The sequence below is a fragment of the Triturus cristatus genome, chromosome 4_1 (assembly GCF_964204655.1).
Source record: "Triturus cristatus chromosome 4_1, aTriCri1.1, whole genome shotgun sequence".
Classification (NCBI taxonomy): Eukaryota; Metazoa; Chordata; class Amphibia; order Caudata; family Salamandridae; genus Triturus; species Triturus cristatus.
Genome location: NC_140585.1, coordinates 293,526,135 through 293,598,223, shown reverse-complemented (window position 1 = coordinate 293,598,223; position 72,089 = coordinate 293,526,135). Strand labels below are relative to the sequence as shown.

The 72,089-nt window shown below is 44.5% G+C and overlaps 5 non-coding genes across 5 annotated transcripts; all 5 read right to left on the bottom strand.

Moving 5' to 3' along the window:
- Positions 1–23,717: 23,717 nt before the first annotated feature.
- On the bottom strand, positions 23,718–24,017 carry LOC146854322 (signal recognition particle RNA). The gene has a single exon (XR_014981642.1).
- A 29,153-nt stretch (positions 24,018–53,170) lies between these two features.
- On the bottom strand, positions 53,171–53,470 carry LOC146854321 (signal recognition particle RNA). Its single transcript, XR_014958896.1, has one exon.
- A 4,542-nt stretch (positions 53,471–58,012) lies between these two features.
- LOC146854320 (signal recognition particle RNA) lies at positions 58,013–58,312 on the bottom strand. Its single transcript, XR_014958902.1, has one exon.
- A 1,106-nt stretch (positions 58,313–59,418) lies between these two features.
- On the bottom strand, positions 59,419–59,718 carry LOC146854319 (signal recognition particle RNA). The gene has a single exon (XR_014981675.1).
- Positions 59,719–61,290: 1,572 nt separating this feature from the next.
- LOC146854318 (signal recognition particle RNA) lies at positions 61,291–61,590 on the bottom strand. Its single transcript, XR_014958913.1, has one exon.
- Between the last annotated feature and the right edge of the window lie 10,499 nt (positions 61,591–72,089).

The window sequence follows — 72,089 nt, the reverse complement described above, 5'->3', positions numbered from 1 at the left end:
GATGGAACTCGTCTGCAACATTGGACGTTTTAAAGTGGTATCTAGTGGGAGGGCTAGAAGAGTTACCATAAAGAAGGAACACACGTCATTCTGTTCTCTAGCCTCAACAGCTGCAAGAGAGGAACTCCTGCTGGCCAAGAAGACCAATGTCAGTTCAGCTTGAACAGGTGAAAGCATGCCTGATTCTGCAAAGGTATGAGATTACAGTTTTGCTTCAGAGGTGGTTACGGGCTACTGCACATTAGGAAACCGTTTATTGAGGTCCAGTTGGATTACTCTATCTTCTACCATCTCAAAATCAGCTGCTAATGCAATGTTCTATACCGATGAGCTATTTTGGTCCTCCCTGCCCCTTCCAGCTAGTGGGTCCCCTGACTAGGGAAAGTGATTCGAACAGATTTGCATATCTTTTCATAGGAGACTTCTTAACTTATTTTATACTGTGCCAAATCAAGGTAGATTGAGTCATGATCTTGACAGACCTATATTGGAGAACTGCAGTGTGAGAAAGTGGCTCTGTATATACGGTTCCCAAATAGGTACATGGTGTACAGAGTCCACAGTCCCCAGAGGTTTGGCAGAGGCTAAAGTTAGATATAACCTTACTCTCTAAAGTGGTAGCTTGGTCGAGCAGTAAGGCAGTATCAGAGGACAGTGTAAAGTATTTGTTGCACACACTCAGTCAGCAAATGGTCTCACACACTCAATAACTGAACTCTAGGCCAATGGTTTATCTACAAAAAATATATGCTTGTTTTATTTTAGAACCAACAATAGGTATTAAAATATACTTTTTCAGCATGAGATGCTTTATATAAATACTTTTGCAATATGCAATTGACTTTTGTAGAAAGTTACAAGTGGTTGCAATAGGCAACACAATTTTAAACACAATAATGCATTGAGCTCAATGGAAGTTTCAAATTATTTGCAACAGATTACTTTTAGGATTACTTTTGGATTTCCAGGACTGGATCCTAGATTCAGTCCTGGGTCAGTACTTAGAATCAAGTGATAAAAGTCGACTTAATTACTGTGATGATTTTTAGACAATATTTTGCTATTTTAAAAGTTGACAGAAAATATTTAATAGAAACAGTCAATGATTCCCTATGGCAGAAAATTCAAGTTTCAAGTATAGTATGTTCTCGTTACTTTTGTAATCCAGTACTGGGTGGCTAGACTCAGTACTGGGACCTTTATCCAAAACAGGTAAGTAATTACGTTTTCAGAAATTATACGATTTTTAAAGAATATTTAAAGTTTGCAGAAATTGACACTTAGAAGAAATTTCACAGAAAAACAGTCAATGATTTCCTATTGGAGAAAATTGGGTTACTGGTAAGTACAGTTGTAAGTATTTTTCAGAGTCTGTGATGGGCACCAAGATCCAGTACTGGGAGCTCACCTAATAGCAGGTGAGTATTTTCGTTTTCGTTACTCGGCTGATTTTTGGTGAATATTTTAAGTTTTAAAAAGTCCACACTTAGAAGAAATTTCAGGAAAAACCACTCAATGTTACCCTATGGAGAAAATTGAGTTATCGGTTTAAAGGTAAGTACTCGACTGGCAGAGTTAAGGTTCTGGGCATAGACTCAGGCGTCTCACAGGGTCAGGTAGGTACAGTTGGTTCACCCTCAGAGGCACAAGGGCGGCCGGGTGCAGAGAGAGTTAGGCCCAATGTTATCCTATGAGAGGTAGGGGGGCCTTGGTTGGTGGCTGCTGACTAGCAGGCCACGCGGATGTGGGAGCTGGGCTCCTGGTCACTTACTCAGGGCAAGTGGGGAAGTAGATAGATGTAGAGGTTGCACTGCCAGGGCCACTCGGGCGGCTGGGTGCAGGGTGCTTTTGAGCCTTCGGGCGCTCAATTGATTTCAATGGGAAATCTCCGGTTTAGAAAAAGACTGCAAGTGGTGCAGATCAGAGCTTCCGAATCCCCTCTACTTCCACAGACGGAATGATTTCACAGTCACACACGCTTACACACATCACACGCTGGTGGGGCCCATTACACCAACATTCACCCTAAATCACTCTATCCGTGCCCTGTAAAGGAGAAACACTTTTCATGAACTCTTTATCTAATCCGCCTGTACTTTGAGGTCAATGCGACCAGCTAGTTGCTTGTAGATCTAACGAGAACATTTCATAAAATACACCAATAAATTCAATAAACATGACAAGAAATAACCACCCGAGACAGAAATTCAAACAGATTGTTCATTTATCTAAAATTTGTAGGAAAAGCCAATTAAATGAAAATTTCATTTCTCTCATATTTACCTATTCTGTCTAAATGTCAGATCCTAAGTCAGAACCGGTCCTCTGTAGAAGAATTAGAGTCTTCTGTCGTCATGTAGAGTCATCGTCCTCTCCGTCAGCATAGGGACCTCGCATCATCAGCTCGGGAAGAAGTGGCGCTAGACCTCTCTAGTCTACTATTATTTATACTAAAATTTACATTCTATAAAGTTACAATTCTTTGTTCAAAACGGATGAATGGCGGAAATAATGTAATCTTGGTACTTTTTCGATATTATGCGAGATTTTCTCACGCATAGATTGTCCCAAATAATGAATAGCAGAATTGAACGTCCATGACTAATTCGATACTTTTACGGATGTCTCTACTAGGTGAATTTGTTTCAATAATGAGTTCATAACAAGTTTGTATCAACTTTTCCGTCTTCCAGGGGCTCTTGGCAGATGTCCCGGACTTGTCATCATGCTTATGGCTTTTCAGTTCATCGGAGGTGCAAGGTCACAGGCAGAACAAAGCCTTTTTGTAAATTTCCATCTACTCGAGTGCAGGCTGTAGATGGCAGCCATTTTCGGGTAGGCCACATTGGACAACTTAAGCAAAAATAAACATAAAACAGAATTACTGCATGGAAATAATTATACAGTGTTATTCCCCTGCTAATACCCTTATGTGTGTGTATTTATCTAGCCATTTGCGACATCAAAAGCCATTAACGCATATTAATTTAAGCGCAAAACACTATAACATCACATAAGAAACATCGTTTTCTGTCAGTTTGCTCACCAACTTAGTTCACTTATTATTGTAGCCATGCAATAGCATTCCCACGTGTAATTCTCTTGTTAATAAGGTTGATTAGACAACATTTGACAAACTTTTAATACTTAATAATTAATCAGTAGTACTTTTAGTTATAACATGCGAAAATGAAACAGGTATTTGGTTTTAAAGTAAAAACCCTGCTCCATCAATCCCCCCTTTGGTGATATATAATCACCACAAAAATCAAAACCCCAAAAATCAATTTAGTTTCCCCTTTTTGAATAATTTGAAATATCTTCTTGTTCTTGTTTTTAGACCCTAGTTTCCATCTCATCTTCCTTTTTAGTTTCTATATACATGCTTTCTCTTAGCTCTTCTAGTTCTATTTCTTGTGGATCTCTTTCTGGTTTCTTTTGTCTCCTTTTAACATTTTCTTTTATGATTTTCTTTTTATTTCTTCTATATCTACAACACATACATCCTAATCTAAGGATCAATAATGCAACTATTACACAAGTTAATGGAAATAATATCTTACCAAATATAGTACTACCTATCTTAGCTACAAAGTTCTTAATAGCAATCATCTTGTTAGCCATTTTAGTCCAGATACTTTCAGCTTCCAGTGGTACTAATTCTTAATGCAAATCAGTAATATTTTTGATATAAACTTTTAGATCTTTACTTTCGTCAGGAATGTAAGTGCAACAATGTTGAACTTTCAGCATTCCACAGACTCCACCCTCTTTTGCCAAAAGAATGTCAAGGGCAAGTCGATTTTGCATCGCCATAGCACGCAAAGCAACCATTTCTGTATTAACCAAAAGAAAGCCTCCAGCGGTGCTTGTTGACAAGCGATCCACCACTGTTGACAGCTTCCGAATGCCAAATGCATTCAAAGAAATTCCCACTGCTGGAATTAAAGCTCCAAAAATATCTCCTACAATTTCTGTCCATGTTTCTCTTCTATAACGTTTCAATGTGTTAGAATGTTCCGCATCATCTACTCTATCCATGTGAAAAATCTTTGGAAAGACCAGGCCAACATAACATGTACCAAACCAATGGTCAGGCAAACGGTAATAAGCCTTGTTCCCACAAATATAATACACTCCCGGAAAAACTGGATCTTCTCCTCCTCTAAATCCCCATCCGGTTGCAATAAAGTATGTATCATGGCACTCACTAGTCCCTATGAAATAATAATCATATTGGGATCTCTTCCTGGTAATGCACAGTTTTCCTTTCTGTGGGGTATCTATAGCCATAGTTGGACTAGCTCCATTTTTCAACTCCTTTTCTTTCTCAATATCCCACATTGTATCACTCATTTTATGCCCTTCTGCTTTCTTGTGCATGTTCAATCTTCTTCTCTCAACCATGTCTAGAAAATTCTTCTCTTCTCCGTTCAAACTGCAAGTTAAATTATTTCTAAAAACATATTCTAAGGTTAATTCTTTGGTTTCTAGAAAAATCTCACCTAAAGTGTTAGCATCCTTTGCAGGATTCAGTGCTTTATTCATAGGCAACTGCCCAAGAATATTATCTATATTAGACATATTGTAATCTAATTTCCCTAACTGATAAAATATACTAATCAACACACTACAGGAAATTCCATACGTAGCCGGAAGATGATGATAAGTCACTCCTTCCGAAACAGAGGCAGGTAATTGCATGCAAACCTAGCAATCTCTTACTTCCATTGTCTTTACGTACTCATATAACAATTTAGAAAAAACATTACTAGAAAAATCATTAATTGACCTATCTTTATGTATATGTACATTACTAGTTCTAGTTGGAACTACCTTTAATGGACTCTTCCCTATATTAGTCTTATTCTCAATATGACCTTCTAAAGTGTCTATAGTGACTCTAAATGAAATCAGTAGAGCAGGCACGCTCCAAAGCAGCATTAATAAACCTGTACAGCAGCAGCACATCTTGCACCATCTTTTCAGAAAGGTACATCTACTTTTATTCTCTTTTTTTTTTTTTTTTTTTTATTGTTTCCAAGGCGGATTCACAAATATAAACATACATAAGTTGATATAACAGAATACGGGTTAAGTACAGGAAGGAAAAAAAAAAAAAAAAACAAGATATCACATACACTACAATATACCCATATCATCAGACAGAAAATTCATAAGAGTTCCCCAGATTGAAATACCTAAACGTTTCTTCCTAATCCCTTTTAAGGCATATAAATGCATTTCCATTTCATACATACGATACAGCTTAGCTCTCCAAAATTCGAACGTAGGAGCCTCAGGTGATAACCACTCTGTTGCTATACATAACCGTGCAACAGTCATTGCCAGAAAAAGAAAATAAGAATGTTCTTTTAAAACCTGATGGGTATATATACTCTGACATCTCCCTAATATCAGCAATGATGGAGAAATCTTTATCAGACAACCAAGTACCAATGAAATAAATTTTTCAATTTCTACAAAAAAATGTATCAGTTTTGTACAATTATAAAATATATGCACCATGTCTGCCTCTTGTTCTCCACACCGAAAGCATTTACCATCATATTTATCACCCCAGGTCGCCATACGTTTAGGAGTATAGTATAACCTAAAGATGGTTTTATAGACTTGGGCTTTTAAATTGGCTGCCAAGCAAATTTTCTTAGCAAGACATAGCGATTCCCCTATGTCAATTTGAGAGTCTGCCAATTGTATAGTCCAGTACTGGTTGTATTTTTGCATGTCGTCATTTTTATAATCATTTAACATCACATATAATGGACCAATCTTTTTCTGAAGTCGAATTCCCTCAACTAAATCATTTGGGAGTGCTTCGATATGATTTTTTAAACAAAAATCCCGGACTTGAAGATATTTAAAAAAAAACGTAGGTGAGAGCCGAAATTTATCTGATAATTCTGCATATGTTACGAATATGGCATTTTTATGATATAAATCCCCAATTCTTGAAATCCCTTTTTTAAGCCATATCTTAGCGATATCATCCCAAAACACCGAGGGAAGTAGTTTGCAGGCTTCAAAGGGAGTGTAATATGTAATTTTACCAAATTTCATTATTTTCTTAACATTTCTCCACACTTTAAAAGCAGAAGCAAGAGTCTTGAATCGTGTATGTTTATAATAATTGCCCTCTAGTTCTTTTAATAGACATCCTTTTGCTTGTGCTCCTAAAAGTAAGTAAAAAATAGAAGGGCTATCAGCCTCATTCTTCGGAGATTCCCCTGTCAGTATATATCCCATTTTTTGTAGAAAACAAATATAATAATAATAAAGAAAATCAGGTATACCGCGTCCTCCTCTTTCTTCCGGTAATGTAAGCCATTTCATAGATCTGCGCGGTTTACCGGGAGCCCAAACAAACTTCCCACAAATATTTTGTAGATACTGTATATGTTTAAGTGGAATTTCTAAAGGTATACTACGAAACAGATATAGTATTTTAGCTAAAATGCTCATCTTAATTATATTCCCCCTTCCAATAATGGATAGTTGAAGCCTACTCCATTTATCCAATGACTGTTTAACCTGGGCGATGCTCACTTCCCAATTTCTCTCAACAATTTCTTGCATTTGAGTTTTAATTAGAATACCCAAATAGGTTACTTCATTAGTAACCCGACAATCATTAAATTGTATATTTTTTGTACAGAGAATTTGGGTTTTTTCCGCATTTAATTTGTATCCTGACATACTTCCATAATCTTTGGCTAATGATTCTATCTCCACTATTGCCTCCCTGGGATCAGTAGTTACTATGGCTATATCATCTGCATATGCAAATACAGTAAATAAAATATCAGCAACTGGAAAGGGTCTGATACATAAGGAATTCTGTAGGCTTATGATGAAAGGGTGGATATATAAGGCAAACAATAACGGGGAGCAAGGGCACCCTTGCCTTGTTCCTCTGGTTATTTTAATTTCCTCTGATTTTAAGCCCATTGCTACAATTCTGGCCTTTGGTGCGTTGTATAATACCTTAATTGCCTTTAGAAAAGCACTTCCAAAACCCATCCGTTTCATCACCTCCCACAGATAGACCCATTCCACGCGATCAAAAGCTTTCTCAGCATCTAGAAGAATTAAAGCTAGATCCTTTTTCTTCACGTCAGCATAGTCAAATAAAGTAATAACTTTATTAATATGAGAGACCGTTCCTCTTTTGGGTATAAAGCCATGCTGATTAGTAGTAACTAATGATGATATAACCTTAGAAATACGATTGGCCAACATTTTAGAGTATAGCTTACTGTCACAATTAAGTAAGGATATTGGACGATATGATCCGGGTAATTCAGGTGATTTCCCTTTTTTACTAAAAACAATAATAGAGGCATCATTCCAGGTAGCGGGTGATATTCCCTTTTGTGCCATCCTAAATGTAGATAACAATACATTCTTCAGTGGTTCAAAGAAGCATTTATACACCTCCCCCGGGATAAAGTCAGGGCCGGCAGCTTTTCCATTAGGTATTTGACTAACAGCCTCCTCTAATTCCTCCATAGTAAAGGGACTATCTAAAATTTCAGCTTCAATGTGGTTTAATTGTTTTAACACTGCGCAATCAGGAATCTGAGCCTTAGTGGAATTTGATTGCTGAGTATACAGTTCCGAATAGAATTGGTGAAATACGTGTAAAATCTCCGAGGGGGCTTCCCGAACCACCCCATCTTTATCCTGAACTCTGGAAATCACTCGAGAGGTGGATTTCATTTTTAACCTCAAGGCTAAAGACCGACCGATAGCTTCCCCATATTCATAAATGTGTCTTCTATTTGTTAGATATTTACGCGCTATCTCTTCGGCCCATACTCCAGTAATAGTAGCCTTACATTGTGCAATAGACTCTTCCATAAGCAATATCTGATTTAAATTATCTTTATTTGTCAAAGCGATGGCCAAACCCACTTCCGCCGCCTCTAATCGCTGATAAAACCCTCTCATTTGCCCTCGTATCTTGTGTTGGTTATATAATCCAAATTTCGTCGTTTCTCCTCTTAAACAGGCCTTAAATGTATCCCAGACTATCGAAATATTCGCCGAATCTAAATTAATCCTAAAGAATTCCATCATCCATTCAATTATATGGCTTCTGAATTGTATATCCAGACAAAGCTTCCTATCAAATGAGAAGTTTTTTACAAAGTTCATCTCAGCCAAAATAGAACAATCAATCATGAGAGGAGAATGGTCTGAAGTAACTCTGGGAAAAATCTGTATCTTTGTAGCTGTGTGAATACTAGAGGATATAAAAAAGTAATCTAGTCTAACTAATTTCTTATGAGGTGCAGAGTAATACGAATATCCAGGAAGAGAAGGGTATTTTTTGCTCCAAATATCCACAAGGCCGTGATCCTTGACTAAGTTATATAAAGCTTTAAACACTCGCGGTTTGCGTCCCTGGTAATGAGCAAAGCCTTTCATAAGTTCTGTGTTGTTTAGGTTTATATTCAAATCTCCGCATAAGATTAGCGGTTCACCCCAACTAGCTAACTCTAAATTTAACAACTCAAGGACTTCCGCCTCATCCATATTGGAGCCATAAATGGAGCAGATAGTGAAAGCCTTACCCCGCACTGTAAACTCTGCGATCACCCATCTACCCCATTTGTCAGCTAATTTACGCCCGACTGTACAATACCCTGGTTTTGATAAGATCATGACCCCTCTAGTGTTGTTAGTTTGTTGGGAGGCGACGTTCAACGTGTAACCAAGATCTGCTATAAGAAGCCTGTTATCCCAAGAGAGATGTGTTTCCTGTAGGCAGAGAATATCAGGTTTAATAAAACGAACTTCTGCAGATATTTGCCTCCTTTTATTGCTAGAGTTAAGCCCAGATACATTAAACGAGCAGATTTTTATGCTACGAGACATTGAGGATTCTTTTTAGTGTCCACAGTACAATATCATTCCACTCCAACTGGGGATTAAACAAACATAAAGTCTTAATACTTGTGAATCTTTCCTGAGTATCCGCAACTGAACTGTCATTTGAAACCGCCAAGGACTTTTTCCCCTTTATACCCCGACCTCCCCCACCACCATCACCATCCCAAACCCCCCCCCCCCCAAACCTCCCCAACCCCGGTGACCCCTGCCCCTCCCCCTTAAATGAGGCTAAAGGACTCAGTCCCTAAGGATGGAAGTGAGTGTTGGCCCCTCTGTGATCCCCACAGCCCTACCTGCCTCTGTGGAAGAAAAAAATCAGAAAAATCAACTCTGGGGGAACGACCCCCTTACTGCTACGCCCCCCTCGCGATCCTACCTAATCTGGTCTTTGCCCACCTTTCCTAGCTAGTACAAACCCACCAAAGCGATGCCAAACAATCTAACATCAAAAAAAAAAAAGGCATTAATCTCAAGCATCAGGCCCACCGCAATAAATCTAATAGTTCCAATACTTTCACCCGTTATAATCAAAATATAACAATATCTTTTAAGGGTTCTTCAAGGAATGTAGATATTCCTTTGCTAGAGCGACATTGGTGAAAAATCTTGATTTCTCTTTATAGGTCACTTTAAGTTTTGCAGGGTTCATAATATAAGCCTGCGCGCCCTGCTTTTGAAATGGATCCACCAATTGACGCAGCTGCCAGCGAGTATCCATGGTGTACTTCGAATAGTCAGGCACCGCAAAGAAGGTGTAGCCGTCGGCCATAGATTTACTATTCACTCGAGTTTGTAAGTAGATATCTTCTCTTGCACGGAAGCTATTAAATGCAACTAGGATCGGCCTCGGTCTTGATCTTGTATTTTGCCCAGGCCGAGACTGAGCATTAAAAGGGAAACGGTGGGCCCTTTCAATTTCTCTATCCCAATCCCATTTATTTAAACCAGGGAAAGCCTTTTGAAATAAATCCACAACAAACTTCCGTGGATCTTGCCCTTCAACACCTTCCGCAATCTGCATAATCCTTAAATTGTTCCGTCGTGAACGGTTTTCCAAATCAGCCATTCGCCAAAGGACATCATCTCTGTTGGTGCCCAAAAGTTCGGTTGTTTTTTTTTGTTTAGACATTTCGTCTTCTATATTAGAAATGCGGGTTTCAACTTCAGTGAATCGTTCTCCAAAGTCAGATTGAGCTTTCACAAGCCGCCTGACTGAGCCTTGTAATTTCCGGCAAGAATTTTGAATCTTCTGGCAGTCTGATGCAGTTTTGTCCATATGGCTCAAGATTGTTTGATAAATTGTATTCAGGGTAATGTCAGCCGATTGGACTGCTTGAAAATCGACAGCGTCTGGAATACCAGCCGTTACAGGAGTATTACGACCTCTTACTGTAATAGGGGTGTCTGCTTCCCCGGGCTCACCACTGGCATTCGCCTCATCTTCAAAAGACTCCACCAAGTCCTCACACGAAGACGCTGAGTTCTCTGAGACAGAGTAAAAATCCCCAGATTCAGCCTCTGTCGGCATAAGTCTAGCAGGCTCAGCAAAGGTTGATTCTTTCTCTGTAGTTACATTGTTACAAGCAGCTGCTACTGTATTGCTATCAACCCCGTCGTTCAGCACTTCATTTGTAGCAGAGTCTTCAAAATGTGAAATAAAGCTGGTGTTAAGCAATACAGGTTCACTAGTTGGCATCGTGGAGCAAGTCTGCTCAATGTTAGTATTAGTATTGGAAAACAAAGTCATAATTGTATGTTTAACTTTTCCGGGAAGAACGCCGGAATCTTTCTCACCTCTTTTAGTTGCGGGAATAGAAGTTTTTAAATCCTGTCCGCGACCCTTGCGAACCTGTTTTGGAGCCATTTCTCCCGTCTTCAGCGAAGCCTTCCCCTTGCAAGCAGAGTATTCACCGCGTAACCAGGCCGGCACACCTGTGCTGACCGCCGCCCACCACGCTCTTCGCAGCCTCCACAGCGCGGCACCAGCGGTAACTGCCTCCAGCATCCAGGCGTTAGCTGATACTGATACCGGCGTCTTCAGTGAGTTTTTGACTCAGAAATCCGAGCACGGAAGACGGAAGACGGAAAGAATAAAACTGGTTTTTTTTCCTCGACAATCGATCTTTTCAGCCGCTCAGACCGGATCGCATCTCCGCGCTAGCAAGCGAGCGGGGCACAGCAGAGCAGAGCTGTGGGCCAGAGGAGAGTCAGCTCACACTACCGGCGCGAAGACTCGCGCAGGCGCCATCTTGCCTCCCCCTGGGCCATCTACTTTTATTCTCAGTGTTATCCATTTTGTTAATTTGACCGTGTCTTTTGACTTAGCCTCTTCTACTCCTCTACTGAACTTTTAAGGGCAGCAAGTACCCACCAGATTATTAAAATCTACTAATTTTAGTATTACTTCTTCTTCTCTTCTCCAAGTGATTTTCCTTGGATTCACTCAATTTGGATTTTCATCACTTTTCACTGTCTCTTCATCATCATCAAACTGAATCAGGTCCTGAACATCCGTCTCTTCTCCAATGTCGGGCAAGATAACTCTCAGGATTCCCACAGCTTCTTCTTCCGCAACCTCCTTCAGTAAAGCCTCCTCTGGACTTCCTTGGCTGTCCGCCTCTTCTCCTTGTTCAGGCAGTGCCACATACGTTCATTCCGGTGACTTGTACCTCTGGTTTGGTGTCCTTATTCTTTTAGTTCTCTCAGGTATCTTTGCTTCCTCCTCTTTGGTGGAGTTTTGACTCGACACTTCATTCACTTGCTCAGCTTTTGAAGAGTTAACTCGTGTCAGTCTGTACCTTAGTCTCTTTCTCTTATTTGGCCAAAGATCTCCTTTAGCATTTCTCTTTTGCTTTCCTTCTTTATTGTTTCTTTCTCCAAGCCAAGTTCTCTTTCTCAGAACTCGTCCTCCATGAATCTCATTGTCACTTTCATCAGACTCTGTTTCAGTTGCTTCTTTTTCGTTAACAGCTTTCTTTTCTCCAACAACTTCCTTTTCTCCAACAGTCTCTTTTTCCACCAATCGAGATTTCCCTACTTCTGTCCCTCCTCGGGTCTCCGACACGCAATCTTCTTGCTGTCTACTTGTCCCTTCACCTAGCTTGTTGTTGATGTTCCCTACACCTCCTCGGGGTTTTTCCGCAATCTGTCCCTCTCTGTCTTTGTCTGTCCCTTTTTCTTCAATATTTATCTCAGGTGGAACTTGTCCAATTTCCTCATGCGATTCAGGTGTCTCTTCTGTTGGAATGTTCTTTTCTTTTCTTTCTTTCTTTTTGTGTTGGTCACTGTCAATTGGAACCTCAGGCAATTCTTCTGAGTCTGAACTCGCTTCTGCAGTTTGCACTGTTCTCTTCAGAACCTCTTCTGGTGGGATGAAAATTTCTCTTGGCTCACTTTCCCCACTTTCAGGATTCTTTTTCCTTCTTACTGCCTCACTGTCTGCATCATCACTGGAATCTGATTCTTCAAAGTATTCTTTTCCAGTAACATCTCTTGGATTTGGAACTCTCAGTGTGTGGCTTGCATGTATCCAATTTTTCACACCAGCACACTTCACAGCTGTCGTTGTGGTCAAGATGACTTGTCTTGGCCTTCCCCACCTTGGAACCAGGCAATTCCTTCTTCTGTGGACTTTTATCCTTACCCAGTCCCCTGGGCTCAGATCATGGGCTGGTTTCTTTTCAAGTGTGGTGGCGTCTTCTCCAACCTGGTGAAACACAGAATGAACTGCGTCAGCCAGGCCTTTGCAGTAATCCAAAATCATGTCATCAGTTATAGTCATCAGCTTGTTCACTGGTACATATGCATGCCTCATAGCACGTCCCATGATAATTTCATGTGGACTCAAACCTGTTGTTCTGTCTGGAGTAGACCTAATGGTCATCAAGACTAGAGGCAAGACATCGGGCCATTTCATTCCTGTGGCTAAGCACATTTTGCCAATTCTGTTTATGATAGTACCGTTCATCTGCTCAACTACCCCAGAAGCCTCTGGTCGGTAGGCACTTCTGCTGTACACTTAATGCTTCACAAATTAGACCCATGATTTCATTATAAAAATGTCCTCCTCTGTCTGATTCAATGGTTACTGGGAACCCGTACCTTGGGATGAACTCTCTTAACAGTAATTTGGCCACTGTTATCCCATCATTTCTTCTTGTTGGGTACGCCTCCACCCACCTTGAGAACAAACAGACCACCACCAGGACATACCTCAACCTGTTGACTGGGGGCATTTCAATGAAGTCTATCTGCATTCTTGTGAAGGGTCCTCCCTCCCTGCCTATTGTTCCTAGGCTCACCACTGTTTTCTTTCCAGGATTGAATTGCTGACATATCAGACATCTCTGGCAGAGGCTTTCTGCTATCAGTCTAAACTTTGGACTGTACCAGGTTTGCTTAAAGGCTCTTATCATAGCATCCCTCCCCAGGTGTCCTTGGCCATGATACATCCTTGCCATTGTTGACAACATGCTGTTTGGCATGACTGGTCTTCCATCCCTATAGACCCACACATGATCTTTTTCTCTAGGGGCACAACCTGCTTTCACCCAATCTCTCATTTCATCATCTTCTGCCTCATCCTGCAGCTGTTTTACTTCCTCCCATGTCCCCACTTCATTAGTAAACATTAATGAACAAGAAGACATTTCCCGTTCTTTACTCCTGTTAATTGAGTGATTGTTTCTTGCACAATATTGTGCAATGTCACTGGCAAACTTGTTACCCACTGTTACAAAATCGTCACCATGACCATGAGCAGCACATTTTACAACTGCTAGTTCTTTAGGCAGCTGTATCGCCTCTAGCAGTTTTCCAACCACTTCAGCATTCTTTATGGGAGTTCCACTTGAGGTCAGGAAACCTCTTTGTAGCCATAGCTGGCCAAAATCATGGACAACTCCGAAGCCATACTGGCTGTCAGTCATCACCGTCACTCTCACACTTCTCCCAATCTTGCATGCTTTTGTCAGTGCCACCAATTCTGCCACCTGAGCGGATTTAACTCCTTTCAAGGGTGATGCTTCCACAACTTCCGAGACTTTGCACACAGCATATGCAGCACTCAACACTCCTTCCTCTGTTCTCAGACAAGATCCATCCACAAACAACACATGATCACTTTCAGGCAGTGGCAGATCTCTTATGTCTGGCCTTGGCTTTGTGCAGTAATCAAGTACATCCAGGCAATCATGATCAACATCATTTCTCACTCCCACACATTCAGCATCAGGCAACAGTGTCGCTGGATTCACATTCACACATCTCTCCAGACTTACATTGGTTGCACCAAGAATGACTTTCTCATATTTAGTCAGCCGACTATGAGACATGAGCTGTGTCCGGCTCCTTGTTAAAAGTATTGCCACATCATGAGGTACGAATACCCGTACAGGGTATCCCATTATGATTCCCTCACTTTGTTCCAGACTTTTGCAGGTAGCAGCTACTGCTTTTAGGCAACCTGGTAAACCCACAGCTACTGGGTCAAGAGTTGCTGAGAAATAGGCAATTGGCCTTCTCAGACGTCCATGTTTCTGGATTAACAGTGAAAGTGCACATCCATTTCTCTCACTACAGTACAGCTCAAATTCCTTTTCATAATCAGGCATTGCTAGGGCAGGAGCTTCACAAAGTCTGTCTTTCAGCTCTCTGAATGCAGCCATTTCTTCTGGGTTTAGTTCTAATGGGTCTTTAGTTTCACCTCACTTTTGGTCAATTTAATCAATGGTTTGGCAATCAGGGAAAAATTACTTATCCACTGACGACAGTAACCCACCATTCCCAGGAACATTCTCACCTCTGTTTGTGTCATTGGGGCTCTCATTCCTCTAATGATTTTGATCCTGTCAATAGTCACGTTTCTCAGGCCTTTCTCAATATTGTGTCCCAGATACTGGACTTCTTTCTTACAGAACTGCAATTTGGCTGGAGATACCTTTAATCCTCCATCTGCCAAGTGATTCAGTAATGCAATGGTGTCTACTTCACAAGCTTCACGTGTTTTTGATGCCACTAGTAGGTCATCAATATATTGGACCAGGACTGAATTTTCAGGCATTGTCAGACTTTCCAGAGATTTATTTAACAACTGATTAAATATTGAAGGGCTCTCTGTATACCCCTGTGGAATTCGGCACCATGCCAAAATCCGTTCTCCAAATCTAAAAGAAAATATTGGCTGGCTGTCATGATGCAATGGGATAGAAAAGAAAGCATGACACAAATCAATTACCGTATACCATTCTGCATCATGGGGAATCTGATACAAAATCACTGATGGATTTGGCACAATAGGACAACATGGCACAACAATCTTGTTAATTTTTCTCAAATCCTGTACTATTCTGAACTTTCCATTAGGTTTCTTCAGTCCCATTATCGGTGAATTACATGGGCTGCTCAATATTTCTCTTAACACCCCTTGCTGGATCATTTTCTCAATTAAGGGTGTTATTCCTTCAATTATTTCAGGTGTCAATCTGTATTACGGTATGTTTGGGTAAACCACTCCCTCTTTTACAGTAATCTTTACTGGATCTACATTTCTCATCAGGCTCACATCTTCTCCAGTAAAATCCCAAACTGCTGCTTTCACTGTCTGTTTCAACTCTGGAGGTAATGCATCTGGATTAAATATTGCATATGTTCCCAAAGCCTCACATTCTCTGTTATCCATGGTCATTCTGTATAGAACATCCTCATCAGGTGTCTCAAAGGTTATTCCATCTGGTGTACAGAAAATAGTGCAATTCATCTTGCACAGCAGATCCCTGCCTAGCAAGTTTACAGGACTTGTGTCACACACTACGAATCGGTGCATGTCTGAAAATTTCCCTATTTTAACCCTTACTGGTTCAGTAAGTAGTGTTTTGATCTGTGTGTTTGACACACCAACCACTTGGATCGCTTCGTCCGAGAGAGGAAGATTCTTTATATCAGCTGACCTGACAGTTGATCTCGTGGCCCCAGTGTCTACTAGGAAAGTGATACTTTCACCATTAATTTTCCCATCTACAAAAGGCCCTGCCTGGTCTATTTCTAGAGTTGCGCCAAGTACGCACTCCTCCTCCTCTCTTCGGCACCGTCAGAAGTCTCCCTCAGAGTCACTTCCATCATTTTTCAGCCAGTACTGAGAAACAGCGCTTGCGCGTTTTGGTTTGATTACCTGCTCTTCATCGTAGAATCCCGATTCTAGGCTGTACTTCTGGGATCCTTTTCTCTGTGGCAAGGGTGGTTTTGGCACCTGATTCTGCTGCTTATCAGCTTTCTGCTGTTGCCGATGCTGACCACACCCCTCACTCTGCACCTGTGAATTCAATGATGAATTATCGTCATTATTAGACGGTGGATTCTTACACTCGGATTTCCAGTGCCCCAATTTTCCACAGTTGTGGCATGGGAACTTTTTCTTGGCTTCCTCGATATTCCCCTTTCCTTTTCCTGGACCAAACCTGGGCTTATTTCCTGGGTTATTTGCCTGTTCAACCAGCTGAGCTTCCTGTCTTTCTGCAACTTTCACCTGTGCCCACATTGCCTTTTCTTTTAGTATTCTCTGCTTTGCCTCAATCTCATCACTGAAGTATTTTGCATGTCTCAGAATCTCATCAATCTTGTTACTCAGCCAGTCTACGGTGTGCTGCCGTATCAGTTCGCTGATTTCAGGCCGCAAACCATACACAAATCTATACACAAAATGACTCAAATCCTTGTCACCCAGGTGTTCATCTCCACTGAACTGCTTAAAAGCTAGTATCAGTCTTTCATAATAAGAATGTACTGACTCTTTCAATTCCTGATGTGTTCGATCTATTTTAACCCAGTCTGTCTCCTTGGGGGGTACTTTATTTTTCAAAAAGGCCATAACCTGCTCGTACTTCTTCATGACCTCCGGGTCTGGAGCTCCTGTTTTTGGATCTCTCGGGTATTCCTTAGTGGGCCAGTCTATGACTATTTTACATTCTGCCCACAGGTCTGCTGGTACAATTATATCAAACAGACTATTCAGGTCAATCCACAGTACTTTTGACAGCTTTACAAATCTGTCGACCTGTCTGTACCATTCAACAGGCTTTTCCCTTAGTCGAGGGAAATCATTCGTAAATGATAAAATATCCTGTCTGGTCCATGGGACATGTACGTACCCACCTCCTGGAATCTCTCTCATGGGGTAAGCTGTCACTGCTTTCTCTTTTTCTATTAGGGGAAATGCTGAGTAAGTTCTATCTGCCCCATCCTCTCGCTTTCGATACCATCTGTCTTTCCATTTCTCTACATCTCCCCATTTCTTCAGCAAAGCAATCATTTCCTTAATCTGTCCAGTTCGGCCTGCATTGTTTAGATTCTCAATATCTTTGTCTGAAAAATCCACTCGGTAAGGCTTTTGCAAAATTTTCACCTTGTCCATGTCAATTCCCAATTCGCTGGCTATTCCTTTCAACCTGTCATGTATGTTCTTTTCTCTCCATGTGACACTCTTGCAAAGGAAAAGAATCTCCCCTTCCTGATAATTCTTCAGCGTTTCTGTAGGGAGTGTACCTACAATCATCTCTTCCATTTCCATACGTAGCCTAGCTACATCAATTCCCTGTGATTCTCTTTCTTTCTTCTGCAAGTTCTTCAGCCAATCATTCAAATCTTCAGCAGTTATCACAGATTTTTCTGCACTCCCTGATTCTGTCACTCTTTGTGGTTCTAAAATTGATCCTCTGTTCCCTTCCATACATCCAGAATTCAAACTTGAGTTAGTCTGCACACTCATTTCCCCTCCACATATGGTATGTCTCCACTGATTCTCTCCTGTTCTCCACTGTGTTTCTCCCGCTCTCATTTCTGCCTGCTCCGGAGGTACAATCAGTCTATTGCTCACATATGGCACCGTCAAACCACTTTCGCCCGTCCTCTGCTTGTCAAAAATCGGCATAACCGGGCCTATTGTCACAGGCACTGTAACAGCCTCAAGATTTTTTGTCAGTTCCCTGATTTTCTCTGTTAGTTCAGAAGTAGTTCTCGCTAGTTCTCTGGTCTTTTCATCTTCAAGTTCATTCTCTCTTTCTATCTCTCTTTCTCTCTCTCTTTCTCTCTCTCTTTCTCTCTCTCTCTCTCTCTCTTTCTCTCTCTCTTTCTCTCTCTCTTTCCCTATCTCTCTCTCTTTCTCTATCTCTCTCTCTTTCTCTTTCCGCCAGAGAACAACTGCTTTTCAACTCAGGGGCTGTAGCCTCTGTCTTTATAATCCGCAGGGTGTTTCTCATTGGGGTAATTGCTGTCCCTACCTCCGGTTCTCGTCTGTACGGGGGTGGTCTTTTGTAGAGCATGTCCTCTAAGACATCATCATCAGACTCATTTGCCCCATATCTTCTGGTCTCTACATTATGTTCTTTCTCTGTACACTTTCTCCCTCCTGATTCCTCTGCCGTTCTTACAGGATATAATCCCTCGGTCATACTGGCATCACGCCACCTTCTCATTCGATCATGATGGGTTTCGCGATCATATTTCCGCCCAAACATGTACCTGTAATTACCTCCACTTCTCTGCTTTTCTCGTTCATGCATTTCATCTTCCCACTCGGTCAATGCCTCAAATTGCGTCGGCCTAGGCCGAGGCTCTAGATTCATCATCTGCTCCCGTAAGTTCCTCAGTATGGCCAAATTAAATGAACCATGTTCTGGGAACGCTAACACTCCATCGTCTTTAGTGTACTTCACCCAGTTATCTAACCAAATACAGGTATGATACCCATATTTTGCAACCATGAAGGATGCCGGGGTTCTTATCGGGGGCAATAATTGTCCTTCCCTTGTTACTATGTCTTTATCCTTGTCAAACCAGGTTTTAACCTTACTAAACAAGAATTTTTTCTTCTTTTCCTCAGCATGGTAATACACCTTTCTTGTTTTCCACTAGCTGTTTACTTTTTCTACAGCTGTACGATCTCTTGTCCAATTGCAGCGCGACTCACACCAACGCACCAATCCTGGAGCGTCTACGTCACTGACTCAGTCCGCGAATCCCAACGCGACTCACACTAACGCACCAATCCTGGAGCGTCTACGTCACCCTGTATGTCTCCCAATCCTAGCGCGGCGTACACTAGCACACCAATCACCGTGCTTCCACTGTTCCAACCCACTGTCCAATCACAGCGCGGTCTCCCTGACGTCAGCAGTCGCTAAAGTTGCTTCTGCTCCTGTCTCTTCCGTCTACCCCTCCTTTACAAGACCACTTGGTAGACTTTGTTTCAACTTCTACGAGTCTGTTAGTTACAACATACAAACATCTCCTTTGTCTGCTTCGCTAGCCATAGAACAGCAAAAGACCTTTCCCACAAGAATTCTGCCTTTCCCGAGAACAGCGCTTACCTCTGCCCTACTACAGAATCGTTACTTCCGTTGATAAAGTAGCACATCCCTCTACTTTACCCTTCTAACAAGCATCAATTAACTGTTTCCCTCCGGAATGCTCCTAAGAGTTTCGCAATTAACCAGAATGCCTCCTCATTCACGCACTTACATACCAGAAAATGTAGTACATTCACACAGAATTCTGTCTTTCCCGAGAACAGTGAACAGTCTGTCCTACTACAGAATTATATCACACGTTAACGAAGCAGCGCTTACCTCTGCCCTGTCGTTCTAACAAGCTCCGAGAATACCTATTACTTCTCCAGCGGTAAGCTTTAACGGAATACCTTACGAATCCCTGGGACTTAAGACCAGAGTTTCACAGATAACCTTTGCTATCATATACACTTCTCTTACACGGAAAATACGCTTCTAATGGCAACACACGGCGATGCTACCTCATCGAACCCAGACAATGCGACGCGCAACTTGAATTGTCACACGTTTTTCCCTGTCTGCATACAGGGTCAACAATCCCGCCTTTTTCCGAGAGCAACACTCCCTCTGCTCTAGTACGGAACTGTCACCGACTCCCTACATCCCAGAAGCCGTTCACAATACATAGAACTCAACACGACTTCAACATATAGTGTTAGTACAAATATCAATCAATAATCAACAAGCCTATATACACGCAATTTCGCTAGATCAAGACAATAGCTAACCATCATTCTGCTACCAAGAAACTGGTGCAGATCAGAGCTTCCGAATCCCCTCTACTTCCACAGACGGAATGATTTCACAGTCACACACGCTTACATACATCACACGTTGGTGGGGCCCATTACACCAACATTCACCCTAAATCACTCTATCCATGCCCTGTAAAGGAGAAACACTTTTCATGAACTCTTTATCTAATCTGCCTGTACTTTGAGGTCAATGCGACCAGCTAGTTGCTTGTAGATCTAACGAGAACATTTCATAAAATACACCAATAAATTCAATAAACATGACAAGAAAACACCACCCGAGACAGAAATTCAAACAGATTGTTCATTTATCTAAAATTTGTAGGAAAAGCCAATTAAATACAAATTTCATTTCTCTCATATTTACCTATTCTGTCTAAATGTCAGATCCTAAGTCAGAACCGGTCCTCTGTGGAAGAATTAGAGTCTTCTGTCGTCATGTAGAGTCATCGTCCCCTCCATCAGCATAGGGACCTGGCATCATCAGCTCGGGAAGAAGTGGCGCTAGACCTCTCTAGTCTACTATTATTTATGCTAAAATTTACATTCTATAAAGTTACAATTCTTTGTTCAAAACGGATGAATGGCGGAAATAATGTCATCTTGGTACTTTTTCGATATTATGCGAGATTTTCTCACGCATAGATTGTCCCAAATAATGAATAGCAGAATTGAACGTCCATGACTAATTCGATACTTTTACGGATGTCTCTACTAGGTGAATTTGTTTCAATAATGAGTTCATAACAAGTTTGTATCAACTTTTCCGTCTTCCAGGGGCTCTTGGCAGATGTCCCGGACTTGTCATCATGCTTATGGCTTTTCAGTTCATCGGAGGTGCAAGGTCACAGGCAGAACGAAGCCTTTTTGTAAATTTCCATCTACTCGAGTGCAGGCTGTAGATGGCAGCGATTTTCGGGTAGGCCACATTGGACAACATAAGCAAAAATAAACATAAAACAGAATTACTGCACGGAAATGATTATACAGTGTTATTCCCCTGCTAATACCCTTATGTGTGTGTATTTATCTAGCCATTTGCGACATCAAAAGCCATTAACGCATATTAATTTAAGCGCAAAACACTATAACATCACATAAGCAACATCGTTTTCTGTCAGTTTGCTCACCAACTTAGTTCACTTATTATTGTAGCCATGCAATAGCATTCCCACGTGTAATTCTCTTGTTAATAAGGTTGATTAGACAACATTTGACAAACTTTTAATACTTAATAATTAATCAGTAGTACTTTTAGTTATAACATGCGAAAATGAAACAGGTATTTGGTTTTAAAGTAAAAACCCTGCTCCATCACAAGCTCGGGGACGAAGATTCTTCAGGTGCCACCACCACTTCGAGAGGTAAGTTGGGTAGTTGGAGGATAGGTAGGTACCCCGGGATTGGGCACAGGGGGCCGCGGGGCGCCGGGTGCAGGGGTACCTTTTGGTGTCAGGAAATCTTACCCTCTGTTGATCGCGGTTGGGGGGGCACCTGGTTCTGAGGCTGCAGGCTTCTTCAGGAGTGTCGAGGGAGGTCCTTGGGTGCCGGACTCAGGGTCACAGTCGCCGTGGGGTCGTCCTTGTGGTCTTTGTTCACTCTGGCACAGGCCAGGCTTGGTGGGTGCAGAGTGTGAAGGGTTCGCGGTTCCGGGCTGCTGCCAGGGATTAGAAGTAGATTTGAGTAGAGCCTCTACTCATGGGAGTCCCAGGGGTTTAGAGTCAAAAGGTAGCCAGGTCCTCCAGGGTTTGTGAGGTTGCTGGCCCCAAGAGATGCCGGGTTGGAGCAGGAGCAGGTTTGAGGGTCGACAGGCCGGTAGGGCTGGGGCCAATGCAGTTGGTGTCTTCCTCTTCTTAGCAGCTGCAGGGCAGGTCTTCTTTCTTCTAGCTCTTCTTCGGATTTCGGAATCTGGAATCTGGGGAAGGAAGGTTCAGGGTGCCCCTAAATACTAGATTTAGGGGTGTTACAGCTAGGTGAAGGGCAGAGACCAATGGGTCCCTGTCCTGGGGTGGGTACACACCCTATCCTGCCTCTCTCCTGTGGGAGGAGGGCAGTAGCCTAGACCTTATTGGACAGGGCTTTCCATCTTCAAGATGACGAGAGCCCGGAGATGTGCTTCACCTCGCCTCCCCCACCTGAGGGGTGGGGTTGGCAGGCTGGCACATCCCCTGTCCTTATTTGGGGTTTCCGGCCAAGCTTCCCGCCACAGTGGGGGTTTGCAGTGGCCTGGGGAAGCTCACAGAGGTGGCATGCCTTTGAAGCTTCCCCCTGCCCATCCTGGGGAGGACATTTAGCACCTCGCCCAGGATGTGCATTGTTGCAGGCCCAGGAGAGCAGGGGCTCTCCTACCCAGGGGTCCAGCAACATGTCTGCTGTGTGGCAGCCTGGGCAGCCTCAGAACAGACATGGATTGTAGAATAGGTTTTAGGGGGCATCTCTAAGATGCCCTCTGGGGTGCTTGGTACATTAAATCCCACACTGGCATCAGTGTGGGTTTAATGTGCTGAGAAGTTTGATGCCAAACTTCTCAGTCTTCAGTGTTGCCATTATGGCGCTGGGAAGTTCATGTTTGACGAGCTCTCAGCACCATGTACACTTAAATGGCAGCACTGCACTTACAGTGCCCAGGAATGGACCTGGGTACTGTAGGGGCACAGGGCTCCTGCTCCTGTGCCCACACCATTGGTATAGGGCACCCAGCTAGAGGGGTGGCTGATGTATGCCATGGCAGTGTAGGTGGTGGGCATGGCACACAGGGATGTGTGCCATGTCGACTCTTTGTTTTGTCTTGTACCCAGACACCCAGCCTGCAAGGGCAGTGTGTGTGTGTAAGGGTACAGGGCCTCTAAGGGTGGCACAATGAGTGCTGCAGCCCTTAGAGGCCTTCCCTAGTCAGAAGGCCCTGGGTACCTATGGTACCATTTACCATGGGCTGACATGTGGCCAGGGTTTGCCAATTTGTGTTTTGTGTTTTTAGGGAAGGAACATAGGCCCTGGGCACCTGATTGGCAGGAGTCCAGGGCACACTCAGTCAAAGTACATCCAGCAATTCAGCAAAAAAGTGGGGGCATAACATGCAAGAAAGATGGCACTTTCTCACATGCAGCGCCTGTCAACCTTCTCCTTATGCTGGGATTTTTAAACAACATCAACATTTAAAAGTATTAAACCGGTAAGAGTTAGCTGGAGTAAGGCCAGAGGCTACAACATTTGGGAGTTGCACAGCCCTCAGTCTTTTCATGTTTCGCTCAAAGAGCGAAGGGCCCTGTAATTTCTCCTTCTCATTCACATATGAAAAGAATGAGGGCTAATCAAAAAATGAATTAGAGCTGGACGTAGAAATGCAGCAGAAGCGCCAGCAAGCGCATTTCTAAGTTGCTCTATGAAGGATACTTTTGTACTTGACAGATCAGTTTAATCCTACAGGTGCTCTAAAAGGAAGAATGCATTTGAGTCATCCTTGCTGAAAATCACACAGCCATTTATTCTAGGCTGCACAGAGTTTTCAGTCCTCTCCGCCTGCTAGCTTGTTGTTGCAATATGTCTCAATTCTGGGGAATTGTCTGCTATGCTGAAATGCGTGGCCCAGTTCAAATGTTCACCATATTTCCTGGAAAAATATCAAAAGGACAACAAAGATTTCGTTTTGGGAAAATAATTTATTACACCTTGTAAAAATCAAAACTTTCACATTTGAGTCAAAAATGAGAGGCTAGGTCTCACTATTTTGCTCAGGCTCTTTTACACGTACTGCTCACAGGTGCTGTCCTGCTACCAATGGGCATGGAAGCTTTGGCCTGCTCTGTTTCCAGCCTGGGTCAGTGCACCTCTCGTTACATAACCTGAAATTCTAGAGCTCCCTCTAGAACACCATATTGATGCCCAATGCAGCATGGACACCTGATCAACACAGCTGAGTGCAGCCCAGAACCCCTGAGCTCAAGCAATCCACAAGCCTCTGCCTCCCAAGTAACTAGGACAACAGGCACACGCCACCTTGCCCGGCAAACACTGCAGCTGTCCTAATGATGAAATGCATTCCATAAGTAAGGATAATGATAAAGTAAGGTGGAATGAATTGATGGTTTACCAACCATGTTTCAAGAAAATCAATTTCACTGTCCTTCCAAGAAAGGAAAAAAATGTCTTATCAAGAAGCAGTGTGAATATAGGAAGGGCCTTTAAAAAAGATGTGGAGTTTCCTAAAGTAAAAAAAAGAGAGTTGAACTGATTGAAGGGAGAGAGGAAGTAGGGTCGGAAAGATTGTGACGGGGAAGTGAATACAACATAAATACTAGTATTTAGAGAGTGAGAGGCAGGTAGAGGGACAGAAGGGAAAGGAGAGTGAGAGTGAGAGAGAAGAGCCAGGTTAGGGCTGAGTTTCTCTTTATCTGCCAGTGACTCCCTGTAGAAGCTTGCCGGCACAATTTAGGCTGTCCTGTAGGCATCCCTTGTTATGCCGAGCCAGACAATATTGAGAAAAATAGCATGGGTCACAATGATGAAACTCGTCTGCAACATTGGAAGTTTTTTTTTTTCTTTTTTTTTTTTGAAAAACCTTTATTACAGTTTCAGAGATATACAAATATGGGCCTACAACCAACAGGCCGGCCGCTAATGCACAGAGTAAGCCTAGGTACAGCTTAACATTACATCGATGAAGCAACAAAAGAGCTACTGGAGTGCTAATCAATTCAGCCGGCCGCAGCCGCAGTCCATAAGCAAACAAAGAAAGGTTTCATATTTTGAAAAAACGAAAAACATCACACACACAAGGCAGAGGGGATTAATGGCAATAACATGTGCTCCCCGCTTCGAAGGAGTAAACAAACCCAAGGAGACAGAGGGGGGGGGGGGCCAGGCAGAAGAAACCAAATTCGCATGTCGCAGGAGCATATAGGAATGCGCGGGCTAAGGTGACAGGGCAGCATCCATCTCACGCGTCTGGGGCGGGGCGCAAATACCTCCACGGTAAGAGTTCCAGGGACCCCACACCTTAATCCACTTCCCAGGCTTGCCTCTCGCCACATACACCGTTTTCTCTCTGAACATACACCAGTCCATGTGTTCCTTCCACGCTGAGACCGTTGGTGGCCTCTGGGAGCCCCACAATTGCGCAATGTCACGCTTCGCTACCATATAGCCCAGAGTCACCCACTGCGTCTGCATCACATTGTAATCAGTCGGCTCCCAGACATTCAGCAAACATCTCCGTGCCTCCGGCAATAAGGCAACATGCGTGACTTCTTCTAACACCGCATGCACTCTACACCAAAACCGAGTCACCTCCGGACACTCCCACAGGATATGGAGGAAAGTCCCCAGTAGTCCACAGCCTCGCTTACACAGACCATCCACCGAATACCCCATACGCATCAAACCAGGCCCCGTGACGTACACTCTATGAAGTATCTTAAGCTGGACGAAACGCAAGCGGGCCGGGATAGCCACCTCTTTCGGGGAGGCCACCGCTGACACCCAATCCTCGTCGTCAAGTTCCAAACCGTCGGCAGTCCATGTCTCCCGCAATGAGGTCAGCAGACCCATTCGATCATTGATAAGCTTCTTATAAATCAGCGAAATGGTGCTATCCGGCACATAGCCGTCCAATACTCTGTCTTCCAACGGGGAATACTCTGGAATAGCCGCCACGTCCGGGAACACGGAACACAAGGCATGATGAACCTGAGCATACCGAAAGTATTCCCTATCGTTCAACTGATATTCAGTTTTCAACATGTCGAACGTCTTAAATTTCCCTTTCGTCCAGAGATCCCCTACCTTGCTGATACCAATCATATCCCATTTCTCAAAGCCTTTCGTAGTACACAGATAACCCAAACGCTGGGAAGCGTACAATGGCGTTGCCCGAGTCAAGCGATCCCTCCACCCCATCGCCGCATTTGCTGCATGCCACACCTAAACCGCGACCCGCGTCGGGCCAGTCAACCTTGCATCAAGGGACTCCGAGTATAATGCTCGATTATAATCCCCGCTTGGCAATAACAATTTGTCCATCTCAAAAGCCGGGTTCAAAGCAGGCCCATACATCCCGTGATTGATAGCAGCCAACTGGGAAGCCCAATAATATCGTTTAATGTCAGGGAGAGCGACCCCCCCATCATACCACGGTAGGGTTAGTTTAGCAAGAGCAATCCGCGGCCGCCCATCCCAAAACAATCGACGCTGAAGACACTCCACCTCCCGAAAATAGCGGGCCGGCACTACGTCCATAGTGTTCTGCAGGGCGTACAAAAAGCGCGGCAGCGACATCATTTTGAACAACGCCGCCCGGCCGAGCGGCGAGAGCGGCAGCCGCCGCCAACCCGCCACATCCGCCCTGAGGCGCTGAAGGGGGGGGAGAAGATTACGTTCATACCGGGCCACCGGGTCCAGGGTTATAAAGATTCCCAAATACTTGAACCCCGACTGCGCAACCTGGATAGGGCACCCCCGTGGAAGGGGGGGGGCCTCCCCGGAGAGAACGTACACACAAGACTTAGCCCAGTTAATGACCAATCCGGAGTTGCGACCAAAGGAGCTCAACACATCCATCAATACAATAAGCGATTCGCGTGGAGATGCAAGATACAGGAGGATATCGTCCGCATATAGGGAGACACGATCTTCGTATTCCGGCGTCCATCTAAGGCCACGCATCGAGGGGTGCCACCGCAGCCACTCCGCAAGGGGCTCCAAACAAAGCGCAAAGAGAAGAGGCGACAGCGGACATCCCTGTCGGGTGCCCCTACCCAAAACAAAGGGAGCCGACACCCGTCCGTTGACCACCACCTGTGCCAGTGGGTTATCATAAAGCAATTTCACCCAACCGATGAACCCCGGGCCAAACCCAAACTTAGCCAATGCTGCCCAAATATACGGCCATTCCAAGGTGTCAAACGCCATGGTGGCGTCCAGGGACACCAAAATGGCCGGCTCACGGATGAATTGCGCTCTAGCGAGAACGCCATGCAGTCGCCGCAGGTTCAAGGCGGTATTGCGATGGGGTATAAAACCGGATTGATCTTGATGAATCAGGTCGCCCACAACCCGGACCAGGCGATTGGCCAGTACCTTGGCAAGGATTTTGGGCTCCGCGTTTAGCAAAGAGATACGCCTGTAAGAAGTACACCGATCCCGCGGCTTCTCTTCTTTATGGATAACAACAATAGTAGCAAGACGTTGGTCAGGGGGGAGTGAACCCGCCGCCTGAGCCTCAAGGAACATGTCCCGGAGATACGGCGCAATCTTATCTGGGCGCAACTTATATAACTCGATGGGAAGGCCATTAGGACCCATGGCCTTACCAGAGGCAATAGAGCGAATGGCCAAAGCAATCTCATCCGGCGACGGGGCCGCATCCATCAACAATTTATCCTCATCAGATAAAGATGGCAGAGCAATATCTCGAAGCAGTAGTCGAGAGTCTTCCTCCGATCGCTCTGAGACCGGAGAGTAAACCCCGTGAAAATACTCCGCAAAGCAATCAACAATATCACCGGGGTCCGTCACACGCACACCATCCACCCTCTCAACATCCGGCACCACTCGACTCGCTCTCTCCTTCTTATCCAACCAGTCAATCAACTTCCCGGCCTTATCACCCATATCGTACAAACGCCCCTGTTGCTCCCTGCTCATACTCCTAGCAGATTCGGTAACCAGTGCCTTGTAGTCGGCCTGCTTAAGCGCCAGCACATGCAGTCTGTCATCCGGAACACCTCGCTCCAAATCAATCTCCAACTCGGTGATCTCATTTTCTAGCCGCACAACCTCCTGCGCCTCGCATTTTTTGGTGTGGGAAATGAGAGATAGAGCCTGGCCCCGGAGCACCATCTTAAAGGCCTCCCAAAGGGAGATGGCGGAAGACACCGACCCCACGTTGTCACTAAAATAGTGTTCCAGGGACTTAACCAGGTCTGCACGGATTGTGGGGTTTCGTAGGTACCAGGGGTTGATCGGCGCCACCCTCCCCTCCGCCCCCAAGGCGATATCTAGGTGTAGCAAAAGAGGGGAGTGGTCAGATATACCGCGTGCCAAGTGTCGCACTTCCCCGATCATCCCAGCTTGAGCCGCAGGCACTAGCATATAATCAAGCCTCGAAAGACTGCCGTGGGCCCCAGAGTGGAAGGTATATTGCGCTTGTCCAGGGTGTTTCAACCGCCAGCAGTCTATCAGTCCCAGGGTATCCAGAAAGCCCCCCATCCAGTTCTGGGCCCGAGGGAGGTCCCTAGGGGGGTGTCGATCTTCAACTCCGGAAACCACCGCGTTAAAATCCCCCCCCAGGACCAAAACCCCCCCCGGAAGCCCAAGTAGCAGGCACCGCAAATCAGCAAAGGTGGCCGTCTGCAGGCCCGGCGGCACGTAAACCGTGACCAGCGAAATCAGCTTACCCTCCCACCTCCCCACCAGCGCAGTGTACCGCCCTCTGTCGTCATGGAGCACCTCATCCACCGCCAACGGGAGAGAGGTCCTGACTAAAATGCCCACTCCCCTCGAGCCAGAGGTGAAACCAGAATGGGCCAGAAGGCGATATCCTCGTCTGTTCATGGCATGGAAAGAGTTCCCTATGAGGTGCGTTTCCTGCAGAAACACAATGTCAGGCGAAATACGTTTCAAAAACTGCAGGACTACCCCCCGCTTTATCCTGTCCCCCAGTCCGTTCACATTCCATGAAAGAAGTCTCAACCCCCTACCCCCCATCCCTCCCAGCACAAACTATCCCCCTTCTGGAGAGCACAATCATAATAGCACAACAAAAAACATTACCCCGCCTTGTGAAACAAACAAACAAACCCCAACCCCACCCCAACAACCCCGACAGAACTCCCCCCTCCCTGCACCCCTGCGTGAGCCCGAACAGCCCCCCCAACCTGCAGTGTGCCTGTCGCCCCAATATGAAACTCACTACAGAAAGGACAAGAAAAACCCCAGAAGGAGGAAAGGGCCCCAGCAAGCCCCCCGCAACCTCCAAATACCACGGGGCAAAGAGTTACAAACTGGAGTCCAGTGCAGCCACAGGTGCAAAACGTTACCAGTCCAGTCCATCAAGAGGATCACAGTTCCATTCCTACTCCGTCAACCCTCTCCGCTCTCCGCCATCCGACCTTCCCGACCTCGACTCCTGGGTAGGGCATCCAGACACTCTCCCACCACCTCCGGCCGGTCGAAGAAGTGTGAGCGACCATCTAACTCGACCCGCAGCTTAGCCGGGAATAGCATCGCATACTTCAACTCCATGTCTCTCTAGCGCCGTTTGATGGCCGAGAATCCCATCCGTTGCCTTTGAACCGCTTGCGTGAAGTCTGGGTAAAAGCTAACATTAGAGTTCTCAAATTTTACTGGCCCAGCCACCCTCGATGCCTGAAGGATAGCGTCTCTATCCCGAAAATAAAAAAGTCGGGCAATGATAGGCCACGGGGGGGCACCCACCTTCGGCGCACCCCCTGGAATCCTGTGGGCCCGTTCCACAGCGAAGAACTTGCTCAGCCCTTTGGGTTCTAGATGAGTCACCACTAGATCCTCCACAAAAAGATCCACAGCAGACTCCTCCGATCGTTCGGGCACCCCGATGATACGGACGTTATTCCGCCTGGCCCTGCTTTCGGAGTCCTCAAGACGACGATCAGTCAGGTCACTGGCGAGCTGCAACCTCCGCACCGTCGTCTGCAACGCAGCCACATCTACCGTTAGGCTCGACGCTGCTTGAGTCAATGAATCGACCCGGTCATTAGTTTTGGACAGGTCCGCTCTGACCAAAGTGACATCAATCAACACCGAGTCCAATTTATTAGCCAAGGTATCAAATTGCTGGTTCACAGTCGCCTTCATCTCCTCAATGGCCCCCATGACATCCAGCAGAGTCAATTCGGATGATGCGCCCGAGGCCTCCTTGGGCGGCTCAGGCGATTTACGTGATCCACTAGGGGATCCCTTTGGCTGTGCATAGCGGTCCATATTGTTGGCCTGGGAATAGGCTCCCCTCCGGGTAGACTTGGGTTTAAGCTTATCGCCGTCCACTCTCGTCGTCATCGTCGGCGACCACCAAGGTCAGCACCCTCCAGCACCCGAAGGAAGGCCAGGAGATCAGGGCCACCAACTGAAATAGGCCAGTTTACAGTTCAAGAGTCAAGCTATGCACTCCGTCCTCAGCGCTGCTCACCCAATGTCCCGACGTCAGTTTCCGCAGATCAACTCGAAACCGAAAGTGAAAGCACGGGGTCCGGGGTTGGCCCAGCCTGGCATGCCGCTGTTGTTCACTTCGCACCCGGGCACCTCACCAACTCGAGTTCGGGACCAAGGCCGAAGAAGGCCGCAAACTTCAGATCGCCACAAAACTGGTTCCCGGAGTCCAATTTCGATTTGGAAAACAAGTGGCACCTTAGCGCAAGATCATAAACAGAAGCCCATCGAGAAAACCAGGATTATGACAGGATAGACGTGGGAGGTTGCGGAGGCCCTCGGGAGCCACAAGCCTACGCGGCCATCTTGGTTGAGCGCTAGGCTCCTCCTAACATTGGAAGTTTTAAAGTGGTATGGAGTGGGAGGGCTAGAAGAGTTACCATTAAGAATGAATACGCGTCATTCTGTTCTCTAGCCTCAACAGCTGCAAGAGAGGAACTCCTGCTGGCCAAGAAGACCAATGTCAGTTCAGCTTGAACAGGTGAAAGCATGCTTGATTCTGCAAAGGTATGAGATTACACTTTGGCGTCAGAGGTGGTCACGGGCTACTGCACATTAGGAAACCGTTTATTGAGGTCCAGTTGGATTACTCTATCTTCTACCACCTCAAAATGAGCTGCTCATGCAGTGTTCTATACCGATGAGCTATTTTGGTCCTCCCTGCCCCTTCCAGCTAGTGGGTCCCCTGACTAGGGAAAGTGATTCGAACAGATTTGCATATCTTTTCATAGGAGACTTCTTGACTTATTTTATACTGTGCCAAATCAAGGTAGATTGAGTAATTATCTTGACAGATCTATATTGGAGAACTGCAGTGTGAGAAAGTGGCTCTGTATATACTGTTCCCAAATAGGTACAGGGTGTACAGAGTCCACAGTCCCCAGAGGTTTGGCAGAGGCTAAAGTTAGATATAACCTTACTCTCTAAAGTGGTAGCTTGGTTGAGCAGTAAGGCAGTATCAGAGGACAGTGTAAAGCATTTGTTGCACACACTCAGTCAGCAAATGGTCTCACACACTCAATAACTGAACTCTAGGCCAATGGTTTATCTACAAAAAATATATGCTTGTTTTATTTTAGAACCAACAATAGGTATTAAAATATACTTTCTCAGAATGAGATGCTTTATATAAATACTTTTGCAATATGCAATTGACTTTTGTAGAAAGTTACAAGTGGTTGCAATAGGCAACACAATTTTAAACACAATAATGCATTGAGCTCAATGGAAGTTTCAAGTTATTTGCAACAGATTACTTTTAGGATTACTTTTGGATTTCCAGGACTGGATCCTAGATTCAGTCCTGGGTCAGGACTTGGAATCAAGTGATAAAAGTCGACTTAATTACTGTGATGATTTTTAGACAATATTTTGCTATTTTAAAAGTTGACAGAAAATATTTCATAGAAGACAGTCAATGATTCCCTATGGCAGAAAAGTCAAGTTGCAAGTATAGTATGTTTTCGTTACTTTTGTAATCCAGTACTGGGTGCCTAGACTCAGTATTGGGACCTTTATCCAAAACAGGTAAGTAATTACGTTTTCAGAAATTATACGATTTTTAAAGAATATTTAAAGTTTGCAGAAATTGACACTTAGAAGAAATTTCACAGAAAAACAGTCAATGATTTCCTATTGGAGAAAATTGGGTTACTGCTAAGTACCGTTGTAAGTATTTTTCAGAGTCAGTGCTGGGCACCAAGATCCAGCACTGGGAGCTCACCTAATAGCAGGTGAGTATTTTCGTTTTCGTTACTCGGCTGATTTTTGGTGAATATTTAAATTTTTGAAAAGTCCACACTTAGAAGAAATTTCAGGAAAAACCAGTCAATGTTACCCTACGGAGAAAATTGAGTTATCGGTTTAAAGGTAAGTACTCGACTGGCAGAGTTAAGGTTCTGGGCATAGACTCAGGTGTCTCCCAGGGTCAGGTAGGTACAGTTGGTTCACCCTCAACGGCACAAGGGCGGCCGGGTGCAGAGAGAGTTAGGCCCAATGTTATCCTATGAGAGGTAGGGGGGCCTTGGTTGGTGGCTGCTGACTAGCAGGCCACGCGGCTGTGGGAGCTGGGCTCATGGTCACTTACTCAGGGCAAGTGGGGAAGTAGATAGATGTAGAGGTTGCACTGCCAGGGCCACTCGGGCGGCTGGGTGCAGGGTGCTTTTGAACCTTCGGGCGCTCAATTGATTTCAATGGGAAATCTCCGGTTTAGAAAAAGACTGCAAGCTCGGGGACGAAGATTCTTCAGGTGCCACCACCACTTCGAGAGGTAAGTTGGGTAGTTGGAGGATAGGTAGGTACCCCGGGATTGGGCACAGGGGGCCGCGGGGCGCCGGGTGCAGGGGTACCTTTTGGTGTCGGGAAATCTTACCCTCTGTTGATCGCGGTTGGGGGGGCACCTGGTTCTGAGGCTGCAGGCTTCTTCAGGAGTGTCGAGGGAGGTCCTTGGGTGATGGACTCGGGGTCACAGTCGCCGTGGGGTCGTCCTCGTGGACTTTGTTCACTCCGGCACAGGCCAGGCTTGGTGGGTGCAGAGTGTGAAGGGTTCGCGGTTCCGGGCTGTTGCACAGGCCAGGCTTGGTGGGTGTGTTGCAGGGATTCTGCTTTTGCACAGAACTATGCACAGGAGACCAGGACCTCAGAGAATTGTGGTGTACCAGAAAACTCCCCTCAGAACCCAGAACCCCTTATCCGACTAGCTTAGTATTCCATTCTAGATCTAGCTAGGCGGTCCCAATGTATAGACAAACCAGAACAAGCGACTTAGATATTTCTCAGGAGTGGTGGGAATCCGAAATACCTGTTCGTATCTATTTGTTAGTCCACAACATAATAATACAGACACTGTAAAGTTTAAAGAGCTTATTTTATAAGCCTCGCGTCCTAAGATGCAGTACCTTGGCTAACACCAGCAGACTAACAGTACAGATCAGAACCATAAGCATTGTTACAATACCATACAAAATGAAAGGAGCAATCATACTAATAATGACAGTGGTATACAGCCACACTCCTTTCTCTAGAATCTAATACATTATTATTATTAGACTATTAGAAGGTCTCTTAGGCTAACAGGGGGGACCCCATACCGTATAGATCAGCTTAGTAGAATCACATCAAAGGATCAGCTCTCTCATGCATCAGCTCTTCTGTTCGAATGCATCTAAAACCAAACTGTTCTGCAATATTAAAGACGCTTGTCCTTCAGATATTAGCAGCTGTATGTATGATATGTCTAAAAAGTGGTACGATCAATCTAAACACAACACTCTGTACCTTCTAGTGACCCAGACTCGTTCTTTGCATGATGTACAGACCAAGGGCACATTTCACGGTTAAGAATGTGAAACAACAGTTTGTTATCCTGTAAGGCAAAGTCCGGAGACGGATGGCGCGCTCCGGGGGGCAGTCGCCTTGTTGGAGGCCTTTGGTCGCCTGTCCGGGCTCAAGGTCAACTGGGGCAAGACATGCTTGTTTCCGCTGTTACCGGGTGGACAGGCCACCCAGTCGCTGGAAGTGCTCCGATGGGAAGGGAGCTGCCTGCGATATTTGGGGGTTAATATTTATCACACCCAGCCTGATTTGCTGGAGGGGAATATTGGCAGAGCCATTCGTGGTTTGCGTGGTAGTATGGGTTTCTGGAGCACGCTCCCGCTTTCGTGCGCTGGGAGAGTAGCGCTGTTGAAGATGGTGGCGTTGCCACGCCTCCTCTACTTCTTTCGCACCCTGCCCATATGGGTACCTGCATCGATTTTCGCGCGGCTTCGAGCACTATCTACGAGCTTCATTTGGGGCTCGGGAAGGCGGTGGGTGGCGTTGACCACATTGCGGCGGCCGAGAGCGGAGGGGGGACTGGCAGCCCCGGACTTTGAATGGTACTACCTGGCGGCCCAGCTTCAATGGCTCACGCAGGCGGTGGCCAGGGAGTATAGAGGTCCGGACGGCCCACAGGGTAGGTTAATCCCGCGGCATGTGCTCGCCTTTATAGTCCTTCAACAGCGGTTGGACCTTGCCCAGCTTACTCTGGAGGAGCGTACCCTCCGGTTGTGCTGGGACGGGTGCCAGAGGAGGACCGCCGTGGCTCACCCCTATGCCCCGGAGATCCCTTTGGGAATGTGTACGGCGCTCCCGCATGGGGGCGATTGGTCTGGACTGGCAGTTTGGGAGGAGCTGGGCGTGCAGGTGTTAGGCGATTTATTTAGGGACGGGGTGCTGTTGCCCTTCCAGGACTTGCAGGACTCTTATGGACTGCCGCGGGGGGACTATTTACTCCACGCGGCCCTTATCGCGAGCCTCCAGAGGCATTGGACAATGGGGCTCTCGGAGCCGCCGGTCGCCGCGGGTTGCCAATATGTAGTGATCGCGGCGGGGACGGCCAAGGCCATTACTTGCCTCTACCGCAGGCTGTCGACAGAAGGCCTGCAACCCCTGACCGTGTTGAGGGGTAAGTGGGAAGCGGACCTTGGGAAATTGATCCCCGAGACCACGTGGTCCACGCTGGTGCGGAGGGCCTGGAAGGGAACGCGGAATGCCCGGTTTCAGTTGGTTCAGTTTTTTATGCTGCACAGGGCTTATCTGACACCGGTCAAGATATTGCAATATTTTGGGGGTGCTCACTCACAGTGCCCGCGGTGTGGGGGAGAGTGGGCTGATTTCCGCCATATGTTTTGGTCCTGCATGCAGTTGGGTGACTATTGGGCAGATGTTGTGGATTGCCTGAATCAGGTGACAGACCGTTCTATTGCTCCAGAAATGGGGGCTTGCTTGTTACTTTGGTTTCCCCACACCCGACGGACAAAGGTTACCAGTAAGTTCTACGATTTAGGGTTGATTATGTCCAAGAGGGAACTGACTATGCACTGGAAATCCCGGGCGGGGCCTAGTTTCTTGCGGTGGAGGGTGGCGTTTGCAAGATGGGCTGGAGCGGAGGGTGCGCTCCGGTTGCAGTTGGCCCTCCGGAGGGAAGATGAGAAGGCCCTGGCGACGGTCCGAGCGTGGGAGGCGCTGGTGGTGAAACTTCAGGGGCAGATGTCTGGCGCGGGGGAAGCGGGGAGCACATCTGACAGGCAGGAGGATGCGGTGGGTGGGGAGTAGAGGAGGAGCAATGGTGAGTGCTGGACGTTTTTAGAAGTAGCGGGATGTGTGGGAAGCCTGGGTTTCCTAGGGACGGTTGAGCACCCATACATGATTCATTGTCGGGGAAGGGTACATCAGGAGTGGAGACGGCAGAGGGGGGCACACTGACATGGGGAGGGAGGAGGAGGGGGGGAAGGACCACCTGGGAAGGAGGATTAAGCTCCTGGACATTTGGCAACACTGATAAATGTAACGCTCTCCTTCCGACGGTGGGGGTGGAGGGGTTTGTATTGCATTGTTGTCTTGAAAACAATAATAAAATGTTTCAAAAAAAAAAAATCCTGTAAGGCAAAGTCGAGTCAGCATTTCTAAAATGAATAACACATAACAACAGTGTTGTGTGCAGCGCAGCAGAAACGACAAGCTTGCTTGCTAACAATGATCTAGTTTATGCTAACATAGTGTTGTAAATAGGGCGTGGCTTAATCCATCCTACACCCCCCCATGATCGGAGCACGAACCAATAGGGATACACTTATCAAGAACGCCGAGTTCAAGTGATTTAGAACGGAACCAAGGGCATGAACTATAAGTCCATATAAGGTAAGTGTAAAGTCCGAGAAAAAAAAGGAAAAAAAAAATTCGTTTGAAAAATGATGTCTTAAAAATATTAGCAAAACTTTCGTAGAAAATTAACAGCCCTGGATGCACCCTGGAGTGACAATGTCAATCAGTCAATCCATGAAGGTATATGCACCGTAAGCTGCAACAGCTTCCAAGAGGAAATCATTGGAGCGTTCCGCAAAAGTATCTGCCATCCAATTTAACAAGGGAAAAGAACACACGTGTTCATCAATTATCGGAGCATCCAGCACCATGATAGGACAATTGTCAGCATCCTCGATATAACTCCTTTCAAGGAATTCAATAGCCGCCTCTCCGATATCCCAGTTACCAAGGACTCCGTGTGCAGCACCCAAAGCCATAAACCCGACACCAGAACAATCAAGTTCATGAGCCACTAAGGGACACATTAGTTCATCAAAATCCGGTTCAGGTGACGCCAAGTTTGACAGGCACAAGTCCAGAGCCCATTGGAAGGGACAATCTAGGCAATGAAAGACAGGTTGCACACACGTAAAAAAGGGAAACCGGAAAGACAATCCATACTTGACGCTTAATAACTGCCAGCGGTAAGGTGCCGTAGTAATCAAACATCCGGCTACGAAGATGGAGCAATCGCAGCATGCTTTCTTGCAACTCCTGGTGTGCAGCCATATCGAAGTGCGCAAATCAACAAGAGGATCCCAGCCACCAAAGCGAGGAGCAAGGGGAACCCTCCGAAAACACTTGAAAAAATAGAATGTAAAAATGCGGGGATCACACCAAAAACAGTCTGGAAAGATGTCATGAGGCCCGAGCCCACAATTTTAAATAACATGAACAAGGCCAGTCGTAGACGAAGCATTAAAAATAGTTTGAACCATGGTTTCAAAATGGAGGAGGAGGTCAGTAATTAAAAGAGCTTGTACCTCAGTGCGTGTGTTCGCCACATTAAGAAGAAATGTTTCACGGGACGAAGTCAACGCAACCTCTTTTTTAGACAAAAGAGCCCTTATTCTGCTCATCCTATTGAACTCTGCGTTCAAGGTTGGAATCGCTGGCCAGATGGATATATCAAGTCGGCCTTGCGGGGGTGGGAAAAGGACGTTATTACAGCAAACTACTTTTTGCGAAACAGTGACTATGTAAGGAATACCCACTAGCATCCCATAGCAAGCTTCACTATTTAAAAGCAAATAACTACCGTTGGCCAGCTGCTTAAAAGAAGACGTTATAACTGGCATTGGAATCCCCTTTAGGACACAAGCTAAATTTGGAGCGTGTATATTGCAAGCGCCATGTAGTTGTAATTGTCTACAAACCACAGAATGATCAGGAGCGGAAGTGCATTCTTCACCTTTTAAGTAAACCTCCTTGCCATCCCTTACGCATCTGTAAGTGAACGGAAGTGACCAAACTTCGTGCAGGAACGCATCACCAAGTTGTTCATATCTGCCAATGGCATAATGCTTCATGCACGAACTAGATTTGAACAAACTAAAAGGTAAAGTGACTAATCCGTGGATAAGCCACACGGCTGAATTCAACTCAGCTACAGAAAAAGGTAAAGGTTCTAATTTTTCAATGTGCAGCAATGCATAAGTTGCATCTTTCATGGACATGAACTGCTGTTTTTCTGTCAAATTAAAAGGAAGGAACAATGATGAAATATTCATGTAATCCAAAGGGACTTTCCCTGCCTTTAATGTTTGCAATGTCCATGCAAACTGCATAATTGAACGCAACTGATTTTGACCATGATACAACACAGATACATCATCTTGCACAATGTCTACGACAGAAGAAACAATATTATCTAATGTATAAATTCTAGAAGACAAAGTATTAATACTATTATCTATCACAGCCAATACCTTTTCCATATTGGCCTGGTCAATAGCACGCAGTCTAGAAGCAGCTTCAATTTGCGTCAATTTCCAAATTTCATTGTAAATAGCATAAGCCCATCGTTTAGACCTGCCATTAGCAGGACCCTTAATAAAATAATTCAAATCTATTTTGTCATTCAATCGTGATAAATGAAGCTTAACTGAAGTTAACGTGGAATGTTGCAGCCACGACTGACATAACTTACCTACAGAGTAGGTAGTCACCGTGTGTGAAGATGTAAAACGAGGGTCAACCCTAAGTTGTGTATACCCTGGAGCCAAATCCAGAAACCGTCGTTGACAGGAATCTGAGCTTGTTTGCCATACCAACCAACCCTCAGGATTCAATGTTGAAATATTGAATGTGGTGTTGGAAACAAGGGACTGCAACATAGTAAGGGACAGATCTGAGTGATTCTCCCAACCAGGATAAGCACCCAGATCCGGGATCGAGGGGGAAATTAATTTTTTAGATATCGCCAATCCAAAACAAGTGGTCTGAAAACTAGACGAATTCAAAAACAATATATGGTTTGGGATAAGACAGGCACGATGCAGAGCTTCTGCTCCTTGTACCTGCCACGGTTTAGTTCTCCAAACCGATTTAAGATCGATAGTAGCTTTCCATACGTCATAACCTCCAATAGCCAACTCATCCATAAAGGATTTGGAATACAATAATTTGTGTGTGTGTGTCAATCTAACCTTAGACGTGGGTTCTACCGCCACTTTAAAATAAAAAGAAGCAGGGTCTGACACACCAAAATCCGAAAAGTATGTGAATTTTTTCAATAAAGTGGCAGAACTGCCAGGCATAGGGACAGGACAATGTTCCCATTGAGTGAAATTAACAAAATTTAGAAAAGTATTTGCTCTGCGTAGGAAATGTGTGCCATAATGTTGAAAACAAAATTGTTCATCGTAGTTTGCAGTATTTAAATACAGATCTTCAGCATCAAATGCAGCATAATATTTTAAATCAGAAAACAGTGCTTCTATTGCTTGTACATCCCAATCATCTGAGCGGATGTTTTGTTTAACTACATCACCCATAGAAACACGAAAAACAGTTGGCACATTAATAACTTCGGTGGGATCATGAATTTGAAAGTTCACTGCATCCCAAGCAATCCCATCACGTACAGGCCAGGCGGTGATGTTCACAAACGTCTGGGCTCTTTTCATGATGTCTGATGAGGAATGGGAGGCCAAAGTTCCATCAATTAATTGAATTGTAGAACGCTCATTCAGGTAGTGTCCATTGATAAGTCTAAAAAACACTACCACAAAGCCAATTGTCATGAATAAAAAAATACAAATCAGCACCAACCAGATGTACGTCCAAGGTGCAACCAAAAAATGTCTCTTGAACCAGGCAAAAAATATAGAAATTTTGGAAGGGGCAGTGGAAGTCAATGATTCAGTTTCAAAGGAAGAATGGGACTGGGTAAGTGTTGTATGTAATAGGGGCAAAGGGACTTCTGCAGGATAAGCATACTCAGGATCATCAGGCAAACCACCAGCAGTAGGTGGCACAGGCGGATCAGTAACTGTAAGCATCTCAATGGAAACCTCAGGCACGATGACAGAGGGTGGCATCACAACAGAGTTTCTCAGCATCGAAGGGCAGGAAACCGAAGATGTCATACTATGGAGAATCGGCCACCCTGTGTAGCTTGACATTCTCAATTGAAATGTACCTGTTACCCTTGCGACCAGGAAGTGGGGGTAAAACAACTGTACGTGTACCCAATACTCCAAGCACCGGGACTGGTGCACGATAAGAGGGGCCAAACTCCTTCTTGTTCTCCACCTTCTCACGGACCAGGTCACCAACTTGAGGCAGCCAGCCGACCACCGGAATCAGGAGCGTTTCTTCAGATGTAGAGGGCACGTGTTCCTTCGCCAGAGTGTCTCTTGCTTCTTGTAGATTCTGCAATACAGCACAGTGGTCATCTGGGTCAAAAGGCGCGGCAGCCGCCGCCATGTCTAGACCATCAAGGTCCGGAACAAACATTCTCACTCCAAAGAGCATCATGTACGGTGTCCGCCCACCCAGAGACCTTCTAGGGAGGTTATTAAGTGCACGTTGGACGTCATACAAGTGGGCAAGCCAGTTCCGGCCTGTACCTAACACCTTGGCTGTCAACGATTGCTTTAGGTCACGGTTCATCCGTTCCACAACACTATTGCCCTCAGGCCGGTATGGAGACGAAAATTTGACTTGGACCCCCAAACTTCTCATTGCTTCTTTGTACGCCTTAGAGGCGAACGCCGGGCCCTGATCAGAGTGAAGGGTACCACATGCAAAACTCCCTATAAAGACACGCAATGCTTTGATGACAGTCCTGGCATCAGCACTCCTTTGTGGCCACACCCACAGAAAACATGTGCACGAATCCACTGCAACCAAGATGTACTTGTACGCAGTATCAGAGGTAAAAGGACCGCAGTGATCTAAATAAACACACGCAAGTGGTTGATTAGATATATGCAGCTGCGTTGGAGGTGGACGCGCAACAGAAGAAGGTTTAATCTGCTGGCAAATGTCACAACTAAGTACATAAGCCCGCGCTTGTTTATACAAACCGTACCACCAGTAACGTTGCTGTAAAAGAGACACAGTTGCTGACACTCCAGCATGCAAAGACGCAACACCTTCGTGGGCAGCCGTTATTAAATTTGGTCTGCAGTCCGCGTTGGGAATCAATCTATCACCAACGTCGTTAATCCTCACTAACGGGACGTTATCAGGACTTAAGTGATAATGGTATCGAGAAGGAAAACCTCTAGGGAAGTTTGTCCCTGTCTCAGAAGCAGTAATAGCTGCTAAGATGTCATCATCTATCTTAGATTTTGATCTTGTAACTGCTGCTACTAAATATGTCGCCACTGCTGTTTTAGCTGCCTCGTCAGCCAAACTGTTACCGACAGCATGGACACCAACTCGTTGGTGACCAAGAGTGTGAATTACATTCACAAGTGGCAGACTCCCTTTAAGTTCTGCCACTCGAGCCCAAAGCGTTTTATGCTTAACTGTGCCACCTTTGGAATCACGAAACCCATTCATAATCGAAAAAAGCAAATTGTCGTTGTAAGATTGAACACAATAGTATGAATCACTCACTATAAGAGTAGTGACCCTGTGATCAGCAAACTCAAGTGCAAGCACTAGAGCACGAAGCTCCGCCAACTGCGCGGTACAATCACCCAATGACTGCGTATGCACTGCATCAGATTGGAACTCTCCATTTACGAAAGTACCGACTACAATTGCGCAAGCCGCTGAATAAGCATGCCTTGATCCAGTCGCGGGTTGCGCCGACCCGTCAGTGTATATGGCACAATGGTATTCCTCGATAGGGCGCAATGACAGAGGAGCAGGATGAACAAATTCATACTCCAAACTCTCCTGAGTCTGCAACGCCGCGTCAAAGATGTATTCGACGTCAGGCGAAACTAAGGAGGTCGCCCATTGTATCCACCTTGGAGCAAAGCCTTAGAATTCGGTACACTAGCTTTAGTGACTGCTTCGAGAGCAGGAAACGGTGTTACCACCAGCATGCGCTTTCCTTGTGATAGCGCTCATTCTTTCAGGATCGCCATCTGAACTGCTGTTAATACTTTTTCAACAGTAGAAAATCGCAGCTCAGCCGAAGTGTACAGATGAGATTTGTAAGCAATGGGGACTGTGTCGCCCTCATTGAACGTTAAGTACGTGAAACCTTCCGCGCCTGGAACAATTCTAATGACCAGGTTGGTGTGGTTGTCACGAGTTTTTAGATATTTAGCTGTAAGAAGATCAGTTTGCAAAGTATACAATGCCAATGAGTGCTCTGGCAGCCAGCAAGATCTGGTAAAAGTAGGTTGTATCAAGGCATAAAGCGTCTTGATACGCTGGGCATAATCAGGAATGTAGGATCGACCGAAATTCAGAAAACCCAGCAGGGATTGTAGTTTTTTCAGTGTCGTAGAGATACGAAGGCGTGCGCATTTCTCAAGGAATTGCGGTGCCAAGCCTCGACCCTCATTATTGAGTTCGTACCCCAAGAATAACACTGTAAACTCAGCAATGTGGGACTTCTTAAAGTTAAACTTGTAACCGAAGTCGGCAAACATAGTCACTATGTTATCCACACGAGCAAGGTGTGGAAGCAACTCGTCGTCAGTCAGATAAATGTCATCAACATACGAGTATGCCTCCGGGTCTACCATCTCCAAGAGAGAGACCACGCGAGCGGCAAAAACTCCAGGGCTGTTTTTATAGCCCATCGGGAGTCGTTTGAACAATTTTTGTTTGCCACCCGAGGTGAAAGCTGTCCACTCATAACTAAGAGGGGCCAGGTTATGGCAATAAAAGCCATTTGATAAGTCGAGCGTAGTTTTGAAACGTTTTCTCACAAGACTATCGACGGGAGCCGAACTATGAGTATTTTGCACCGCACACGTCCGGCAATGCGAGTTTAAATGCCGGTAATCCAAAACTAGGCGGTACGACCCGTCAGGCTTCGTCACAGTAAATAAAGGATTATTCATGGGTGACACACATGTCTCAACCACTCCTTGATATTCCAATTGTTCAAGGATGGACGCGACGTGAGATCTTGCCTCGCGACGCATGGGATATTGGGGTTGAGGCTGGGGATCGGATCGCAATGGAATCTCGTGATTGGGAGAACATTTATCCCAGCCAACCTGATTACAATATAACGCAGGTGCAAGCACCTGTGCCCACTCCCCGGCTAACCTAGTAGACTCCTCCGTGGGCACTGCGTGCCCAAATGAAGGAAGTATAACTTCCTCTCCCCTTGGAGCGTCCAAAATGCAAGCCGGAGGCCAATCTTTCTCCGCCAAAAGAATATCATAGGTGGTGGTAAGATTATCCCAAAAAAACACTTTAATTTTGCGTTGTATGTCACCCTCAATATTAAGGACTATTTCAAATAATCTCTCTGGGGGAGCTACGCGAGTATCAGCAGTTTCAACTGTCACATAAATGTCAGTTGCTGTCGCCTCCAGAAATGGACGCAATGCTTCTCGCACTACTGTAACCTCCGCCGCGCTGTCTAGCAGCGTTAGTGCCCATGTCAGGTTCCGAAGCTGTGTCCTGACCATCTGAGGCATATCTCGCTGAGATAGCAGCAACTTTCTTTTTCTGAAACGGTGGACGTTGTCTGGCAGTGTCTTCCTGCTTGCCTTTACCGTCAGTCTGGCGGGGCTGGTCTCGACCTTGAGCACCCCGTCCTCTCCCACGCTCTACACCACCAGTATGTGTAGTCGATGTTTCCTGTGAAGAACGAGGAGAGCGTTGTCCAGAAACCTGAAACCTACCAGGTGACTTAATACGAGTACGATCGCGAAAATCATAAGTGCGTTCACTATACGACTGTACGGGTGAGGCAGGACGAGAAACCTGTTTCTGTTGCTGCTTCTCTTGTTTTTTGGCTCGCCAACTTTGTTTAGGAAAGTTGGGCTTTTCGTCTTTTGTAGACGAACTCACCTTAGTTTGCTGCACTACATCAGGAATTTTGATGGTGGGTTTCCTCGGTCGGAGTACGGCGGAGAGAAGCACTTTTGCACAGTCCCTGGCACCCAGGATTGCATGCAGCACTTTCAACCCGGCCCCTTGCTGAGCCCTTATCACCGGAGACGAGGTCCCGCAGCGCGGGAGACCTCGGTCGGAGTACGGCGGAGAGAAGCACTTTTGCACAGTCCCTGGCACCCAGGATTGCACGCAGCACTTTCAACCCGGCCCCTTGCTGAGCCCTTATCACCGGAGACGAGGTCCGGGCGAAGCCGGGCCAAGACGGGCCCGTCTTAGCCCGTCATAGCCAGGAGTAGGCTGGGCCGGGCCATAGACTTTGGTTTTAAATTCTATTACTACAACCACTGCAACAGATAAGTACTTGCTGCTCGCCAGACAATATATGCCCATAATCCGTTTTTGGTAGTGTGTCTCCCTGATTTGTTTTCGAATTGTATGTCCAGTAGACTGTTGATAGACACACTCTTATACTCTAAGTCACTTGGCCTGGCATTGTTATCTATTTTCTGTGACCCTTTGATAGTTTTCCTTTCTTTTATTTGTTATATCTATTGTCTCTCTTTAGCCTATTTCTTAATCACCCCGTCATAATGGTGAAAAGAAAGGGTGTAAGCTCACAACCCAAGAAGCTGACAAAATCTGGAGAGGGTCCGTGTGTTTCCATTCTAAATTATTTAACGGGCGCTATGGGATCCCTGGAGGAGCAGATTGTTTCTGTCGAAGAAGCAATCTCCCGTGACAGTACGGTTGCTATCACTTCCTCGGGGGACCTATTAACAACTCATAACAAACAAGTAGTAGATAAGCCCGGTGTTACTAGTAATGGATGTGCTGTAGACATTTCAGACCATATTTCCTTTTCTGATCAGGACGTTGAGTTTCAGCCACCCATTAAACGTTCAAAAAACCCAGTTTCTAATGTAGAGGTATTGACAGAATTAACATCAAGCGCTAAGGCTAACCCACAGAAATCTAGTAGCAAGGGAATTTATAAATCCCTCCCCAAATTGAAAAAAGCGTCCCGTGGGGTTATGTCAACCCCCACTCATGTCTTAACAAATACTAACTTAGTGGCCATGCAAACTAAGGATACATTTATCAGAGAATCTCTGACTAATATTACTACAAGGCTTGGCGTGATAGAAGAAACATTACTTAAACAGTCGAAATCCCTGATAATTATTGACGCGCCATCATCCATCTCTAGTATTCCTAAACCTGTGATAAACAACGACCAGGGTAAATCTTTACCAAAGCTGGGGAGTATACAATCGAATTTGAGACATTCTGACGACCATGCATCTTCTTCCCAAGGAAATGCCATAACCCTTTTAAAACCCAGGCCTATCCCGGCTGACTCTCATGTTGGCGATGGCAATAGGCATAATGACGCATCGGCTGTAAATCTTGCCTATGCTTTTCCTGTCCCTGTTCTGGACCTACCACCTGCTGCAACGCCTTATACAGTTATATTAACTAATGTACCTAAACTGAGAGATGATTTACCTTAACCATGGCAGGTGCTAAGAAATAAGTCCTTAGCTTGGCTGGGATCTAGGGTGGGTGAAACTGATAGGCTGTTCACGGAATTCAAAATGGTAAGAAGGGTTAGTTGGCTGGGTAAAGACCCTAAACTCTTTCCAGGCGACTGCGTGGTTCTGAATTTTAAGACTCCCCAATTCGTTTGTTGGATATTGCGTAATATGGACAATCACGCATTAGCCTTAGGTAACATTGGTGTGGTTCCTTTAGGTTTCTTTTATAAACCTTGTGTTTCGCAATTGAAATACCCAATTACTGATTATGGCTACAAATATTCCATCCCAACACATAATCGTTTCCAGTATTTACCTTCTTTAGAAGAGGTCGATTGACATAGTAGACTGGTGAAATCTGGTGATAAGATGGATGTAGTCCCAGGTGTTGGTCTACCTACTCTTTTTCATAATGGTGGTTTGACTTTACCTGTAGCCAACTTCATGCAAAATGGCGTGTATAATGCAACTAGGGTGAAGAGGTCTTGCGAGGCTTATGTTAGGCCTTGTCTCCCTGTTGGTACTGATAGATTTAGTCCTGATCCCATGACCCGTAAAATTTCCCCAAAAGATAATAATACGATCCGGGGTCAGGGGTCCACTATTGACTCTCAAACCCCTTCACATTCATTGTCACACCCAACAATTTTGGGAATTGGAAATCGGGGGAACAACAATATGTCTAGAATGGGTCATGAGGGCCTTCATATTGTGTATTGGAATGTTGCAGGATTAAAATCGAAGATTATTAATGACTTGTGGTTGGAGTTTACAAGGAATTACGACATTCTCTGCTTACAAGAAACCTGGCTAGTAGATCCTGTTCATTTGGCAGGATACCGAACTTTCTTTACTTCAGCCGTTCCGTCTTCCAGTGGCAGAGCAAGGGGAGGACTCTGCACTTACATTTCTAATCTTGTGAACTATGATAAATGTAGTTTTTTGGATGACCCTTACTATCAAATCATTGGTTTAACTTGTCCTCAACACGTGAAGATGATTATTGTTAATTTTTATAACAACACTCCTCAGCATCTTCTTGCAAGTATCTTGAAATCTCTTTTGGATGGTATAGAGAGATCCCATGATTCAACGGACAAAGATGTAATCATTCTATGGGGGGGTGATTTTAATTGCTCTTTATGTAAATATACAGGCAAAGGGACTTGTGGTTTAATGTATGATTATGATGACGAAGATTGCCTCTCGCACTTCGCGCACACGGTTCAAGGGGATTTATTCAATGACATACTACTAACACATGACCTAGGCTTCTGTAATATGTTAACCTCCCCTATCACTGATTTCTCCCCAACTTTTAATGGTCGTGGTGTCCTGTCCACAATAGATTTTATTTTGACGTTTAACAGGCATTCTTCTAGATTAAAAAATTTCAATACACATGATATGGCCTTAAGTGACCACTTTCCAATAAGTATAAATCTGCTGACACAATGTCAAACTGTAAGATCAAAGGGTTTGAATATTAACGATATTGATAATATTAACCTTAGTAGGCAGAATGGCTATGCTTTAAGTTGGGAACGTGTGAACCACGAAGAGCTTTCGAGTAAAATAGTCACTGATTGTCGTATTAATTTTATGCTCTGCCTAAATGAGGAGGCCGATAAAAGCGACATTGTGAAGAATTTCTCAATAATCACTGCAACTATTAAATCGGCTCTCTTTGTTGAAACCAAAAAAGGTAAATCTGTGAAGCATGGTTGGTTCGATCAGTCATGCACCCAAGCTTATGCAAAGTTGAAGTCTGTGCTCCATGCTAAAACCTAAAAACATTCTTTATATCAGGAATGCCAGAAGGGAGTACAAAATAGCTCTGAATATTAGGAAACAAGAGCTAAAAAAGTTAATGTGGTTGGCACTACATGATGCAGCTTTGGTGAAAGACTCGGCGGCCTTCTGGAAGGCTGTTAATGCTCCTTTTTTACTTAATTCGGATAGAGCCAACATTGAGATTGCAATTCCTGAAAATGATTGGATTAGTCATTATACACATCTTTATGACTGTCCTGTTGTCGCTTTGGATTGCCCAGGCCCACATCCACATGTGCTCTTGCCTCGGGGACCTCAAACTGAGAAACATCTGGCCTTCGACGTACAGGAAGTAACTGAGGCCATAATGACAACTCAATGGGGCAAGGCACCAGGCCCAGATGGCGTACCTGCCGACCTTTTTAAATCTAACCTGGAATTATGGGGACCACTTTTAACTTCACTTTTTAATGCTTCTGTAGAAAATTGTCTCCCTCCAACGTGGCTGGTCTCAATTTTAGTTCCTATTTTTAAAAAAGGAGACAGAGATAATCCGGCTTGTTATCGTCCGATTTCTCTGTTAGACTCCTCAATGAAAATAGCTGGTAGAGTTATTTTAAACAAATTACAAGATTGGGCTGAGGACCGGGGAATTTTATGCGATATCCAATATGGCTTTCGCAAGGGAATAGGAACTGTGGATCAGAGTATTAATCTAAATCTTTTAATGGCTAAATATACGGTGGCTAAAAGGGCTATCTTTTATCTAACGTTTGTTGATTTATCATCAGCTTTCGATTGTGTTGTACACGCAAAGTTATGGGAAATCTTAGATGGGCTCGGGGTGGACATTGTTCTAGTTAACTTTCTCAGACAGCTTTATGCAGGGGCCAAGGCTAGGGTTCGATATGGGACGGCGGGTCAATGTACAACCGATTTTAACATAGGAAAAGGAGTGAGACAGGGGTGTGTCCTTGCTCCCTTCCTTTTTAATCTATATATTAACGGCTTAGAAAAATACCTCGTACAAAATTGTCATGACCTCCCCCAAATTGATCTAAGAACCATCACGGCCTTATTATATGCTGACGATGCCGTCCTAATGGCCCGCACCCCACTTGCTTTGCAAAGAGTAATTTCCTCTTTTGAAAAATTTATGTCTAACCTGGGGTTCACTATTAATGTCTCCAAAACCTTTGCTATGACTGCTGGCACTAGCCTTGGTAAGGGTTTGAAGACTATGTTTGTGTATGATAAGCCGATAGAATACACCAAATCGTTTACCTATTTGGGCATTTTATTTGATAATAAACTTAGTTGGCAACGTGCAATAAAAACCAGGATGGCCCTGTTCACCAGAACCGTAACTGCCCTGCATAATTTTAGTAAGAAACTTGGCAGGAGGCCCCCGCCGGAGCTGTTGAAAATTTATAAGGCAAAATGTGTCTCCGTTGCCACTTATGGTGCAGGTCTTTGGGGGATCATTGACACTACTTCCCTGCAGACAGTAGAAAATAAATTTCTACGGTTTTTACTGGGTGTTCCTGCCTCTACATCAACATACATATGCCATGCCGAACTGGGAATTGGCTATCTAGAAGATGTTATCAAAATACAACCACTACTTCAATGGCATAGGATCTGGACATCAGAAAATTTGGCCCTGAATCGCACAACTATTACAGACGTTTTAAAATTGGATGGGGCGCTAAGGAAAAGATGGTTATCTTATATCAAATCCTTTTTCTGTAACATGGATTGCCGTGAATTTTATGACGACCCTACCTCTTTGTCCCTAATTGCGAAAAAGGATCTGAAAAAATTGTGTTTGGACTTTTTAAATGTCTGTAGACTGACTTCAGAACAGAAAAAGATCTCTGTACAGGCACACCAGTTGATCTATACGTGTCCTTCAATTCAACCTTACATATCAATTGTCACTGGTGATTTTGATAGATTTTTGTTGGTCCGTTTTCACTTGGGAATTGTTCACAGGTTATTAAGTTTTCCTATATGCAATGATTGGTCCAAATTTCTTTGTAACTGTCCATGCGATGATCTATCTACCCAATCCACATTACATGTTGTTTTTCTATGCAAATTTTATACCATTCCTAGGAAAAGATGGATTGTGCCGGTTCTGAAATCTTTTGGCATTAGGCAATGTCGCCCTGCACTTTTAGCCCTACAAATGCTAGATTCACCCTATGTCGTAGCCTCCGTTACAGCCTTTTTAAAATTTATTTTTAAATCAAGAAATCAATTGTTAATGTAGCTATGTTTATTGTTCTTATGCACTGTGTTCTTGCTTTTATGATTAATGATTTTAATCGAATAAAGCTTCATTGATTGATTGATTGATTGGTGGGTCTCACGCCTAAGGCACTACGTCCAACCATCCTATAGGCTTTCGCAACAATTTTTGCGAACTCCCTCGGTTTATCGGCATCAGCCACAAGCTCCAGCATATTACCAACTTGGAACTGCATGGCATCTCCTTTGAGGTTGCCCATTACCATGGAACAAACCACATCGAAACTGTCGACGAGCCTTAATCCTAACTCTATTGCTGCCTCCGCACCATGACTTTCTTGGACTTTCTTGATGACGGAGGGTAGTACAGACATAGATGGAGTGCCGTAGCACTTCGAATAGGTCGCAGCAAAGACCTTGCCCCAATTGTCACAATCAACAAGTTCAGGGACCAGGTCCTTCGGCAAAGTAATGGTGAGTATCCTGTGTTTATCCACAGGTGTAGTGTTTGGAAACACGGCTTCTAATTGATCAAATTTTTCCGCAAGCCAGTAAGGAAATTCATCCTTACTGAGGGGGCGCTTGCCGACAACCGCATTAACCATAACAGGGCTAATCACCACCGCGTGATGGTGATCCGTCCCGTGCCCAGCAACCGCAGGTGCTCCCACCTGAACTGTGCGTGACACATACTGCACTAAAGCCCTATGGACCGTAATCAGGGCTGTGTGTAGCGTTTGTAAATCACCCACTCCCACCGTCAGGTAGCGTGGGTGTGGAGTATATCCGGCCAGTACCGGCCAAGTGGCCCCTGCAATTGACAACGGGCCCATTCTCGCCGATACGACCTCATGGGGGAGGGCGCCATTAAACCAAATTGTATGCTGCCAGGCAGAAATAGGAATTTCTAGTGTCCTATATGGGGCATAAGCCGCAGGCACAGGCGTGGCTGTATATTCGTGGAACAAATTATCGTCCGTATCCACCTCCTCAAAGGTCACCCATGAGTAAAACAACTCATAAGGGTAGGTGGCATCAGCACTGACCACAAAGACCACGGCCATCCCGTCATCAGGTACCCCATAAGCCCTCAAATGAGCGCGCAGTGGAACCCTACTATGAGCGGGAATATTAACCGCCATAAGGACACCCTAAAGAGTAACAACGATATTTACAGTAGCACTTGGGCTCAAAAATTGTAACCTTTTTAATTTTCAAGCTTGATAGAACCTTTAGTCAAAACCTAGGTAGGTTAAACCGTCACTCTTGTTTTCCGGAAACGAGAGTGAGGGTAGTTGTGGACTAAACTCAAGTACTACTAAAGCGTCTCAGATCATAAGACCAAACGTTAGGTGCGCCATGTTGCAGGGATTCTGCTTTTGCACAGAACTATGCGCAGGAGACCAGGACCTCAGAGAATTGTGGTGTACCAGAAAACTCCCCTCAGAACCCAGAACCCCTTATCCGACTAGCTTAGTATCCCATTCGTTAGCCTAGATCTAGCTAGGCGGTCCCAATGTATAGACAAACCAGAACAAGCGACTTAGATATTTCTCAGGAGTGGTGGGAATCCGAAATACCTGTTCGTATCTATTTGTTAGTCCACAACATAATGATACAGACACGGTAAAGTTTAAAGAGTTTATTTTATAAACCTCGCGTCCTAAGATGCAGTACCTTGGCTAACACTAGCAGACTAACAGTACAGATCAGAACCATAAGCATTATTACAATACCATACAAAATGAAAGGAGCAATCATACTAATAATGACAGTGGTATACAGCCACACTCCTTTCTCTAGAATCTAATACATTATTATTATTAGACTATTAGAAGGTCTCTTAGGCTAACAGGGGGGACCCCATACCGTATAGATCAGCTTAGTAGAATCACATCAAAGGATCAGCTCTCTCATGCATCAGCTCTTCTGTTCGAATGCATCTAAAACCAAACTGTTCTGCAATATTAAAGACGCTTGTCCTTCAGATATTGGCAGCTGTATGTATGATATGTCTAAAAAGTGGTACGATCAATCTAAACACAACACTCTGTACCTTCTAGTGACCCAGACTCGTTCTTTGCATGATGTACAGACCAAGGGCACATTTCACGGTTAAGAATGTGAAACAACAGTTTGTTATCCTGTAAGGCAAAGTCGAGTCAGCATTTCTAAAATGAATAACACATAACAACAGTGTCGTGTGCAGCGCAGCAGAAACGACAAGCTTGCTTGCTAACAATGATCTTGTTTATGCTAACATAGTGTTGTAAATAGGGCGTGGCTTAATCCATCCTACAGGTGCAGAGTGTGAAGGGTTCGCGGTTCCGGGCTGCTGCCAGGGATTAGAAGTAGATTTGAGTAGAGCCTCTACTCATGGGAGTCCCAGGGGTTTAGAGTCAAAAGGTAGCCAGGTCCTCCAGGGTTTGTGAGTTTGCTGGCCACAAGAGATGCCGGGTTGGAGCAGGAGCAGGTTCGAGGGTCAACAGGCCGGTAGGGCAGGGGCCAAAGCAGTTGGTGTCTTCCTCTTCTTAGCAGCTGCAGGGCAGGTCTTCTTTCTTCTAGCTCTTCTTCGGATTTCGGAATCTGGAATCTGGGGAAGGAAGGTGCAGGGTGCCCCTAAATACTAGATTTAGGGGCGTTACAGGTAGGTGAAGGGCAGGGACCAATGGGTCCCTGTCCTGGGGTGGGTACACACCCTATCCTGCCTCTCTCCTGAGGGAGGAGGGCAGTAGCCTAGTCCTTATTGGGCAGGGCTTTCCATCTTCAAGATGGCGAGAGCCCGGAGATGTGCTTCACCTCGCCTCCCCCACCTGAGGGGTGGTGTTGGCAGGCTGGCACATCCCCTGTCCTTATTTGGGGTTTCCGGCCAAGCTTCCCGCCAGAGTGGGGGGTTGCAGTGGCCTGGGGAAGCTTCCCCCTGCCCATCCTGGGGAGGAGATTTAGCACCTCGCCCAGGATGTGCATTGTTGCAGGCCCAGGAGAGCAGGGGCTCTCCTACCCACGGGTCCAGCAACATGTCTGCTGTGTGGCAGCCTGGGCAGCCTCAGAACAGACATGGATTGTAGGCTAGGTTTTAGGGGGCATCTCTAAGATGCCCTCTGGGGTGCTTGGTACATTAAATCCCACACTGGCATCAGTGTGGGTTTAATGTGCTGAGAAGTTTGATACCAAACTTTTCAGTCTTCAGTGTTGCCATTATGGCACTGGGAAGTTCATGTTTGACGAGCTCTCAGCACCATGTACTCTTAAATGGCAGCACTGCACTTACAGTGCCCAGGAATGGACCTGGGTACTGTAGGGGCACAGGGCTCCTGCTCCTGTGCCCACACCATTGGTATAGGGCACCCAGCTAGAGGGGTGGCTGATGTATGCCATGGCAGTGTAGGTGGTGGGCATGGCACGCAGGGATGTGTGCCATGTCGACTCTTTGTTTTGTCTTGTACCCAGACACCCAGCCTGCAAGGGCAGTGTGTGTGTGTAAGGGTACAGGGCCTCTAAGGGTGGCACAATGAGTGCTGCAGCCCTTAGAGGCCTTCCCTAGTCAGAAGGCCCTGGGTACCTAGGGTACCATTTACCAGGGGCTGACATGTGGCCAGGGTTTGCCAATTTGTGTTTTGTGTTTTTAGGGAAGGAACATAGGCCCTGGGCACCTGATTGGCAGGAGTCCAGGGCACACTCAGTCAAAGTACATTCAGCAATTCAGCAAAAAAGTGGGGGCATACCATGCAAGAAAGATGGCACTTTCTCACATGCAGCACCTGTCAACCTTCTCCTTATGCTGGGATTTTTAAACAACATCAACGTTTGGGAGTTGCACAGCCCTCAGTCTTTTCATGTTTCGCTCAAAAAGCGAAGGGTCCTGTAATTTCTCCTTCTCATTCACATATGAAAAGAATGAGGGCTAATCAAAAAATGAATTAGAGCTGGACGTAGAAATGCAGCAGAAGGGCCAGCAAGCGCATTTCTAAGTTGCTCTATGAAGGATACTTTTGTACTTGACAGATCAGTTTAATCCTACAGGTGCTCTAAAAGGAAGAATGCATTTGAGTCATCCTTGCTGATAATCACACAGCCATTTATTCTAGGCTGCACAGAGTTTTCAGTCCTCTCCGCCTGCTAGCTTGTTGTTGCAATATGTCTCAATTCTGGAGAATTGTCTGCTATGCTGAAATGCGTGGCCCAGTTCAAATGTTCATCATATTTCCTGGAAAAATATCAAAAGGAAAACAAAGATTTGGTTTTGGGAAAATAATTTATTACCCCTTGTAAAAATCAAAACTTTCACATTTGAGTCAAAAATGAGAGGCTAGGTCTCACTATTTTGCTCAGGCTGTTTTACACGTACTGCTCACAGTTGCTGTCCTGCTACCAATGGGCATGGAAGCTTTGGCCTGCTCTGTTTCCAGCCTGGGTCGGTGCACCTCTCGTTACACAACCTGAAATTCTAGAGCTCCCTCTAGAACACCATATTGATGCCCAATGCAGCATGCACACCTGATCAACACAGCTGAGTGCAGCCCAGAACCCGTGAGCTCAAGCAATCCACAAGCCTCTGCCTCCCAAGTAACTAGGACAACAGGCACACGCCACCTTGCCCGGAAAACACTGCAGCTGTCCTAATGATGAAATGCATTCCATAAGTAAGGATAATGATAAAGTAAGGTGGAATGAATTGATGGTTTACCAACCATGTTTCAAGAAAATCAATTTCACTGTCCTTCAAAGAAAGGAAAAAAATGTCTTATCAAGAAGCAGAGTGAATATAGGAAGGGCCTTTAAAAAAGATGTGGAGTTTCCTAAAGTAAAAAAAAAGAGGGTTGAACTGATTGAAGGGAGAGAGGAAGTAGGGTCGGAAAGATTGTGACGGGGAAGTGAATACAACATAAATAGTAGTATTTAGAGAGTGAGAGACAGGTAGAGGGATAGAAGGGAAAGGAGAGTGAGAGTGAGAGAGAAGAGCCAGGTTAGGGCTGAGTTTCTCTTTATCTGCCAGTGACTCCCTGTAGAAGCTTGCCGGCACAATTTAGGCTGTCCTGTAGGCATCCCTTGTTATGCCGAGCCAGCCAATATTGAGAAAAATAGCATGGGTCACAATGATGGAACTCGTCTGCAACATTGGAAGTTTTAAAGTGGTATGGAGTGGGAGGGCTAGAAGAGTTACCATAAAGAATGAATACGCGTCATTCTGTTCTCTAGCCTCAACAGCTGCAAGAGAGGAACTCCTGCTGGCCAAGAAGACTAATGTCAGTTCAGCTTGAACAGGTGAAAGCATGCCTGATTCTGCAAAGGTGTGAGATTACACTTTTGCGTCAGAGGTGGTCACGGGCTACTGCACATTAGGAAACCGTTTATTGAGGTCCAGTTGGATTACTCTATCTTCTACCACCTCAAAATGAGCTGCTCATGCAGTGTTCTATACCGATGAGCTATTTTGATCCTCCCTGCCCCTTTCAGCTAGTGGGTCCCCTGACTATTGAAAGTGATTCGAACAGATTTGCATATCTTTTCATAGGAGACTTCTTGACTTATTTTATACTGTGCCAAATCAAGGTAGATTGAGTAATGATCTTGACAGACCTATATTGGAGAACTGCAGTGTGAGAAAGTGGCTCTGTATATACTGTTCCCAAATAGGTACAGGGTGTACAGAGTCCACAGTCCCCAGAGGTTTGGCAGAGGCTAAAGTTAGATATAACCTTACTCTCTAAAGTGGTAGCTTGGTCAAGCAGTAAGGCAGTATCAGAGGACAGTGTAAAGCATTTGTTGCACACACTCAGTCAGCAAATGGTCTCACACACTCAATAACCGAACTCTAGGCCAATGGTTTATCTACAAAAAATATATGCTTGTTTTATTTTAGAACCAACAATAGGTATTAAAATATACTTTCTAAGAATGAGATGCTTTATATAAATACTTTTGCAATATGAAATTGACTTTTGTAGAAAGTTACAAGTGGTTGCAATAGGCAACACAATTTTAAACACAATAATGCATTGAGCTCAATGGAAGTTTCAAGTTATTTGCAATAGATTACTTTTAGGATTACTTTTGGATTTCCAGGACTGGATCCTAGATTCAGTCCTGGGTCAGTACTTGGAATCAAGTGATAAAAGTCGACTTAATTACTGTGATGATTTTTAGACAATATTTTGCTATTTTAAAAGTTGACAGAAAATATTTCATAGAAAACAGTCAATGATTTCCTATGGGAGAAAATTGTGCTGGACACCAAGATACAACACTGGGAGCTCACCTAATAGCAGGTGAGTATTTTTGTTTTCGTTACACGGCTGATTTTTGGTGAATATTTTACGTTATGAAAAGTCCACACAGAAGAAATTTCAGGAAAAACCAGTCAATGTTACCCTATGGAGAAAATTGAGTTATCGGTTTAAAGGTAAGTACTCGACTGGCAGAGTTAAGGTTCTGGGCATAGACTCAGGCGTCTCCCAGGGTCAGGTAGGTACAGTTGGTTCACCCTCAGCAGCACAAGGGCGGCCGGGTGCAGAGAGAGTTAGGCCCAATGTTATCCTATGAGAGGTAGGGGGGCCTTGGTTGGTGGCTGCTGACTAGCAGGCCACGCGGCTGTGGGAGCTGGGCTCCTGGTCACTTACTCAGGGCAAGTGGGGAAGTAGATAGATGTAGAGGTTGCACTGCCAGGGCCACTCGGGCGGCTGGGTGCAGGGTGCTTTTGAGCCTTCGGGCGCTCAATTGATTTCAATGGGAAATCTCCGGTTTAGAAAAAGACTGCAAGCTCGAGGACGAAGATTCTTCAGGTGCTACCACCACTTCGAGAGGTAAGTTGGGCTGTTGGAGGATAGGTAGGTACCCCGGGATTGGGCACAGGGGGCCGCGGGGTGCCGGGTGCAGGGGTACCTTTTGGTGTCGGAAAATCTTACCCTCTGTTGATCGCGGTTGGGGGGGCACCTGGTTCTGAGGCTGCAGGCTTCTTCAGGAGTGTCGAGGGAGATCCTTGGGTGACGGACTCAGGGTCACAGTCGCCGTGGGGTCGTCCTTGTGGTCTTTGTTCACTCTGGCATAGGCCAGGCTTGGTGGGTGCAGAGTGTGAAGGGTTCGCGGTTCCGGGCTGCTGCCAGGGATTAGAAGTAGATTTGAGTAGAGCCTCTACTCATGGGAGTCCCAGGGGTTTAGAGGCAAAAGGTAGCCAGGTCCTCCAGGGTTTGTGAGGTTGCTGGCCACAAAAGATGCCGGGTTGGAGCAGGAGCAGGTTCGAGGGTCGACAGGCCGGTAGGGCTGGGGCCAAAGCAGTTGGTGTCTTCCTCTTCTTAGCAGCTGCAGGGCAGGTCTTCTTTATTCTAGCTCTTCTTCGGATTTCGGAATCTGGAATCTGGGGAAGGAAGGTTCAGGGTGCCCCTAAATACTAGATATGGGGCGTTACAGGTAGGTGAAGGGCAGGGACCAGTGGGCCCCTGTCCTGGGGTGGGTACACCCCCTATCCTGCCTCTCTCCTGTGGGAGGAGGGCAGTAGCCTAGTCCTTATTGGGCAGGGCTTCCCATCTTCAAGATGGCGAGAGCCCGGAGATGTGCTTCACCTCGCCTCCCCCACCTGAGGGGTGGGGTTGGCAGGCTGGCACATCCCCTGTCCTTATTTGGGGTTTCCGGCCAAGCTTCCCACCAGAGTGGGGGGCTGCAGTGGCCTGCGGAAGCTCACAGAAGCGGCATGCCTTTGAAGCTTCCCCCTGCCCATCCTGGGGGAGCAGATTTAGCACCTCGCCCAGGATGTGCATTGTTGCAGGCCCAGGAGAGCAGGGGCTCTCCTACACAGGGGTCCAGCAACATGTCTGCTTTGTGGCAGCCTGGGCAGCATCAGAACAGACATGGATTGTAGGCTAGGTTTTAGGGGGCATCTCTAAGATGCCCTCTGGGGTGCTTGGTACATTAAATCCCACACTGGCATCAGTGTGGGTTTAATGTGCTGAGAAGTTTGATACCAAACTTCTCAGTCTTCAGTGTTGTCATTATGGTGCTGGGAAGTTCGTGTTTGACGAGCTCTCAGCACCATGTACTCTTAAATGGCAGCACTGCACTTCAGTGCCCAGAAATGGACCTGGGTACTGTAGGGGCACAGGGCTCCTGCTCCTGTGCCCACACCATTGGTATAGGGCACCCAGCTAGAGGGGTGGCTGATGTATGCCATGGCAGTGTAGGTGGTGGGCATGGCACACAGGGATGTGCGCCATGTCGACTCTTTGTTTTGTCCTGTACCCAGACACCCAGCCTGCAAGGGCAGTGTGTGTGTGTGTAAGGGTGCAGGGCCTCTAAGGGTGGCACAATGAGTGCTGCAGCCCTTAGAGGCCTTCCCTAGTCAGAAGGCCCTGGGTACCTAGGGTACCATTTACCAGGGGCTGACATGTGGCCAGGGTTTGCCAATTTGTGTTTTGTGTTTTTAGGGAAGGAACATAGGCCCTGGGCACCTGATTGGCAGGAGTCCAGGGAACACTCAGTCAAAGTACATTCAGCAATTCAGCAAAATGTGGGGGCATACTATGCAAGAAAGTTGGCACTTTCTCACATGCAGCGCCTGTCAACCTTCTCCTTATGCTGGGATTTTTAAACAACATCAACATTTAAAAGTATTAAACCCGTAAGAGTTTGATGGAGTAAGGCCAGAGGCTCCAACGTTTGGGAGTTGCACAGCCCTCAGTCTTTTCATGTTTCGCTCAAAGAGCGAAGGGCCCTGTAATTTCTCCTTCTCATTCACATATGAAAAGAATGAGGGCTAATCAAAAAATGAATTAGAGCTGGACGTAGAAATGCAGCAGAAGGGCCAGCAAGCACATTTCTAAGTTGCTCTATGAAGGATACTTTTGTACTTGACAGATCAGTTTAATCCTACAGGTGCTCTAAAAGGAAGAATGCATTTGAGTCATCCTTGCTGAAAATCACACATCCATTTATTCTAGGCTGCACAGAGTTTTGAGTCCTCTCCGCCTGCTAGCTTGTTGTTGCAATATGTCTCAATTCTGGAGAATTGTCTGCTATGCTAAAATGCGTGGCCCAGTTCAAATGTTCATCATATTTCCTGGAAAAATATCAAAAGGAAAACAAAGATTTGGTTTTGGGAAAATAAATAATTACACCTTGTAAAAATCAAAACTTTCACATTTGAGTCAAAAAAGAGAGGCTAGGTTTCACTAATTTGCTCAGGCTGTTTTACATGTACTGCTCACAGGTGCTGTCCTGCTACCAATGGGCATGGAAGCTTTGGCCTGCTCTGTTTCCAACCTGGGTCGGTGCACCTCTCGTTACACAACCTGAAATTCTAGAGCTCCCTCTAGAACACCATATTGATGCCCAATGCAGCATGGACACCTGATCAACACAGCTGAGTGCAGCCCAGAACCTCTGAGCTCAAGCAATCCACAAGTCTCTGCCTCCCAAGTAACTAGCACAACCAGCACACGCCACCTTGCCCGGCAAACACTGCAGCTGTCCTAATGATGAAATGCATTCCAGTAAGGATAATGATAAAGTAAGGTGGAATGAATTGATGGTATACCAACCATGTTTCAAGAAAATCAATTTCACTATCCTTCAAAGAAAGGAAAAACATGTCTTATCAAGAAGCAGTGTGAATATGGGGAGGGCCTTTAAAAAAGATGTGGAGTTTCCTAAAGTAAAAAAGAGGGCTGAACTGATTGAAGGGAGAGAGGAAGTAGGGTCGGAAAGATTGTGACGGGGAAGTGAATACAACATAAATACTAGTATTTAGAGAGTGAGAGACAGGTAGAGGGACAGAAGGGAAAGGAGAGTGAGAGTGAGAGAGAAGAGCCAGGTTAGGGCTGAGTTTCTCTTTATCTGCCAGTGACTCCCTGTAGAAGGTTGCCGGCACAATTTAGGCTGTCCTGTAGGCATCCCTTGTTATGCCGAGCCAGCCAATAATGAGAAAAATAGCATGGGTCACAATGATGGAACTCGTCTGCAACATTGGAAGTTTTAAAGTGATATGGAGTGGGAGGGCTAGAAGAGTTACCATAAAGAATGAATACGCGTCATTCTGTTCTCTAGCCTCAACAGCTGCAAGAGAGGAACTCCTGCTGGCCAAGAAGACCAATGTCAGTTCAGCTTGAGCAGGTGAAAGCATGCCTGATTCTGCAAAGGGATGAGATTACACTTTTGCGTCAGAGGTGGTCACGGGCTACTGCACATTAGGAAACCGTTTATTGAGGTCCAGTTGGATTACTTTATCTTCTACCACCTCAAAATCAGCTGCTCATGCAGTGTTCTATACCGATGAGCTATTTTGGTCCTCCCTGCCCTTTCCAGCTAGTGTGTCCCCTGACTAGGGAAAGTGATTCGAACAGATTTGCATATCAGAGTTTTCAGTCCTCTCCGCCTGCTAGCTTGTTGTTGCAATATGTGTCAATTCTGGAGATTTGTCTGCTATGCTGAAATGCGTGGCCCAGTTCAAATGTTCATCATATTTCCTGGAAAAATATCAAAAGGAAAACAAAGATTTGGTTTTGGGAAAATAATTCATTACATCTTGTAAAATTCAAAACTTTCACATTTGAGTCAAAAAAAGAGAGGCTAGGTCTCACTATTTTGCTCAGGCTGTTTCACACGTACTGCTCACAGGTGCTGTCCTGCTACCGATGGGCACTGAAGCTTTGGCCTGCTCTGTTTCCAGCCTGGGTCGGTGCACCTCTCATTACACAACCTGAAATTCTAGAGCTCCCTCTAGAACACCATATTGATGCCCAACGCAGCATGGACACCTGATCAACACAGCTGAGTGCAGCCCAGATCCCCTGAGCTCAAGCAATACGCAAGCCTCAGCCTCCCAAGTAGCTGGGGCAACAGGCAAACGCCACCTTGCCCGGTAAGCACTGCAGCTGTCCTACTGATGAAATGCATTGCATAAGTAAGGATAATGATAAAGTAAGGTGTAATGAATTGATGGTTTACCAACCATGTTTCAAGAAAATCAATTTCAGTATCCTTCAAAGAAAGGAAAAAAATGTCTTATCAAAAAGCAGTGTGAATATGGGAGGGGCCTTTAAAAAATATGTGGAGTTTCCTAAAGTAAAAAATAGGGTTGATCTGATTGAAGGAAGAGAGGAAGTAGGGTCGGAAATATTGTGAAGGGGAAGTGAATACAACATAAATACTAGTATTTAGAGAGTGAGAGCTAGGTAGAGGGACAGAGGGGAAAGAGAGTGAGAGTGAGAGAGAAGAGCCAGCTTAGGGCTGAGTTTCTCTTTATCTGCCTATGACTCCCTGTAGAAGCTTGCCGGCACAATTCAGGCTCTCCTGTAGGCATCCCTTCCTGTTATGCCAAGCCAGCCAATATTGAGAAAAACAGCATGGGTCACAATGAAGGGACTCGTCTGCAACATTGGAAGTTTTAAAGTGGTAAGTAGTGGGAGGGCCAGAAGAGTTATCATTAAGAATGAACACGCATCATTCTGTTCTCTAGTCTCAACAGCTGCAAGAGAGGAACTCCTGCTGGCCAAGAAGACCAATGTCAGTTCAGCTTGAGCAGGTGAAAGCATGCCTGATTCTGCAAAGGGATGAGATTACACTTTTGCGTCAGAGGTGGTCACGGGCTGCTGCACATTTGGAAACCGTTTATTGAGGTCCAGTTGGATTACACTATCTTCTCCCACTTCAAAATCAGCTGCTAATGCAGTGTTCTATACAGAGGAGCTATTTCGGTCCTTCCTGCCCTTTCCAGCTTTCCAGTGGGTCCCACTGACTAAGGAAAGTGATTCAAACAGACTTGCATACCTTTTCATAGGAGACTTCATGACTTATTTTATACTGTGCCAAATCAAGGTAGATTGAGTAATGATCTTGACAGACCAATATTGGAGAACTTCAGTGCCTCTCAACCTTCTCCTTCTGCTGGGATTGTTAAACAACATCAACATTTAAAAGTATTAAACCGGCAGGAGTTAGCTGGAGTAAGTCCAGAGGCTCCAACGTTTGGGAGCTGCACAGCCCTCAGTCTTTTCATCTTACCTCAAAGAGCGAAGGGCCCTGTAATTTCTCCTTCTCATTCATATATAATTAGAGCTGGACGTAGAAATGCAGCAGAAGGGTCAGCAAGCGCATTTCTAAGTTGCTCTATGAAGGATGCTTTTGTACTTGACAGATCAGTTTAATCCTACAGGTGCTCTAAAAGGAAGAATGCATTTGAGTCATCCTTGCTGAAAATCACACAGCCATTTATTCTAGGCTGCACTGAGTTTTCAGTCCTCTCCGCCTGCTAGCTTGTTGTTGCAATATGTCTCAATTCTGGAGAATTGTCTGTTACGCTAGAATGCATGGCCCAGTTCAAATGTTCATCATATTTCCTGGGAAAATATCAAAAGGAAAACAAAGATTTCGTTTTGAAAAAATAATTCATTACATCTTGTAAAAATCAAAACTTTCACATTTGAGTCAAAAGAAGCAAGGCTAGGTCTCACTATTTTGCTCAGGCTGTTTTACAACAACTGCTCACAGGTGCTGTGTTGCTCCCAATGGGCACAGAAGCTTTGGCCTGCTCTGTTTCCAGTGTGAGTCAGTTTACCTCATGTTATGCAATCTGAAAATCTAGAGCGCCCTCTGGAACACCATATAGATGCCAAACACAGCATGGACACTTGATCAACACAGCTGACTGCAGCCCAGAACCCCTGAGCTCAAGGACACCACAAGCCTCAGCCCCCTCAGTAGCTAGTACAACAGGCACACACCACCATGCCCAGCAAACACTGCTGATGTCCTAATGATTAAATGCATTGCTTAAGTAAGGATAATGATAAAATAAGGTGTAATGAATTTATGGTATACCAACGATATTGCAAGAAAATAATTTTCACTTCCCTTCAAAGAAAGGAAGAATGTCTTATCAAGAAGCAGTGTGAATATGAGAAGGGCCTTTAAAAAAGATGTGGAGTTTCCTAAATGAAAAGAAAAGAGTTGAACGTGATTTAAGAGAGAGAGCAAGTAGGGTCAGAAATATTGTGAAGGGAAAGTGAATACAATATAAATACTAGTATTTAGAGAGTGAGAGGTTGTTTTGTTTTTCCTGACTCTCAGCTGTTGGCCACCTCCAACAGCTCGTGACAGCTGCACCCCTGCTGTGGCGTCGGTCTATATTTACCACAGCGCCGTGTGTTCATCTGCTTGGAGTAGTTCATTCAACTGGATCCAAGACTCTTGCATGTTAAGGACTGAATACTGCGACACAATATAACAATTGTCAGCAAGATGCCTTGAGGCACACAAATACCCGTTTGTTTGGGTGCTGGCAACAGTAAACCCCTGCTTACGACACACGCCCACACTGTGCGAATGACAAGCCAAGAAACAACCAATGCGCTCTGGTTCGGGAATGTGTAAAAACAATTACAAAACAAGCATTGGCCGCGCGGCCGTAAAAGTAATGCCGCGCGGCCGCGAATGTCATTGCGATCACGTTGAAAGCGAAAGTCATCGCAATGACGCGCACTGTACTCGCAAATATGAAATAAGAAAAACGCGAGTGGTGAGGCGAGTGGTGCGCACGCGACGGGAAAAAGTGCTGTGCACGTTGCGCGCGCTTGTGCGCATAATAGCAAGCTGGTGGCCGGCAAGGTAGCACTTTTGAAGCAGCTACTAAATGTCTCGCCAGGGCAACGCATGCACTGGCTCAGGCGAGACCTAAAAAAGAGGGTTGAACTGATTGAAGGGAGAGAGGAAGTAGGGTCGGAAAGATTGTGAAGGGGAAGTGAATACAATATAAATACTAGTATTTAGAGAGTGAGAGATAGGTAGAGGGACAGAGGGGAAAGAGAGAGAGTGAGAGATAAGAGCCAGATTAGGGCTGGGTTTTTCTTTATTTGCCAGTCACTGTCTGCAGAAGCTTATAGGAAGAATTGAAGCTCTCCTGCAGCCATTCCTTCTTGTCCTGCCAAGGCAGGCATTGTTGAGAAAAACAGCAATTGTCAAAACGCCGGAAAACGTCTGCAACACTGGAAGGTTTTGAGGGAGAGGGCTAGAAAAGTTATTATAAAGAATGAATAAGCCCCTTCTATTCTCTGTCTTCAACAGGAGGAACTCCTTCTGGCCAAGAAGACTAATGTCAGTTCAGCTTGAGCAGGTGAAACCAGGTCTGTTCCTGCAAAGGGATGGCATACTTTTGCGTCAGAGGTGGCCTAGGGCTAGTGCACAGTAGGAAACCGTTTATTGAGCTCCAGTTGGATTGCTCCATCCTCTAACAGCTCAAAATTAGATGGCGATGCAGTGTTCTATACAGATGAGCTATTTTAGTCCTCTCTCTCCCTTCCAGCTAATAGGTCTCCCCAAGTAAAGAATGTGAATCCATCAGATTTTCATACTGTTATAATCTGTTATCTCCTTGCTTAAGTAATATGTTATACATTATGTTATGTTTAGTATACACACACACCCATATGTATACTAATCTGGTAACCATGCGCAAAAGTCTTTAAATTTGGCAATAAATCCACTTGAGAGTTTCCCCAGCTGTGTCGCACCCGTCTGTATTTCCAAGTGGTTATTGGTTTCTATGTTTCACCAGTATTGCAGGCATTAGTTGCCGGCACACCCTCCTGGTCTGGAGCAACGCATATGCCAGCGGTTTTGGTACGAGTATGGTAATACAATGCGCCCCCAGCAATCATTACCACAGTGGAACTGTAATTTTTGTTTTGCGGAGGGAGGAAGCAGTATTGGACTGCGCAGGGACTTTCAAGTGGACTAATCGCACTGATGACATCATATGGGCAGACTGGAGTAGATGGTTTACTGTCCGTAAGCCAACAATTGTTGGGACACCGCTGTGTGTATGAAAACTTCCCAATACTGAATTAATTTTCACACTGGCATACGCATACCACAATGCATCTGTTCTAAATTCAAAAAGCATGGTGTAAGCGTCGGATCAACATTACACCTTTAAAGGCAGAGGAGGGGTCAAGCCATCACCAAAGTGGGAGTGGACTAAATCTGCAGTTATATGGACCCCAGGTGTAGGTGAGACTGGCACTGAAGAAAGCCGACAGGCTGAAATGGGTCTGCCGTTGCGTTTCACTAATCTGTTACCCATGCCCAAAAGTCTTTAAATTTAAATCCACTTGAGATTTTCCCCAGCTGTGTCGGAACCATTTGTATTTCCAAGTGGGTATTGGTATATATATATATATATATATATATATATATTCACTGAAAAAACCATAGGTTTCACACATGTTATAGTTAGCTGGCCATTTCACTCGTAAAAAACCAATGAAATTCCACCGTTATAGTTAGTTCAGCTAACTATAACTCGCGCGCCCGCAATCCACTGCTGATGATGTCACATATTACATCACTCATGACATGGTCAGTGACATCACTGATGACATCACTGATGACATCTCAAATTACATCACTGATGACATCATCCAGTGACTGTGTGTTTCTGTAAAATTTAAATATGTTTTATATATTTATAGTGAAAGGCCTGTGGAAGAATGAGTGGCTGTACAAGTGTGTAAATGGATGATTTTCTACGTGCGTAATTAACTGGAAAAGTGAGTCATTAAATGTATCTTACTGCAGACTAGTGATTAAACTGTGTGAATGTCTTCATGTTTCTGTCTGTTGGTGTATAAGTGGCTGCATGGTTTTGTGAATAGCTATAGGAGTGTTTATATGGGTTATCGATTGGTTGTCTGAGTATCTTTATGGGTGCTTGGGTGTTTGTGTGGGTAGGCTGTGTGTGACTCTGTACATAGATGTGTGAGTGGGTGATTCCATGGGTGCATGGTTTTAACAGTGCATCTGTGATGAACTGTATGGTTGAGTGAGTGTATGTATGGGTGTGTTAGGGATTGAATGTATATCTCAGTGGTACATTTGTGACTAACTACATATGTGAAAGGCAGTATATATGCGTGTAAAAGTATATAAGTGGGTATATGTGAGAGTGTGTGATTGTGAGAGTGGCTGTATGGATGAGTGTGTGCTTGTAACAATGATTGTATAAGAGCGTAAGAATGTGGTACTATTTTTATGAGTAAGTGAACTTGTGTGTGTATAACTGCATAGGTGAGTAAATGGGAGTGTGATTAATTATTTGCATGACTGACTAGGTGTGACAGTACCTCTATGGATGATTGGTGGTGTGTGAGTGTCTATGTAGGTGCATAAATGCATATGATAGTCTTGTACGGAGTGACTGTAAGTATGAGTGACTGTACATATGAATGAGTGGAGGTGTATGTAAACCCAAGAGTTAATAAGTGGGTATGTAGTTATTGGTATTGAAGTATCTATGGTTTTGAGAATGGATGTCTGAAATTTTGAGTTTGTGTATCAACGGTTAAATTAGGGTGTGAGAAGATGCAGTAATTTATCACATTGATGATGTCATCAGTGATGTCATCAGTGATGTCATTTGAGATGTCATCAGTGATGTCATCAGTGATGTCACTGACCATGTCATGAGTGATGTAATATGTGACGTCATCAGCAGTGGATTGCGGGCGCGCGAGCTATAGTTAGCTGAACTAACTATAACGGTGGAATTTCATTGGTTTTTTTACGAGTGAAATGGCCAGCTAACTATAACATGTGTGAAACCTATGTTTTTTTCAGTGAATTTGCAAGGTTTTTTAAATGCTAATTCCTAACTATAACGTGTGTGAAACCTATGGTTTTTTTCAGTGAATTTCAAAGGTTTTTTTAAATGCTAATTTTATAATTTTTTAATATATTTTTTATATATTTCTTTTACAAAAAGTTACCTATGTATACATTTATAGATTATCTGTATCCTTTAATATGGTGTGGCTCATTTTTTTTTACTTTGAATTTGGATAAAGTTGAACAGCATAGTTAATATCTTCTATTAACTTATGTACACTTTAATTAAATTTTTATTTTTTTTTTCAAAAATGTTTAGGGTGCGCGCTCAGTGCGCGCACCTAGTACGCATGCGTATGTTTTTCATGTACGCATGCGTACGTTATCTACGTACGTATACATACGTTTTAGAGCGCGATCGCAGCGCGCACCTAATACACATGCAAACGTTTTTTGTTTACGCATGCGTACGTTATCTACGTACGCATACGTACGTTTTAGTACGCGCTCGCAGCGCGCACCCAGTACGCATGCGTACGTCCGTAGTGTGTGCATGCGTACGTTCTCCACGTACGCATGTGCCTCGTACGTGCTCCGCGTGCTACACTCGCGCATACGCGCGGAGTACGAGCGCTGACGTTCGCGCATGCGCGCGTGCTGCGTATGGCGCTACGTACGCGCATAATACTTATGCGCATGCGCGCGTACACGTTTGTGCATGCGTAATTGCACCGTGCACGCTCTGAGCTTGCTCCGTGCACGCACCTCGAGTTATGTGATTAATAAAACAACACTTTTAATTGTTTTTCAGTACTTTCTGTTTCAGATTCTTTCAACACCACCCCCAATCCCCTCATGGCAAGTTATGTGATCAAGAAACATCACTTTTCATTGGTTCAAAGTACTTTCAGTTCCAGATTCTTCCAAAACCACACCCAGTCCCCTCATTATTAGTTCTGATTCCATGGGAGAAGGAGCTACTCTGTTTTTGTGAGACACTGGCAGAGCAGCAGCCATCTTCTGAGAGTGAACAGGACACTCTTGAGAGACAGAGGCAGAGGAAGCAGAAAGACTCCTTTATATGGCAGTTTTTCACTTTTCCTGAGGGGCAAAAGAAGGTGAATGCACCAAAAGTCACCTGCATACTTTGTCAGCGGAATTTATCACGTGGGAATGCTAATAAGAAGTACTCTTTTAGTATTCACACAATGTTGAGGCACGTTGAAAAAGTGCATCCTGCGACTTTTCGTCGAGCTTCTGGGGCAAACCCTCCACCTGCTCAGCCGACGACATCTGCAGCAGCTCAGCCGAGCACATCTTCGGCAGCTCAGCCGAGCACTTCTTCTGCGATGGTGCCTTCCTCTTCCTCCACACCTCTGGATATACGTCCTTGTTTTGCGAGGATGTGTACACGGTGCATGGATTGCGGTGCTCTTATTTCTATGGGTGAGAGCAGTGTTGATCTCATTCAGAGAAGATTTGAGCAGCACTCTTGCACTAGGCCATAGTTTTTTGTTTTTTTTTCGTTTTTCTCTTCCTCTGTCCCTACATTAACTCAAGGGCTCTTTTTAGAGCCACCTAAAATCTAAAAACACAAAAACTTGTTTTTTGAATTAATTTGTCAATTATTTTTTTTAGGGTGTGCGCACGCTGCGCGCACCCAATGATGTTTTTTAAAAAAAATAATCACTTTTTTCAACTTTAGTAAACCTTCAGGGACTCCATGACAAAGACTAGGGGGTCAGGAAGTCTCTACTCTGCCCCCTTTCCATGTTATTCACCTTTGTTTTAAATGGAAACACATTTCTATTATTTGCAAATTTCAACCCTTTCCAAATGATTGCTACTTCTAACATGACTTCTGCCTGCTAGCATAGCAACAAATCAAGGAATACTGGTGTGAGCAGAGAGGTCAAAACTTCAGCACACAATGGGGCAGATTTACAAGCCCCTTGCACCACCTTTGCATCACTTTTAACATGGAAAAACAGACGCAAAAGTGGCTTAAGGGGCTTGTAAATCTGCCCAAATATTTATAATCCAAAAAGCAAGAGTGGGTGGCGTAGCATTCACACACAAGTTCAGACTTATGATTTCTCGTAAATCAGGAGATTGGTGTAGTTCTATAAGTGTTGTGTGGGAACACAAACAACAACACCCATAGAATACCCCTTCAACACACAGTGCTGCGTTTGAATTGGCTGTATTTACAAGGAGAGGAAAAGACACACAGAGTGGCTTATCCTCTCCTTGTAAATATGGAGGAGCACCCTGCGCCACTAGTACGTCAAGAAAAGTGACGTAGTGGTGGCGCAGGTGGCTTGTAAATCTGCCCCAGAGATGTTAAGGAAATTAAGGGTAAAACAGACAAAGGGAGAGTGACAGATACAGAGACAGAGAGCAAACAACTGAGAAGGAGTAAGGCAGTTAAAAAGACTAAGACATATGGATACAGAGAAAGAAACATGGATGAAAAATTAGTGATGGAGGTAGTAAAGGTAGGGGATTAGTAGAGAAGGAGTGAGGGAGTTACAAAAGAGTAGTAAAGCAGGAAGAGAGAGAGGGAAGAGAAATGAGAAAAGCAGAGTGAGGAGAGGTGAAGAAAAGGAAGCATGAAACGAAAGGAGTGAGAAATACAGATATGTTAAACTTACCTGACCATCAAAATAACTTATTTAGAAATAAATGTTTTTATTTAATTGCAAGGAAACTGAATTACATATTCAAAATTTTCTTTCTAGTTCTGAAAAAAAGAAAAAAAGTATTAATATTCAACAATACATTTTATTAAACAGTACATGTTTTTTCATATTTAGCAAAGCAATTTTTTGCCCTTTTTTTGCTGTTTTCAGAATGTTTTTATTTTCACTGAAAATAGTGAAATCAATTGTATTCATCATTTAACAGTGGGCAAAAAAAAAAACAATCTGAAAGATTGTTTAAAAAAGCCCCAAATGTATCCTCACTAAAACATACCTTGATAGAAATGTCACATTGTCAGGAAGCACTGACCGACTCTGCATCATGGCCCGTAATCCGCGACCCTAAACGTCCACATACCGGCACTAGGACCCAGAGTCCGGAGACCAGGCAAGCCGTACCTGGCCAAATAAACAATCCCTGCCGTATGCCGCCCTTACAGGAAGCACTCCATCAATTCCCGAGAGGAGGTGGGAGCGAACCCGGAAGCACTCCCGAGAACGAGAAGAAAAGGAACCAATCACGGAACAGAAAGCGCGAAGAAGCCGGAGAAAGGAAGAACACAGAGGACGAGGCGACGAGAGAAAGAAGCGTGGAGAACGAAGGAGACGGTGAAACCGAAGAAACCCAAGTCGAGGAGGACGAAGAAGACGAGACGTGGTGTGAGGAGTGGTGGACACCTCAGGAGGAGGCTGGAGAGCGGCCGCAACTCGGGGGAAGAGTTGCGGCGGAGCCGGTGAGTGGTGCGGGACCGGGGAGGGGAGACAAAAGTGGGCGGTTAAAGATAAGGGAGGTGGGAGGTGTTGGGGTGACAAGGGAAACCGAGGGCACGTCCGAAACGTCTACTTCTTGTGCACTGACCCCCCCCCCCTTTGTGCCATAGAGTAATAGCGTTAACCCTGAGACCAGAAAAGACCTAGATAACCCTGTGCATATTGAAGTCCCCTTCCTTCCTTGTAAATAGATTGCATGGTTGGTTGACCTCACAAATTACACCTCCCGGCCTGAAAGACGCCTTATCACTCCTGGGTTTGGTGAAGGAACTATCCTAGCATAATTCGACATATATCAGAACACTGACTGGCTCCTGTTTCTTTCCATGCTCATGAGCCTCCGGGGAAACCCCACAGTTAAAGAAGAAGAACCATCCCGAGGGGAATTTACCGACAGAGACGCCTGGGCAGAAAAAGAAGAGAAAGCAGAAGACACTGAGCACTTTTCCGTATCCCCAACCCCGTTGAGCGCAGCCTTGAATAAAACTCGACCATTATCATCCTACATACAGCCTCCGCGTCTGTTTATCTGACCTTCCCTCCCACACACATATATATTAAAAATACCTTTTAAGTACAATAACAATTTTCAAGGAATAACGTCTGTAAACCTTGTTGCAAAAGAACATATGCCAAAATAATATCTGTCAAAGAAGTCCACAATTGTTTGTTTTACCTTTCCTTGAGGCCAAATGGTATGTTTAAAATCCTTTTTGAGTGAAATATTCAATTTTAATCCTTTAAAATTTAAATAATGCTTTCTTCAGATGCTGAATTTAGTATTTAAAATTTGGGTTTCAGAAAAATTAAGTAACAATTGGGTAAATCATAAGGCAAACGTTGCTTGAAAATCAATTGAGAATCATTACACAGTGTCCATCCTTTTTCACATTTAAGATAAACTGTGTAATGACCAGAAGTTATAGAAGGATCGTCATGAAAAATTATTGCAACTGCTACAAAAGTTTTTCCAGATATAGATAATTGATTACCAACAAACTTCTTTAGTAAAGTTTCCAATTTTGTTCCATCAGCTCTACAACGTTGTACCATTAAAATTACATACTGTCCATATTTCTTTAAAAATAACGTTGACAACATTTCAGATTTACATTCAGAACATTCCATGTTGTGATTAGCATCTTTAACTAATTTACTAAAAGTCACTTGACTTACTGTCTGGTAATGGTAAATATATGAACCTTTCAGAATCAACATTACTACTGCATGTGTTCATACAGTTTTCACAACAATAATCCCATTTATAAGAGACACCAAATAAATGTTCTACTTCTACCCCTTCATCTTCCAGTACCATCAGCATATACATTAAGAATTCCTGTGCATCTTGCTGGACATTTTGTGTAAACTGTGTACATCCAGAACATACATCTTAAAGATTTCTAACATCAGAAGCACTTTCTATTTGAGTTTTATCATTACTCAGCTTCTCATAAAGGAGACTCAGCAAAGAACATAATCTTTTCCCCTGATTTACTATTATCTGCTCTTGCAAAAATTCAAGATAAAATACAACATTCAGCACTACATTTGCGTAGCAGTTGACACCAGAGCTATTTTCAAAATGACAACCAACAACCTCTTCCACACTGTCCTTTTTCTTTTTGCTAGCAGTCACATCACTCTCTTTTTGTTTTCTCTTCTGTACATCCTCATTACAGATATTCTCAATTCTCCTTTTCCGACAAACAACACGTTTTTCAAACACAGGATACTGACCTAAATGAGGAGCATAGCTTCTTCTTAATCTATTATATTCCTTTACACAGTTTGCATCAGCACTAACTTTTGAGTCATCAAAGTCTATCATGAATAAACCAGATAATTTTTTCACGCGTGACAAAGCAACATATGCCATATCTTCTTTAAACACACTAGATCCAATGTTTACAAAAGCATCCTGTTCAAAATTAAAATGAATAGTTTTTTTTTATTTCCAAAGCCTTCGTAACAATAGTTTCAATAAATTTCTTTTTTTTATAAAATTTGGTTTTCTTCTTATATTATTTCACATCCTTTAGCAAATTTAACATCACTCTTCTCTGAAACATTTTTCGACGAATGTTTTTAAAATCTATTTTTCGTGTTAAGTCACTCTTTCTTACTTCTGATTGTACATTAGCATTTTGTTTTTGCTGTCGACTCTGTTGTTGTTTTGTACTTGAAACACTGTTTGAAGATATCTTTTTAACATTTTTTGTTTTTTTGAAGATATTTTTTAAAAATTCTTTAGTCTGCTTACCAGAAGACTTTTTCTTTTTTCCAACACGAGCTTCTCCTCCTATTTTTTTTTTACCAGTTGTGTTCAAATATTGTTGTTGTTGCTTTTCTTTTCTCTTTCTTGACTTTATAGGCATCTTTAAATTTTTTCACTGTTGCTCAGCAATACCTGCAAGAAACTAAAAAAAAATACCTTTATGTAATTTTAATTCATTACAATTTTTTTTTGAGCTTTTCAAATCCTATCATATGAGCTGACCCTTTCCTACGAGTGCAAGTCTTACAAAACAAGAGAAACATGAATTAAATCTCTGACAACAATTGCTGTGTGCACACAGACTCATGGTGTGATTCTAGGCAGAAAGCGATATTTTCTTTGGCAATTTGAAAGCACATTTAGTACTGTGGTGGAGCAAGTGATAATTACTGTGACAGCCTGACACATTTTTCTTATATTTTAGACAAGCAGAAAAGAGCACATGTCCTTACAGCTACTTGAGACCATGGCCATGTGTTACAGGGTGAGTGATTCGACTAGAGCAAAGGAAATGAGCCTTGGTGACGTTGAATGTGTTTGCGTTACACACTGCTATCTGAAACACAACACAGAGCTGAGTAGTATGCATGGGAGTGTAGGTGAAGCTGCTGCGTGTGTGCAAAAAGTGTGTTTCTGGAGACTGTGTATTGTCAGGTGCAAGAAAGATCTGCATGGAGACTTGCACAACTGCATGAAGAGTGCAGAGATGTGTGTAAGAGTACATGTGTGGTAAGGGTTAATTGGAGTCTTGAACATGTAGGAACTACCTCACCCATTGCAAGATTTGAAGGAAAATCTACCCTGTTGATTTCAAATGTGTTAGCATTTGCCTCTCATTTGTGAGATAGTGATTTCTGCTGAGTGCTAACCATCACAGTTGAAGA